We start from the raw sequence: 62,500 nt of genomic DNA, 5'->3' as shown, positions 1-62,500 counted from the left end.
TCTGCATCCATTTTAGACAAGGTCAAGTTCCTGATATATGGCTAGTACGGTAATAATCACTTCACATTTACAACTGGGCTGAAGTGATAAGATTTTCACCTTGTTTCCTTGTTTCCACCTGATGAAGACTTCTGAACTAATCTTCTGAATGAATCTTTAGTTAACTAATTTTGAATGTGGTATTCACTCACCCTAAAAGAGCACAGCATTCTGGGCCAATTTGTCAATATGCATTAGCTCCTATATTGCTGCTTGAATTAGACAAAAGGCCTTAGGCCAACCTTTTACCTCATTGGGATTTCACGTCCTAATTAGACCAGTGTTTCACAACTTTTTCTTGCGCACCCCCTAAGCCTTTTTGGCATACCATACCCCCTTATCACCTCTGACATAAACCCAGCACAGTGAAGTGATTAATAGTCATGTATACAAGGAGCTTGACCTTGTCTAAACTGGACGTGCATGCACACACAGTAGGGATGCAAACGATTAATCGACTTTAATCGATCAATGCGTTAATCGATTAAAAAACATTAATCGCAATTAATCGACAATTCAACTGACAAGAGACCCAGGTGAAATAGGCATATGAAGAGTGTGTGTGAAGAGGGATGTGAATAGTGGGAATATTTAAATCTCCTTTGGATTAAAGAATTGAAATAGAATTAGTTTAAATGTGGTATTTAATCTCAATTTTTAATTAATTTTTTTGCTGACATAACAGGTCTTGTACTTTTGCCAAAAACATTGAATCAATAAGGAAATACAACACAACTCACGTGCGCAATTTACAACTCTGCTTTGATGTATGAAGGTATTGTTGGTAATATGTAACCAGTTTATTATAGCAGGCCAATGCTGGGCTATATATATTTGAGACAAGTTGTCAACAACCAGTAGATGAGAAGAGAGAGGAAGTGGAACAAACATTCAAGTGTGAAGATGAAGACTTATGGAGCTCTACTGGTGTTGCTGTGCTGCTGTTGGGCAGAGGAGCCACACCTTGGTGGAGACACCTCCACCCAAGACACCTGCCAGCCGGACATCTACACCGTGCTGAGAGAGATGAGGGCTGTGATAGCGGGGCAGAGAGCAGAGCTGAAGTACACCAAGACACTGATGGAGGCCATGGACACCAGACTGAGAGCCAGCGAGACCACCATACAGGAGCAGAAGGTTGTTATCGAGGAGCTGAAGGAGAAACAGCAGGAGCAGGTGGCAGCAGTGAAAAGAGAGAGGGTGGCTTTCTCCACATCACTACTGGCATCTGGAAGTGGCAACACGGGGCCGGTTACCTCTGCAACTCCCCTGGTATACAGGCACATCTTCACCAACATTGGCAACCACTACAACCCAAACACAGGTACCAGAGCAAACAAATAAGTTACTCTTGTCTGACTCTGTACAGTATTGTTCAACTAATAAAGGTGTGAAATCATGACTGTGCTTAGTTTGGTAAAAAAAAAAAAAAAAAAAAAAAAGTTGGAAACATTGTATTAATACATTTTAAACGTGATGTAGTCAAATTCAATATATGTCAAATGTAACCCCAATCAACATTGATAATAAATGACATACATGGTATTTTAACTTGGCTAAGGAACACTGCATATGATATAATTTTGAAAATCAACATGACATGGGTGGGCTTCGAACCCTCAACCTCCATATCTCTAATCCATCAGCATGCATTCCCATTAAGTCAAGCAGCTACCTTTAATGCACAGTCCAGCAAGACTATTGCATTGAAGAGCAATAGACTTCTAGAATGGTTGCTCGCACCTGCTCGTTAAGAATAGAATCTTGAGACAGTGACAGTTGAAATGGAACCCTTCATTGGCTGCACCTGTTGTGATTGACTGAAAGACAGTTAGTATTGTGCAGTAAACAGGGGAGAGAATGAGAATGAGTTTTTTGTCTTTACACGGTCGTTGTAAAAAAACTAAAAGGAGTTGGCACGCTTGTGATCTCTCTAACAGTCTTTGAATTAAGTTTATAGGTTAAATGGTTCAGGCACAAATGGACCTCCGTGTGGGACATGCGCTGATCTCTTGAAAAAATGCACTTTTCGAAAGACTGGGATTCTCCATAGACCCAGGCCTGTTTTTTTTACAAACCTGCCATTTAAAAAGTATTGGGAGTTGGGAAATGTTCTGAAGAAAATATGTACACACATTAATAATCGATAGAAGAATACTAGCAGCTCCAGGGACTGTAACCAATACCCTAACAAATAATAACTGTAAGTCGCTTTGAATATATGAAAGCGTCACCTAAGTGTAATGTAATGTAATGTAATTTAATGTAATTTGCAGGTGTCTTCACTGCTCCAGTCAGAGGGATCTATCACTTTGTTGTATATGTGCATGCCACTGGTATACCATCTAAGGCAGGAGGGGTCTCCCTCCATAAAAATGGACAGCATGTTGTTCTTGCACATCAGCATCAACCAGACCACAGCATCAATACATCTAATGGCGTCTCTCTGCTGCTGGAGGTGGGAGACGTGGTTCATGTTAAGCTCTGGCCAGACTCATGGGTGTATGATAACCACAATCACATGACCACCTTCTCTGGCCATCTTATCTTCCCTATGGCCGACTAATAATCCATGTGGCATGCACTGGAGGACTCTTCAAACACAAGTTTGTCACAGAAAATGTGGAATAAATCCTTAATGTGATATTTGTATGATAGTCTAGGCAGAATTTCTGAAAATGTGCTTATTTAAGGTCCTGAAGGCAAATCATGTTAATTTTTGGTATACAACTGATTTAGGGGTATTGAAGGGTGCTGAATGCAAATCTGCTGTATACCGGACGAAAAAATGTACGGAAATGCCTCAAACGAGCAAAATCCAATATGGCCGCCGACACCAGGTTAAAATCTCGCAATCCCTTTTCTTTTTGACTAAACAAGGTATGAATATGAAAATAAGACTTATTTTTAAGTTTTCATATATGGGGAACCCCATTCTGTCATCAGATTTAAGGTCAGATTTGAAGAAAATGCTTATATAATTGGCTGGCAGCTTTTTTAAAACAGGGAGCCTCATATTGTCAACGATTTTTAGCATTATGATCAAACTTTCAAGATCCACAGAAAATAATGTCTGATGTCTTTGTGAACATCAATACTACCAAAACCTGCACTGAACTGTCTACTTTCACCTGAAAAAAGAAGTTTGTGTCTACCTATTTCCATTCTTTAGTTATTGGCAGTAGAACATGGGATGACACCATCAAAAAAGCACTGTTTTTTTTACCCAAAAATGCTACACTTCTCTGTGTCCATATTTTTGCTTCCAGGATAAAGTGTCTTTTTAGTGTTCATGTTTGGTTTACAGCATTTCCATGGGTTTTGAAAGATGCTTAACTCAAATCTGCTGTATACCAGGCTCAAAAAAATCCCATAGTACCTCAAAATGAAGGAATCCAATATGGCCGCCGTCACCAGAGATATACAGTACATGTCTTTGATTAAACAAGGTCAACTCTTAAATATATTATGCCAGCTATAGGTTTTCATACATGGGGAATTCATTGCTGTGCTCGGGTTTAAGATTTGGATGAAAATACATGATTTAGACCTGCATACATGTTTAAGACTGTTAATAAATTGATCATTTATATTGGAATATTTCCCCTATTTCAATTTAATTCGGCATTAATTAAATGTATTGGTCTTAGATAACATACCTTGTTTTCGAATAGGCCCCCGGTAGAGTCCATTACAATATGAACACTGTCACTGAAAAGACAACACTTACTACCCACATACACTACATTCACTCCCTCATCCCCACCCTGTCGCCACTGTTAATGTAAATAACAATCAAGCATAACATGGCAATGTTCGGACGGACCACACATTGAGAGAGTACATACACACACAAATGTGGCAGAGAAGACATTCTTATTGGAACACCAACGTACACATACGTACGTATACAGGCGCTTTAATATACACTCAGGCAGATTTCAATTCAATAATTAAGGCATTATACCATGATGAAATGTTTCCATCTCAAACCACCTCCCATGCTCCCATCTTTTCAACCATAAAAGTAAGTGCACACGAGTCTGCCTAAATAATTATTTTTATACAACTTTACAATGGAAATCACTGTTTGCCAATTTTATTGATGTGCTCATTCAATCTATGAATAAAGGAGGATTGAGTGGCCAGCTGATGTGTAGAATTGTGTAGAATAGAATAGAATAGAATAGAATGGTGTTTGTCACTATGCACATGTTCAATGAGATTGAAAGCAACACACTTCAGAGCACACATTTAATTCACAAAACAGTTTAGGTGAGCAGAATATACAATTAGTAGTGCCAAAGAAAAACATGAGCAGTGTGTGTGTGTGTGTGTGTGTGTGTGTGTGTGTGTGTGTGTGTGTGTGTGTGTGTGTGTGTGTGTGTGTGTATATATATATAAGAGGACATACTCATGTATTGGTACTCATGTCATACTCATTGGTATCCAAAAGTTATTGCATCGATTGTCTTGCTCAATGTAGATATTACAGTAGCGGTGGCCCACTCTGCGACAAACACAACCATTTTACATGGCTCGTGTTCATTCTGTATTACGGTACTTCAAACCTCAGTTCAATATGTTGTGCTGTATCAATTAGTCTATTGCAGAACACCAGATGGATGGAAAGAGATCAGTGGATTGAGGGATACCAATGAATGGTCATTCTGTGCATGTGTGTGTGAAATGTGGTTATGGCCCTTTGTTGAGTTGTTTGGTCCTTGCTTTGACACACCTGTACCAAGAGGACAGCAAGGCAAAGAGCTGAGGACCGGGTTGGAGGCTGTCCTAGATAATGTTTTAGCTCTGTTGATGCAGCAGGAGGATTAGAGAGGGGCTAAGTTTGTTCCTCCTGTAGGTGTGCCTCCTGAAGGCCACAATTATCTCTTTGGTTTTCTTTGCATTCAAAGATACAGAAATTATTCTCTGTATACCAGACTGCCACCTTTTGCTGGCCACAGCAACTTCCATCTGGAGCTACGCCATAGGCATAGAGGTCCAAAAGAGTGGATTTATTTAAAGAAATCCTTGCACTTATGACACATTTTGTGTCACATTTGTCTGAGCTGCGCTTTAACTATTCACAGATTCGAAAAGTGACTCATTGGAGCAGCCATTGTTGCTGAAAGAACTGCTTTTTCACTTATTTAACTTCTCACCACCATACATTTTGACTGTCACATCTCTGAAAAATCAGTGATCCTGATTGGTTCTACGGCATTGTGGTTTGGGATCAGGGCGAATCCGAAGGATTAGAGGTTATCTACTGTACGTGATGGAGTGACCAAAGTGCCTGAAGTGTGATGGCACACCCATGAGTGAGTTGTAATCCCATGTGAGGGACCCAAGTGATAGGTGAAGCTTAGATGATGGAGCACACTGGATGGGAGAAGCACAGTTGTGTGAGGGACACCATGGGGGTGAAGTGCAAGTAAGGGGAAGGCAGCGTGATATTGACCATCACTAGGGTTATGGGTGTGCTCTGACTGTCCCACTTATGATACAAGCCCTTTGGAGTATAATTCAGAGCCCTAGGTTAACTTATTCTCAATCACCTCTCCTCCTCTCCAGTGATTTTGAAGGAGTTGTTTGCTTAAATGCGGCAGCTATGTATGCCCAAGACAAATTTCTCTTAGGACGAATAAAAAGAATCTTGAATCGTGAATTTGCAGCAACTGAATGACTCCATGTACTCCATGCCTCTTCTTGCAGATCCAGAGGGGGATGAGGCACTCCTTGGGGGAAGCACAAGCTGTGACGTCTTTTCATGCATTGTGAATGGCAGATACAGGAGTAGTGGGACTAATGCCCCATTCAATTTCATCCATCCCGTTTCAGTGACTGACAGGAGGACAGGGTGGAGTAGTATGTGATCCTGCCTCAGTACATTGGCTTGATAATGTGGGGGCACAATATGTCATTGTGTGGCTTCTGATGTAGATAGCAAAGACTCTATGACTAGGACTCATCACTGCAAAACAACTCCATTGCTTTCGCTACATCTGCAGCAAAAGTACAATGTAGTGCATGGGGTTATGTAGTGGCTAAACATGTAGTGGCCAAATCACTGAGAAGGAGGAGCTTGATAATCATTGGGAATAGCCTAACTATCAAGAAAGTAAATATTTCTTTTGTTCCACTGTTCACCTTTCTACCGTTCAAGGATTCAATCTAAGCAAGGCAATAAAATCAGCAGACAATAACTTCCCAAAACTAGATATTCATATTAGATGAAGGTACATTCAGGCATACAGGCTTATCTGTGTATAGTTTTGTCATAATGGAGGCTGAGGTGGACACATTTCATTGTGCATAAGCAATTGAAATAGACAAAACATTTCAATAGAAATTAGCCTGTCAGTTAATTGGCATGAAAAACAATGGTTGTAAACATGAATTCAGACTACACTGAACTGCCTGACTACACTGACTACCTTTGATTATAATTTTAAATTTGATTACATACATTATTTCCCCATGTGGGAAAAGAAAACATATAGCTACATAATGTTTTTAAGAGTTCGCCTTGTTTAATCACAGATATGTATATCTCTGGTGACGGCGGCCATATTGGATTCCTTCATTTTGAGGCATTATAGGATTTTTTTGACCCTGGTATACAACAGATTTGAATTGAGCATATTTCAAAACCCATGGAAATGATGTATACCAAACATGAACACTATAAAAAGGCACTTTGTCCTGAAAGAAAAAATATGGACACAGAAGTGTACTATTTTTGGGTCAGAAATCAGTGCTTTTTTGGAGGCGTCATCCCATGTTGTACTGCCAGTAACTAAAGAATGGAAATAGGTAGACACAAACTTCTTTTTTCAGGTGAAAGTAGACAGTTCAGTGCAGTTTTTGGTAGTATTGGTGTTCACAAAGACATCAGACATTATTTTCTGTGGATCTTGAAAGTTTGATCATAATGCTAAAAATCGTTGACAATATGAGGCTCCCTGTTTTTAAAAATCTGCCAGCCAATTATATAAGCATTTTCTTCAAATCTGATGACAGAATGGGGTTCCCCATATATGAAAACATAAAAATAAGTCTTATTTTCACATTCATACCTTTTTTAGTCAAAAAGAAAAGGGATTGCAAGATTTTAACCTGGTGTCGGCGGCCATATTGGATTTTGCACGTTTGAGGCATTTCCGTACATTTTTGCGCCCGGTATACAACAGATTTGGATTCAGCACCCTTGAATACGCCTAAATCAGTTGTATACCAAAAATTAACACAATTTGCCTTCAGGGTTCATCTTTTGGGAAAACTGACCCTGACTATGACTTGAATTTGTATGAAATTAAGCACTTGATACAGTATGTGCACGTGTGTGATCAATGGGTAACTCAGGTGTGTGTGTGTGTGTGTGTGTGTGTGTGTGTGTGTGTGTGTGTGTGTGTGTGTGTGTGTGTGTGTGTGTGTGTGTGTGTGTGTGTTACTAACCTCAAGGTTGTGCCACCTATGCAGTTGGGGCCGCTGTGTCAGCCCTAGTGGCAAAGTATGTGAAATTGTGTGTGGGCTCTAGTGCAGTAGACCCACAGAACTGTACCATACTATTTATTGCGACTGAACAGAACCAAAGAGTTGACATATATTTTCATACCAGAAAGAAAAGAGTGAAACATATTTTTATAAGTGACAAAGAAAAAATAATAAAGATTTCCACGATTAGAAATAAAGCCTATGTCTCTGACTTTCCTGGCACGAACCTATGTTTTGCCTTGTGAGGGTAAACTGAGTAGTTTGGGTAATTGTGACTACCAAACTGATTTACCCTCGGGGGCTCATACCCCCCCGGGGGTGGCGTAGTCGAGATGACTTCCTGTTTTAGCCACTTTGCTACAAGATCAATATGGAATCTTCTCAGCATTATTGCAGTCTCTAGCAGAGGAGCGGGAACTTAGTATAAGTATAAAAGTATAAAAGTATAAAACCAAGTATAAAAGTATAAAAGTTTGGTGTTCAGCTGCATCAGTAGGTCTTTTTCCCATCACTTTAGTGCCTATAAAAGTATTTACATTGCGTCATTACATTGTGAGTTGTCTAAGGCGGATTCCTGCCAATTTCAACATGCAATAGTATTTCTTACGCTACCCTTGACTTGTCATTGTCTGATGGCGCTGAATTTAAAATCTATTTTTTTTTTTTAAGTCTTAATATACTCCTCCAAATATCATTCCAAAATGTATGCATCATGCATACATTTAAAGACAGCAATATCCTTTCTGCCATACCTACAGAACATGCATCTACACTTGATAGTATCTAGGTTTTACTACTAATTAATATTTAAGACCAGATCCAGTGCAATAGTTGGAATTCAGAAATGCAAGGTTTATTAACTTGAGAGAGGGAGAGGTGAGGCCAATAGGCCCCAAAGGCCTGTCCACAGGCCTCCCCACCCCCTCTCTCCAATGAGGTGTTATAACGGTACAGGTACGGACAAAGAAGAGCATCATGCATACATTTAAAGACAGCAATATCCTTTCTGCCATATCTACAGGACATGCATCTACACTGTCCCTTCATCATGCATGTGTGACCAGAAAGAACCTGATCAGCTGCCCCGGCAGCTACCCGCTTTGGTACCACACTGATTCAGAAGAAAGCTTGGAACACACAGGTGATGCAAGTACACTGATTATCTTTATTATTATTGTCAATAGGTAAAATGGAAATCTGAGACTAGGTGGATTAGGCAAAACAAAAAAATACTGTCCAGCAGATGTTAGGACCACAGTATAAATGAGGCCCAGTCAGGAATACAACCTAGGCACAGCAGTGACACAGCACACTCATGCAAACACAAAATCAAAATGGGCCTCAAATGAAGCCAAGGAAATAAACACCCCACAGCAAAATAGGAGTACTGCACTGCAAATCCACAGCAATCTGATGCTGTGCCTAGTCGGACAACACAACACTGGGCCCAGTTGATGGCAGTCCTAGGGACATAAACAAAATAAACCAAAAATAAACAAAACACTGCTCTGCTATTCCCCCTCCCTGATAGTGGAGCAATTACCTCAAATAATCTTTCACTTGGTGATACAAGCATCAAATTTGGTTCAGAGGTGCTCCAGACCCTACCCTTTTAGAAAAGGTCGCTATCCAGGTGAAAAAACAAAATGGCGGCCATTTTCCAAGATGGCCGCCAATTGAACTGCTTTTAAATGGCTTTTATGTATATGTTGATTGACTGATCATATTTTGAATATTTATGTATGGAAATATATTATGTTGAGCATGGCAAATTCAATTATACACTAAAAAAAAAACGAAAATATTGGAAATTATAGTATTTTCATAATTACATGTAAATAAACTAACACTCACTGAATGATTCTAAATATTACAGAAACAGTATGCCTATAATGATTACATGTTTGTTGTTTGGGTTTGTTGTTTTGGTAGGAAAACTCTCTGATGCACATGTTGGATTAGCTCTTTTTAGTCCTCACATTTGCAGGAACATAACTGTGTACAGTTGAGGCTAAAGCAATAGCATTTGCATCTTCCTCGGCAGTCAGTCTTGCATCCACATTTTGTCAGTTGCTGGCAACTCTCTGCAATTGCAGGAAGCTTTGACCAGAGAACTTTCCAGGTCTCACCATCTTTTTGCCACCCCCATTTGGCAGGGCTTTCAATTTGCATTTTGCAAGGGTTATACAATACCCTTACAGAGATATAAAGTGCAAGACTGGGCAACAGCAGGCATACATAGAACATGTATTAAGAAGAGGTATTGTTGTACATATTCAGTTATGTCCTATTGTGACGATTCTGACATGGTGATAGTAGCATTGTGAAATAATAATAAATATAAAGTAAGCAATTGTAATGTGCAATATTTACAACTAGTTGGTATCCAGTACAGTCATTAAGTAACAGGCATGAAGCAGCAGCAATATGTGTGTGCATGTTTGTGTGTGCTTTTGAGTTAGTTCAGTGTGTGTGTGTGTGTGTGTGTGTGTGTGTGTGTGTGTGTGTGTGTGTGTGTGTGTGTGTGTGTGTGTGTGTGTGTGTTTTGAGTTAGTGCAAGTAGAATGTGCAATCACAATTCAGTGTTGAGGGGGGGCTATCAGTGATAGGAGGGCAGGTTAAGAGGTGTATGAAGGTCTTTGCCAGCCTGGTGGTACGGGAGCGGAGGCACCTGTACCTCTTTCCAGAGGGCAGGAGACTGAACAGTTTGTGTGCAGGGTGACCTATGTCCTTGGTGATCATCAGTGCTTTTCGGGTGAGGCGAGTGGTGTAAATGTTCTGCAGGGAGGGGAGTGGCGCTCCAATGATCTTCTACGCTGTGTTCACAATGTGCTGGAGTGTCTTCCTGTTTTGCTCTGTGCAACCTCCTCCCCACACTGTGATGCAGCTGGTCAGGATGCTCTTGATGGTTCCTCTGTAGAATGCTGTCATGATGGAGGGTGTAGCACTTGCCTTCTTCAGTTTGCGCAAGAAGTAGAGGCGCTGTTGGGCCTTCTTCGCCAGTGATGATGTCTTTGTGGTCCAAGAGAGGTCGTCACTGATGTGCACTCCAAGGAATTTTGTGGTAACAGTTGTTTTTGGCCCCTCTGAAAGTTGACAACAATCTACTTGGTCTTGTTGACATTCAGTAGGAGGTTGTTGTCCTTGCACCATCTGACCAGCAAGTCTACTCCTTCTCTGTAGTGAGTCTCGTCACCCTTAGTGATGAGGTCCCCCAGTGTTATATCGTACGCAGACTTCATCAGATGGTTAGTGCAATGGGTTGTTGTGCAGTCATGTGTCAGCAGCGTGAACAGCAGGGGGCTAAGCACACAACCTTGCTGGGCCCCCGTGCTCAGGGTCAGGGTGCTTGAGGTGTTGTTCCAGACATGTACTGCAGTTCAATGGATTTTTAGCAGACATCTTGTGTAATACGGTTAAAGGCCGAGGGGCTATCCTTTTACCACCCAACCGTACAAAATGAGATATGGCAAGGTTCAGTCATCTTCTGCCCAGCCGGGCTCCGCCCTACTGGTGACAGCTACACACAGTAGGGCCAGGAGCTTGCTCAATCCCGCTACAGCGGGATCTCCACCCACTTTGTCTGGAACCAATCAACTGAGCATTTTCAACCGTCCTGGGTAGAGGCGTGTTCAAGGCAGTGACGTGGTTTATGCAGAGACGTTCTATTGGGCTAAGAAATGTTTGGTTTAAACTTCGCCACAGCCCTCAACCAGTAGCAAGCCGAGGGAGGCGGGTTAACCAGGCCATGGAAACAAAGTTCGCCCTGTATGGAAACGCTAATCGTTATAGTCCTGGTCAGACCAGAATCGCGGTATGTGATCTGAAGTCTATGAAAATCAGGCAACTACACCCAGCCCGATCATTCATCCCGTGTCATTTAAGTCCCGTGCGATCTGTACACCATCCGGGTAACTGAAGCCCCGTTACCCTTGGCTCGGGTTTCCCGTGCTGGCACATCCTGTCAATTCAGGTGCGGCTATCTAACTAAATTTCTAACTACACTAACTACATTTCTAGTTAAGCTATATAGAGGGTCTTATTAGATAGCATATGGGAGACTATAAATACTAACAACTAAAGTGAGTATACTACTAAAAGAGTTAGTAAACTACAACTACAGCTATTGTACCACAAGCCGACACTGATCCCCATGCTGAGTCTCACAGCAGTGATGTCTCCAGTGTTTCCTGGTTGTGCTATAACATCACTCTAATACAGAATGTAAACAAAATTGTTTTTACGACATTGTATTCCAACACTGATGGCAAGGTTAGTATGTATTAATGAATACCTGCTATCGGACAGCTGTATGTCATAAATATGCATTTTCAGTTATGTAAGGCCTGCCATTTTGAAAAGTGGTGGCCATTTTCTGATGAAATATTGATACTATTAAGTTGTTCTGGTCAGAATTCATACATTTTTATATTTCCATCACTCAGATGTCTTGATTACTTGGCATTCTAAGACGAAAACAGCTTTTTTCACCTTTAATGAGGCGGCCATCTTGAAAAATGGCCGCCATCTTGTTTTTTCACCTGGATAGCGACCTTTTCTGGGAGAGTAGGCCCTGGAGAACCCGTGTACCTGATTTGGTGCTTGTATCACCAAGTGAAAGATTCTTATGGAATATTGACTTAACAAGCCCCACTATGATAGAGAGAAAGATTGATAATAGTGGGTAGGTCGGCTAGTACAGTCAGGTTGGTTTAGGTGCAAGGATGACAGCACACACATGCATAGAAAACAAACAAAAAACATGCAAATTAACAAAATGCCTGGAAGGAGAAAATAAATAATCACACCCCGCTATAATTAGGTTTCACAGCAAAGCACAGCAATCCGAGGTCCTACCTATCCAAACCCAGGCTGACTCCCCCCAAGCCGACTTGTCCCAAATGTCTCACTACAGTTCAGGATCACAGCTAACCCCAGAATAAAAGGGAAAAGGAAGAAAAAAAAGAAAATAATAAAAATGGTCCACCTAGTCAATCAAATGTAAAATTGCACTTCTCCCTAAGCCATCCCACTAATACCCCACACGCTCACACACACACACACACACACACACTGTCAGAGTTGCGGCCTGCGCCGAGTGTATGCACTGCACAGTGCACAGACGCTCACACAGTCACACACGCACCCGCACGCTCAAGCGCATTGGGCGCGCACAGTCCAAGTCAAATCTCCAGGGAGAAGAACAGTGACCACAGCGCACGCTGGAGCTGCAGCCAAGAAGCTTGTCCCACTGGCACCTCCACCTTCGGCTGTGGAAACAATATCCACACATAAGCGCAAGACAGGGCAGATATAATTTTCATTTCTATTAACGCCTCACGACGCAGGAAAGCATTACGGTTGATCAATTTACCTGGTCGCGAAGTTTCCGCACCCCACAATTAAACACCGGTTCATATGACGTCTTGAAGCAAGCACCCGTTTTTTGTAGGATGTGGTTGTAGTCGCAACTGTAAGGAAAGTTACCCTAAGTGAACAACTTGTAAACCAAGCATGGAAGTAACAGCAAATGTCCAGTCAGCCAAGTCAAACAAGCACCGGCCACCATTTACCTTCACACGTAGTCAATTTTCTCTCTGCAATGCCGACCCTCGCTCAAAGCACGCTTTCTCTCCGCGATGCCAATGCTCAGGGAAGTCTCTCTACCAACCGGTTTCCCGTGGGGTATGGATACGCCACCACTAGAAGGAAGTGACCCAACAGCCAAATGCATCTCAAACTTAAGTGGCAAAACCACTGTTACCTTCCGTCAATGGGATGCCAACACAGACACGCTCCTCGCAGCTCCAACGTTCTGCTGCCTTCCAGAAGCAAAGCCAAAGAACCAGTGCCCAAACGCTCAGGTATACTAATAGACATCACCATGATTACCTGCCAGCTGATCAATTAGCCACCGCGCCTCCAATGCTACTCTACCGTCACGGCGTCGGTCCTTCCCACTTTTCCTGTGACAACTCGTCCTCAACCAATTGTTTACCTTTGTGAATCATGTATGCATGTGTAGGAGCCATAATTACTTTTTTTATTTTTTGTTTTCATTATGGTACACTTTATGGGGATTGGTTTACTTTAATTTGTGTTTTTTGTTTATTGGTTATCTTGGACATGGGTGTGGCGCTGTGCATGTGTAGTGCGTAATTGGAGGCCCTTTAATTAGTGTCCACCTGGCACCTGCGCGCTAGTTCAGTTTGGCGTGGGGTGAGCTTGGGGAAGGCTATCCTTTTTCGTACCGCACTCGCACTTCGTACTTCGCACTTCACTGCCTATCGCATGACCAACTCACAACTGTTAATTCTGGAATAATTGCTTTACCTTGCTTGAAAGATTATTGGGGTCTTAAGACTATTGGAGTCGCTGATATGGTGAGCAAAATAAACCTCAAGAAACGGAGTTGAGTGTGTGGACATTCCATCTTTGAGTGCGCGTAAGTCAAGTTGAATTCCCCCTGCTTAGCCTACAGCGGCGCTGAACCACAATTGGATCTGGTAGCCGCAATATTTAGTACGAAAAAGGTTTGCTATATAGTGCAAAGGGCGCATATTTAGCACACTCAAGAAGAGCGCTTGATTATCTGGAAGATCGCTCGAAATATGAACATTTGAACTCTGTTGGCGAGTTACTGGGAAAGCACTGTGCCGTTCTGCGATTGGGAGAAGAGGGTCACGTTGTTCCTGCTGTCATCTTTCTGTCAACTGCGCTCCGAGACGATTGGAGAAGAGGATTACGCACCTGCCGGCGGATCCCTTTGATTCATTCACCGATCTCTTCCTGGAAAACTTCAGAGGGAATAGGCAACCGCGGTTCATCAAAACCTTATCACTGGAATTAAATGCGCTTCCTGGACTACACCTGGGCTATCGGCCTGGGTAACAGCATCGATTCATCAAACTAAGCTTCGCTGGATGATGCCAGGTATTGCGCAGTTTATTGACTATCAGTTTGTGATGAATGATCGTCGTGTTCAGTATTAAACTTACCCTGGTGGATTAGCCTCGTTGCGGGAGGTGAAGACGTTCGTTTGGATTATAGACCGTTTTGAATGCAGCGGTGGCGTTTATGATCGTTGCAAGTGCATTCTGTTGTGGATTACTGACATTGTTGCTCTTTGCGTCTTGCGAGTGGAACATTCTAATTCATTGCTGCTGTGAATTGTCCTCGAGCGTCGCATGGTGTACATGAACAGCTCTGTTGTTCGTTGCTGGAATTATGGACATTGTTGCATGCTGAACTTTGATTATCGTGGTGCCCTATGAACATTTCTTATTGCTTTGAATTATTGACATGCTGAACTGCTGTGTGTAATGATTTTGCTATGTGGGATTAATTGCTGCTGCTGCTGTTTATGACTGTTGCTTGAATGAATTCGTGGTGTTTTGCTCATCAATGCATGGTCATTTATTTGAATGAAAAATGAGTACTGCTGGGGTAAATGAGTGTCCTGAAGACAGCCTGGTTCAAAATGAAGGTTCTGAAAAAAGACAAATTAAACCTACTGTCAAAGCATTAGCACTCAAAATTGAAGGTATTCAAAAGGAAAGACAAACGAAAATCAAAAAGCTAAAAGGTTTAATGACTACAATAAATGACCTTATGCAAAACAAAAATGAACAAAATGTAAAAGCCATACAGTCTCATCTGGAAACCTGCCATGCACTTTTTAAAGATGCAACTCAGCTGCATAACACTGTTGTGCCAATGCTTCCTCTAGAAGAACAAGAAAAACAACATGCTTGTGTAGTGGAGTGCTGCTCCTTTAAGGGAAAGCCTGACGCTGCGGCACACGTCACCACGCCGCTCGTAGAGGCTTATGGGAAGTCTCTTCATAAACACTGCCAGTGGCTAGTATTCGGTAAGCCTGCAAAGTCCCCCTTTGCGCGTTTCATCGCCACCGGCGAATGCTGTGGTTGCTTCTCCCCTCGCCGTCGAGAGGAGTGCGGTGTCCAGTTCAGATCTAGGAGATGTGGACCATTTCTTGTCCTCGTGAGTATGTGGACCATTTCTTGTCGCTGTTTATGTGCTAGCCAGCAGCTAGTGGCTAACTTCGCGTCTGCTGTTCTATAGGTTGTGATTCCAACTTGGCGTCTCTTACTTGGCTAGAGTGATCTCTTGCTTCTCCACTGGCAAGGACTTCGGTGGACAATTACTCCTATGAATAAAGGCACACAGAACCATTACCAGAAGTCAGCATGTGATAACAAAACCAATGCCTCACCTGTCACAAAGAGTTGCTTGTTCTGCGGAGCAGAACACACCTTGGACTCGTGCTTTTCACTGGAAAAGAAAGCACACATTGACCAAATGGAATTCCTGAAAGAAAATGGCGTGTGCTATGGCTGCTTGTGCATTGGGCACAGAAGTAAAGATTGCACAAAACGTCTGTTCTGTAAGGTGTGCAAACTGAGGCATCCAACATTGTTACACATTCCTTCTACCTAGTGCAGCAAAGGTGAACCAAGGAGGCAAGGGAGACAGTGGAGGGGCCAGTGGCAGTGGTCCAATCCCTGTGCAGTCTAGTGGGCTAACTGGGGCCGGAGAGCGTGACTGTACACTTGCCATCTTGCCTGAAATCTACAAAAGGTAATGAAGTAGTCACAACATACGCCTTCCTCGATCCGGGGATTTCCGCATCATTCTGTACAGAAGGTCTCATGAATAGGCTGAACATCACTGGGAAGAAAACTGGCATCCTCCTCAGGCCAATGGGTCAGGAGAAGGTTGTCAGCAGCCACATCGTTCCGAATCTGGAAATAGCTGGACTGGACACTGACTGCTTCTGTGCACTGCCAGAGCTCTTCACACAGAAATGTATGCCAGTCCATCAAGGAAACATTCCAAAACAGGAAGATCTGGAGAAATGGACGCATCTAAAGGATGTGAAGCTGACTGAGATTGACTCTGAAGTGGACCTGCTCATTGGAACGAATGTTCCCAGGGCCTTGGAACCTTGGGAGGTCATTCGAGGTGCGAACAGTGCTCCTTATGCTGTGAAAACGATCTTGGGGTGGACCGTGAACGGCCCGCTGCGGGGGGACTGCAACGAAGACTCCTCATGTGTTGAACGAGCAGCCACTGTCAGCAGGATCTCCATTGTCACACTTGATGATCTGTGGGAGCAACAAGTAAAGCTTGACTTCCCAGAATGTGCTCAAGATGAGCAGCAAGGCTTATCGAGAGAAGATGCACAGTTCATGGAGTCTGTACAGGAGTCAGTCAATTTGTTGGATGGGCATTACAACATTGGCTTGCCCTTGAGAAAGGCAGACACGAAGATGCCCAACAATAGGAATGTGGCGATACAGCGTGCCTTGAGTCTCAAAAGGAGATTCACGAAGGACCGTCTGTTCCACACGCAGTACACAGAGTTCATGAGAGACATGATGGCAAAGGGCTATGCTGAAAGAGTGCCCCTAGAGGATCTTGGGCGTAGTGATGGAAGAGTGTGGTACCTCCCGCACCATGGAGTGATCCACCCTCAAAAGAAGAAGCTGAGAGTCGTATTTGACTGTGCAGCAACCTTTCAGGGCACATCTCTAAACGCCCAACTTCTTCAAGGCCCAGATCTCACCAGCTCACTGGTTGGTGTCATCACCAGGTTCCGAAAAGAGCCAGTCGTTCTCATGGCAGACGTCACAGCTATGTTCCATCAGGTGAGAGTACCAAGAATCGACTCTGATCTGTTGCGCTTTCTGTGGTGGCCAGATGGAGAACATGATCAAGACCTGGTGGAGCATAGAATGGTTGTTCACCTGTTCGGAGCAACATCTTCTCCGAGCTGTGCATCTTATGCTCTCAGAAAGTGCGCTGAAGATAACAGAGACCTCTTCAGTCAAACGACTATTGATACTGTCCTGAACAACTTTTATGTTGACGACTGTTTGGCTTCAGTTGGCTCTGAAGAAGAGGCTCTAACCCTCTATCAGGAGCTGTGTGAACTCTGCAAGAAAGGAGGATTTCAGCTCACGAAGTGGATCAGCAACAGTCGCAAGGTGCTTGCTGAAATACCTCAAGAGGAAAGATCCCTTGAAGCGAAAACTTACCTGTGGAACGAGCCTTAGGAGTTCAATGGTGTGTTCAGTCAGACTCCTTTAGGTTCAAGATAACTGTACGTGACAGGCCCCTGACAAGGAGAGGAATCTTGTCTGTCATAAGTTCCATTTACGACCCCTTGGGGTTCCTGTCACCAGTCGTACTTGTTGCCAAAAGAATTCTGCAGAGCCTGTGCAGATGTCAGCTGGGCTGGGACGACACTTTGCCAGCCGCCACAGCTCAGGAATGGACTGCGTGGTTGGAGGAGTTGCAGCAGTTGGATGACTTCAAGGTAGTCCGGTGCTTCAAGCCTCCTGGCTTTGGAGAGGTCTCATCCACCCAGCTTCACCATTTCGCAGATGCGAGTGAGGATGGATATGGAACGGTGACTTACCTGTTGCAGCAGAACATCCATGGACAGACACACTGTGCCTTTGTAATGGGCAAGGCCCGTGTGGCACCGTTGAAACCAGTTACCATCCCACGCATGGAGCTTACTGCAGCAGTAATGGCAAGCAGAATGGACAAGCTGTGGAGAAAGGAGTTAAAGATGCCTCTGCAACAGTCAGTGTTCTGGAGTGACAGTACCTCTGTACTCAAGTACATCAACAACAAGACCTCACGATTCAAAACCTTCGTGGCCAATCGTGTTGCAGAGATTCTCTCCACAACTGAATCTTCTCAATGGAGGTACGTGAACACATCTAGCAATCCTGCAGACCTGGCCTCCAGGGGAACTAGAGTGAACACATTCCTTAAGTCTGAAGCATGGTTACTGGGACCAAGCTTTCTAATGGAACCTGAAGCTAAGTGGCCAGAGAACATGGAGCTGTCAGGAAAGCTGTCTGCAGAAGACCCTGAGGTCAAGACTGTCGTGTCTGTCCTGTCAGTTGTGTCAGTGAATGCTGTCCGGGCTGAAGAACAGACTGACCCGCTCATGCGCTTTATTGGACATTTCTCGTCTTGGACCCGGCTGAGAAGGGCTGCTGGCTGGCTGCTTCGGTTCAGGAAGTGGATGTTGGACTGTGGACAGAGGAGGAAAGAGTTGTTGGAAGAACTCACTCAGTCTGGTGCAGGAGAACCGCTGGAAAGAAGGCTGCAGGAGAAGATGCAGAGTGTGAAGGTGCAGGCTGTGAACAAAGGACCTCTGTCAGTAGAGGAGTTTGCTCAGGCGGAAAAGGCAATCATCAGCTTTTGCCAAAGACAGAGATTTCCAGAGGAGCTGGAATGCCTGCAAAGTGGAGGAAGGGTGAAGAGAAGTAGTCACATCTACAAGCTTGACCCCATCTTGGAGAATGGTGCACTGAGAGTAGGAGGTAGGCTTGATCAAGCAGCCATGCCAGATGAAGCAAAACATCCAGCTTTACTGGCTAAAGACCTCCACATTTCCACTCTCATTCTCAGTCACGTGCACCAGGTCACAGGGCATGGTGGGCGAAACCACATGCTATCACAGTTGCGCCAGAAGTACTGGATTCCAGGCGCCTGTGTTGCCATTAGGAAGACTTTGTCAAAGTGTATTGTCTGTCGTCGGCAGAATGCAGCACCAGCAAATCAGCACATGGCAGATCTTCCACGTGAGAGTCTCTCCTGATGCGCCACCCTTCACCAGGGTAGGAGAAGACTGCTTCGGACCCTTCGAAATCAAAAGAGGCCGAAGTATGATTAAGAAATATGGAGTAATCTTTACATGCCTGGCTATAAGAGCTGTACACTTGGAGGTGTTATCGTCCTTGGACACAGATTCCTTCATCCATGCCCTCAGGCGCTTCGTGGCTAGGAGAGGCCAAGTGCAGGAGCTACGTTCTGACAATGGAACGAACTTCGTTGGGGCCGAACGAGAACTGAGGCAGGCAATCGGGAGATGGAATCATGTCCAGATCAGTGACTTCCTCCTCCAGAAAGGCATGAAATGGACATTCAATCCTCCCACTGGATCTCATCATGGTGGAGTGTGGGAGTGGCTTATAAGGTCTGTGAGGAAAGCCCTGAACTCTGTCTTGCGAACACAGAGCCTTGATGAAGAAGGCATCCACACAGTCTTTTGTGAGGTCGAAGCCATCATTAATAGCCGCCCCATCACTAAAGCATCGACCGATTTGAATGACCTGGAAGCATTGACTCCCAACCATCTCTTGCTGCTCAAATAAAATCCATCATTACCACCAGGAGTATTCCAGAAGGAAGACGTGTACGCCCGTCGTCGATGGAGACAGGTTCAATACATGTCTGACCTGTTCTGGCGGCGATGGCTGAAGGAATACTTACCTCTACTTCAGGAGCGGCAGAAATGGCAGGCCATCAAACGGAACTTCATCCCTGGAGACCTAGTGATAATCGTAGACGATACTGCTCCACGCAATTCATGGCTGACTGGAAGAGTCGTTGAAGCGGATCCAGACAGGAACGGATTCGTCCGAAGAGTTCGTGTCAAAACGAAGACTGGATTTCTGGAAAGGCCCATCACTAAATTATGTCTTCTTCAGGAAGCAGAGGACTAATTAGCTGTATGGATGACAAATAACAAAGATCAAATTACCAGAGAGAAAAATGCACTAAAAGAGCATACTTCTAGATCCAAAACAGTAATTTCACTTTAAAATGGTTATTAGTTACGTCTCCTACATATTTGGTTAATGGTAATTACTGCCAGAAGCATAATTAGGGGCCGGAATGTAGGAGCCATAATTACTTTCTTAATTTTTGTTTTCATTTTGGTACACTTCAGTGGCGAACCGTGAGCACTACGGCTGGGCCTTCACTTCAGCCCTCAGCCCTGTTTTTTTTTTTTTTTGGGGTGGGGGGGTCGCGTATGCACGGGCTGATCATGCCAGGGTCGCGTATGCACTTCTGATAACTTATCAAAAGCAATTTGCGCTGTCACAGACAACCTCCACAAAATTACCACAGATTACTGAATGCCCCGAATTAAGAACTTGAAATAATAAAAATTGTGTTTTTTTACTTACCTAGTCCTACATGAACACGAAATCCATTCGTCGGTCTTTCTTGGTGAAGTGGGCGATGACAGCGTCATACAGTTTGTCCTTACACTTAAGCTCCAAAAGAAGTCCTTTCTCGATCGACATCAGTGCCAAAGCTCCCAGGCGAGCCTGTCCAGTAGTGTTTCTGGCGTGCGTTTTGATGCGCTTCAGGGCCGAGAAAGACCGTTCCACGGAGGAGGTGGACACGGGAATGGTCAGCACCAGGCAGGTGAGGCGATACAGCTGCGGCATGCTCTCAGTCAGCTCTTTAAGTGTGATGAAGTTCAGCAGGTCTGATGGGCTCCTTCCCTCGAAGCTTGCCATGTTATACATGACTGTCAGTTCAGTCTTGAGCTTGGGGAGGTCAAAGTGCAGCCCGTAGTTTTCAGTGAGGCACTGGAACTCCGCGCTGGGGAAGTTTTCTCGGTATGTTGCAAACTTCTTGGGGTCCAGCAGGGCAAGGAACATCAGTTTTTCGTGATCCTTGAACCTGTTCCTCAGCTGAGTGAGAATGTTGTCCAGGATGTCACTGTGCAGGCGCTGGTACGCTGCGCGCGCGTCTCCAACGCTCTGTGCCCTGCGGCCGCTGGGAGCCCCGACTTCGCTCACCGTGTCCTCGTAGATGGAATCAAACTTCGCCTTTTCTCTCTCCGTGGTGCTGCAAAAGTCAGCAATGCTGGACAAACAGAACTGCATGTCGTACTGCTTATTCTGCAAGATTCCAAAGAGCACATCGGAGTAGGCGAACACAGCGTTGAATGTGGCGAGGAGGAAGCAAAACTCGAAGCCCGTCAGCAGAGCGAGGTACCCGTCAGCGCTGTGCACAGTGTCGTCGTCAAAATCATCGTAGTTGTCCACAATGAATTCGAAGAGCTCCACGAGTTCTTCTCTGCGCTCATAGACAGTGCAGACCAAACGCGAAGAAAAGTTCCATCTTGTTGGTGTCACTCTTGGCAGTCTCCGCTGGCATATTTCATCCAGGAGTTTCGTGCGTTTAGCTGATTTTGAGAAGAAGGCTGCGAGGCCATTGAGGTGTGAGAAAAAAACCTTGCACTGTTTGATCTTAGCAGCACTTTGGGACATTACGAGGTTCAAGGAGTGCGCATAACAGTGAACAAATAGAGCTTGGGGGATTTTTTCTTTTATTTTAGCTTGAACACCATTCAATCTAGAGGCCATGACTGCGGCTCCATCGTTGCATTGCGCGATTACCTTGTTCGTGCAGGCGCAGTCCTCCAGAAACTGCCAAACATGCCCAGCTATGGCATCTGCGTGCTTATCACCACTGACATCACTATACTGGAAAAAACGCTCCTTCACACCACCGTCAGTTGTGTAACGCAGGACGTACGACATTTGAGCAGTGTTGCTCACATCAGTTGTCTCGTCTACCATGACGGAGACAAAAGGCGTTTTGATCACCTCCTCCCTCATTGCCTCGGTCATTACATCCGCCACCGATTGAATCAGATCGTTCTGAATTTTGCTGGAGGTGCCGGTGAACACAGTGGCCGAATCCAGATGACAGCGCAGTGGGCTGTCATATTCCCCCAAAAACTGCAGTAGCTCCAAGTAGTTGCCCTTGTTCTCGGAATCTTTGCTTTCATCATGTCCTCGAAATGCCATCTCTTGCTTTCCAAGAAATGCGACAACATGGATGAGTCGTTTGAGGATTTCTCTGTTCTGCCTGACTTTGTTGTTGTGGGCGGTGGTTTGATTCCGGCGCTGCTCGTCTAGCTGAAGGTCAACTCTAGTGTCCCCAAAAGTTTTTAAACTGACCGTCGCTTGCAGGTGTGCTGCAGAATCCTGATGACGATGAGCTGACTTTGTCAGATTTGAGAGGCTGACGAATCCTCCGCTGACCCAAGTGGATGACTTGTCGGTGGTAAAAAGTAGACAGTTCCAGCAGTACAGCCTGTTGGTTTTCGTACAGCCCGTCATCCACGGGTATCGCTGGTAATTCTCTGTCTTAAAATGCCTTTCCACATGTCTTACTCTTTCTTTTAGTTCCAGTTCAGGAGTTGGTCTTCCCTGTTTTATTATTTCAAGTTTATTGGTGAAAGACCGCCTTGAAAAAGGCGATGCGATCAAGCTAGCTACAATCTCATCCTCCGCCATGCTAATCAAATGTCTCTCAACCGCTCTCGCTCTCTCACCACTCAGCCCTTTAGGACTTCATGAAGGCCTACGCTCTGTTTTTTTTTGTCCCGCCCACTTAAAATCAAACTGTGATTGGTCAAGTTTCCCATCACTCTACAGACCAAAACACATACTTTAGCTTTCCGCGGGATTCATGAAGTCCTAACCAATAAGGAGCCGGTTAATCTCGCATCGATAGAGATGGACGATTCTGATTGGATAGTATGTTTCAGGACGGTAACCCTTTCATTGCTGATGAGAATTTGGCAGTAAACTTAATTTTGGAACATAGATTAGTGAAAATGATGTAGTTTTAAATGTATTGTATTAAATCAAATGATATTTTCTTTATACATTATTTAATTTAATACTAATATTTTTGTTCTGAAATTGTAAGGCCTTCTCTGAAGGCGTAGAAGGCCCTGAGGGTTCCCCTCTGGTACACTTTATGGGGGTTGGTTTGTTTTAATTTGTGTTTTTTGTTTATTGGTTATCTTGGACATGGGTGTGGTGCTGTGCATGTGTGGTGCGTAATTGGAGGCCCTTTTTTAATTAGTGCTCACCTGGCACCTGCGCGTTAGTTCAGTTTGGCGTGGGGTGAGCTTGGGGAAGGCTATCCTTTTTCGTACCGCACTCGCACTTCGTACTTCGCACTTCACTGCCTATCGCATGACCAACTCAAAACTGTGAATTGTGGAATAATTGCTTTACCTTGCTGGAAAGACTATTGGGGTCTTAAGACTATTGGAGTCGCTGATATGGTGAGCAAAATAAACCTCAAGAAACGGAGTTGAGTGTGTGGACATTCCATCTTTGAGTGCGCGTAAGTCAAGTTGAATTCCCCCTGCTTAGCCTACAGCGGCGCTGAACCACAATTGGATCTGGTAGCCGCAATACCATGTATGCAATAATCAGTGTATATGTGTCCGTGAAAGATGATTACAAACAATGCTTCAACATAACAGGGTCATGCTGTCCACATATGCATAGATACCTCTTTTTTACATCATTTTGGTTACCACTATTTGAATGGCGCTTGTGGTTATATCCAACACACAAGTTTGAGAACAGAGATGTGAATAAAGCATTCAATTGTGTACAACAGGGATGTCAAACTAAGACCTCGGGGTCAAATCTGGCCCGCGTAGTCACGGCAGGGGGCCCCGCAGAGTCATTTTATTTGGCCCATCTGATTGTTTCAAATGCTTATTACACTTGGCCCACATGCCAATATAATGTACATATATGACAAGGTTTGGAGTGTCACAGGAATATGAGTGGTCTCAGACCAGTGTAAAATATCCCACTCTTGTAGAATTAATTATTTAGTATTAAGTGCACAATTTTAGCCCATTTTTAGGTAATAAATATTGAGCCTGGCCCACAATTTTGTCCCAGATTATGACTTTGGCCCACTGTGAATTTGGGTTTGACACAATTAACCTTCAAAATACAGTAGCAGTAGGTCAAATATGGCCAGTTAAATGTGATTCAAGATTCAAGTTTATTGAAGCCATTTCACTAGTATAAAATAGGATTGTTTAACTGAGGTGATCTGCGATATCTCTACCAATACTGTATCAGGCATTTGGGAGGGAGGTTTTCAAACGGTCTATGCTGAACTCTGCTAGTCGACATCCATTACAGTTCCTAATCTTTTTGGCATGCTCATTTAACTAACTACACTAAAAAGTCAGCCTGATCTCTCTCTCAAGAGGATCATAGGGATATCTCTCGCTCTTTCTCTTTCTCTCTCTCTCTCCCCCCTCTCTCTCCATTGATTTGTACTTTTATGTGTGTATTTTGTGTATGAACACCTTATCCTACACCTGAAAAATGATTCAAGTATAAAAACTGAAACTAGTAAAACTAATGAGAATTAGAACAATTAACCCCTTCGCACAGAGCCTGTTATAACATTATTGTCACCAAAATTGTGATTAGCACTGCTCAAAGTTGACTGCTTCCCAACAAAGTGGGTGGAGTTCCTGATTTCTCCAGAGAGAAACAACGTTTGTATTGCTCCTCGCCTGACTAGAAGCAACGCCGAAGGTGTTGTGTCACAAGAAGGGCATGGCCTGGCTACTTAACAACTGTAGGGCCCTGCCGACAAATGGTAACAAGGTAACTTCACAACGGCGAAAGGCATCACATGTGCCTGGGCGGATTACATAAATCATTAAAGGAATAGGAAAGTAAAGCAAATGTTTTTGTCATTTTCTCAGGTATGCGGAACAGCAGTTCTTATTGTGATATTCCCCTCCTTGTCTTCATGCAACCAGTCTGTGGGGTTGGGCTGGTTTGGATGATGTTTTGCAAACATTCCCCGCTGCACTAACTTGGGCACATCCACAGTGTTGTTTCCTGGAGTCACTGGGTGTTTCGGGTCTCACAACAGACATACAGTCAATCCGGAAAGTATTCACTGCGCTTCACTTTTTTCACATCAAGTTGGTATCAAGTTCAAGTTCAAGTTGGTTTTATTGTCAATTTCTTTACATGCACTGGTCATACAAAGAATTTGAAATTACGTTTCTTGCTTTCCCATGCAGACATAGATTAAGGACATAGGTAAGGACATAGACAGTATAGACATAAGTTAGACAGTACTCATACATGGACATAAGACAGTATGGACATAGACATTTAAAGTGCAAGACTGGACAACAGAAGACTTGTAGAGAACATACATTAAGAGGAGGTATTTTGTTGTGCTTTTTCTAAAAGTCCTTTATAGCGTTCTGACATAGTAATAGTAGCATTTGAAGAAAATAAGTAAATATAAAAAAGGGTCTATCAAGTACACCAGCAGCTGTGTGTGTGTGTGTGTGTGTGTGTGTGTGTGTGTGTGTGTGTGTGTGTGTGTGTGTGTGTGTGTGTGTGTGTGTGTGTGTGTGTGTGTGTGTGTGTTTAGTGCAGGTAGAAAGTGCGGTGTGCGTCTGTGTGTGTGTGCATGTGTATGTTTTGAGTTAGTGCAGGTTGAAAGTTCAGTCACAGATGTAGTAGTGCAGGTTGAAAGTTCAGTCACAGATGTAGTAGTGCAGGTGGAATGTTCAGTCGCAGATATGGTGGTGGGGATGAGGGGGTTGTCAGTGGCCTGGCTGGCTAGAGGCTGACATTGGAGGGAGAGTGGGTTGAGTGTTCAGTATCTTGATTGCTTGGTGCATCGAGCTGCTTGCAAGCCTGGTGGTACGGGAACGGAGGCGCCTGTACCTCTTTCCAGAGGGCAGGAGGCTGAACAGTTTGTGTGCAGGGTGGCTTGTGACTTTGATGATCATCAGTGCTTTTCGGGTGAGGCGTGCGGTGTAAATGTCCTGCAGGGAGGGGAGTGGTACTCCAATGATCTTCTTCGCTGTGTTCACAACACGCTGGAGTGTCTTCCTGTTTTTCTCCGTGCAGCTTCCTCCCCACACTGTGATGCAGCTGGACACGACGCTCTCTATGGTTCCTCTGTAGAATGTTGTCATGATGGAGGGTGTAGCACTTGCCTTATTGTAGAGACGCTGATGGGCCTTCTTCGCCAGTGATGTAGTGTTGGTGGTCCAAGAGAGGTAGTCGCTGATGTGCACTCCAAGGAACTTGGTGCTGCTCACTCTATCCACAGCATAGGGGTGGTACGGTTCACAAAAGTCACGATTCGGTCCATATCACGGTTTCAAGGTCACGGTTTTCGGTTTTGTACGGTTCTGTTTTTTTTTTTTTAAATAAAATTCATTATGCACTGGAAATGTATAATATAAAAATTACAATGAAAATGTAAGCTTATCATGGGCATGTTGAATTTGACTTCATTTAACCTGTAACAAGGTGAAGTTACTGAAAGAGGAAAGATATCAATGATTTTAACATGCTTCCATTTATTTCACAAAAAGGGAGAACTAAGTCCTAACTTTTAAGTTGACAAATATTAAAATATTACTTACTATAACACATTTGACATGTAAAAATAAAACGGCTACACTCCTGTAGGTAATGGGACCATTAGGTCAGTGCAGTATGACTATTTTGGTTAATGACACACTGAGAACGAATTGGACTTTTATTTTGATACCGCTTTCTGCGAGTTTTGCGCTTAGGATGAAAGTTGCTTCCTATCATGAAACTGCCGGCCGTGAGAGGCATAGAAGTGAAATCAGAAGTCAAATTCAATTTTAAGTGAACAAGTGATAGGGTTAGGTTATGTTAAAATGTGACAGTTAAGGTAACAAATAATTTTTTTTTTGAAGTGAAGGCCTATGCACAAGAATGTTTCAAAAAAACTCCTGTGAAGCTGAGCCTGTTAAAACAGTCAAATTTTATTTTGGTTATAGTGTTAAACATCAATGTTAACTAGGCAACAGCACAAAGTCCCCTTCATTCCATCAGAGTTTAACTGGCTACATATAATTAGGCCTAACAGTTAAGGACAGCGCAGTGATTCTGATGGATATGTTCAGTTATCTCGCATTTTGCCGTCCGGGATCCCCATTCAATGCCACGTGGATATAGCCTACACTAGGCTACTGTAAGGTAAGTCATAGTCTACTTTGTTCTGCTAATCTGTCATTTTTTGTACATTCATGTTCATTTAATTCAAATTGGTCAGAATAAAGGCTGGGGGCAGTCACTTGCGCTAAAGTGGAGAGAGAGGTGGGAGAGGGAGACGCTGCTGACCGACCTGCACTTGCGCAGGCTAGGCCCAGGGGTGGACTGGCAATCTGGCAAACCGGGCAAAATCCCGGTGGGCCGACGCCCCTAGAGGGCCGGTGATGTCGGTTTTTAAAAATAATTGTTATTAATGTTTTTTTTTTTTAATTGACCGGCGGCCCACAATTTCGTGCTGACGGCCCTCGGCCCTCCTCCAATGACATCAGCCCACACATAAAGGGGCTAGAGGGAGGGGGTGTCCCATTGGTGCATCTGAGTCGGACTTAACTATTCATTGCGGCCCCACCCCTACCATGGATTACGCGCGCAAATTTGAGACACAAGCGATGGAGAGACTAAAACTAAAAGGTGGTGTGGAAAAGCTTGCGGAAAAGGGATAAAAAAAACTTGCAGCAGAGGCAAGATAATGTGTTCACGCATGTAGTGTTGTAGCAGCAGGAGAGGGACAACAACTTCTGCATGTTGGAAGTGAAGGAGCACGCTAGGAGACAGCAGGTGAAGCGGCAGTAGTAGCCTCTACGAGCCCTGACAGCAGTGTTGCCAAGTCCGCTTATTATAAGCGACATTGGGCTTCTTTTTTTGAACAGTCGCTTTGAATTTTGTAAAGTCGCGGGTTGCGGTTTTTTTGGGCTTGCTCTTTTCAGGGTTGGGCTTGCTGTTTTCTCCTGCTCTGCCGGTCATTTGAATGTGTTTCTCAATGGCAACTCGTTTTTTCTCACTCATCCTTACAAGTGACCCTACTACAGCATTGTTAACTGCCACTTTCTGTGGTCACTTGAGGGGATTTTAGTTGCCACGCAGACCCCTGCAAAGAGCAAGGTCTTCCCTGACTAGGCACGCGACTGACGACCCACCCCTTCGGTTGCTTATTTTGGGCTTGTTTTCACTACGCCCGTCAGTCGCTTCTTTTGGGCTTGTTTTCAGGACGTCAGTCGCTTATTTGTCGTAGAAAATCTGGCAACACTGCCCTTGACAGTATGAGTCAAGTCTTTCAAACTTTAGGATACTCCATGCCTCTCCCCAACTCTCACTTCAGCATTAAATATTAATATTAAATAGGCCACTAATTCACACCACTATAAGTGTGCTTGAGTGCTTTGAACCGGTTGCACGACTCACGGACATTTGAGAAGACAAACATTCCATACACCAAACCACTGACGTGAATAACATTAACAATAAAGTAGCCACGGCAGTGTGCCAAATGTATAGCATTAAATGGAACACCAGTGGTGTTGTTCTAAAGCATTCCGTGTACCAAATGCGTTTCGAAGACTGTCAAACTCATGCCTACTCTCACTAAATATTCAGCGATCGTTTGCGTAATCACATTTACCACGCAGTGAAAATGTCCATATGTCGTGTAACGGTTGTCGCGTCTCGCGTGTGGAAAAGGTTTGCCAAACGGATTTTTTTTAAATTCTTGGAGCACAATCAAACCATACTCTGTAGGTAAAGACCTAGCATCTCTCTCTATCTCTCTCAGCTGTTATTTTATCCAGGACAATTAGAAATGATAAATGATTGAAGAATTTCTTTTGAATAAGCTTTTGATACAGTTTTATCTGTAGACTATTTTATGTAGCCTACCACTTTCAGCACTGCTAATTTTGAAACTTCAGTATGTTAATGCTTTCTTAACATATTTGACACACTAAAGCATTGTGGTGATAGGCAGTTCATGATTTTCTTTCATCATTCAAGCTATTAAAGTAGCTTCCTTATGCAATGAGAGATGCATTTTGATAACAGGAAATGAACCCCTCTTCTAATGCACCTGTTAGAAGAAACCCTCAATTTAACATTAATCTAGGTCAATGTATGAGTAGGCTATACACTCAGGATTGTACAGGTACAGGTAGCTGTTAATACGTGCTGGGCATTGCTGCCTGTCGCAACTCCTCCGGTGCCCATGGGTCAGCTAGAGAAAATAAGACTTGTGACACAAACATCTTTATTGTATAAATTACTAGACAAACAATGCACTGAATACTATATTAATTTGAATATTTTGCAAGTGCGGCATACATTGTGATGAATAATCTATCTCCCTTTTCTCATCTAGTCAAACCAGGCCAGGATGAGGTTGAGTTAGAGAGAGAAGTAGAGTAGGCCTAGATTACTTTTGCTGTGAGTGTGGTCATCTATTGCATTTCTAAACCACTGCCCAAACTAAGATTCATTTTAAATAAATATAGTCAGCACACATTTCCTGGTGTTTTCTGGTAGCTGAAAGAGAGATTCATGCATGAATATTGCGCCTTTTTGCATAGGCCGCTTGGTCAATAAGTAATCGCATGTGCTCTGCTGATTATGAGGGGCCGGTCTGGGCCGTAAATGCCCGGGCCATTTTGTTCTCCCAGTCCAGGCCTGGCTAGGCCTGTAGCCTAGTCAGCTGGTGCATGCTGTTACATTATGCATTTCAGTTGGCTGATAGAAATCAGTCTTTCCACACCCAATATCCTACGTAGTCTTTGTGTTGTATGCTTGTAAAAGTAGTAGGATTTTAATTGCGTCGTCCGCCGGAGGTCACTCTCTCTTTTTTTTTTGGAAACCGTGGACACCGTGCGGTTGCGCACCACCCCGTTCCGTGACATCCAGACCGTACGGTTTCGGTTTGCGACGCAAACCGTTCCATGCCTACTACAGCATCACCGTCGATGGTCAGTGGTGGCAGGGATTAAAAGGGAGGTCATCGGTGTGTGTTTCAACCTTTCAGTACATTGAAATTGTACATTTTGAGTCTGCACCTGGCTAAAATAGATGGGTGTGAGTTTTGAATGAAATCCTATGGAGAGTGTCATGATCTGCTTCTGTAGTCACAGTGCATGTTGACATGCATGCTTCTTTAGGTGTAATTCAGATTTCCAATGTTGACGGCATCCATACATCGCCAAACCATGTCAGTCCCATAACCATGCTTGACTAGCCATATGATGCACTTTTTGTGTAAAACTCACTTGTTTGCCACCACACATGCTTGACGCCATCTAAAGCAAATTTGTTTATCTTGGTCTCAAGAGAGATGAACAGACCAAGGATATGGATCACTGGAACCATGTTGTGTGGTCTGATGAGACCAAAATAAACAAATTTGCTTAGATGATGTTAAGCATGTGTGGTGGTAAACAAGTGATTTTTACCAAAAAGTGCATCATCTGGCTAGTCAAGCATTGTAGTGGGACTGACATCGTTTGGGGACGTATGAATGTCTCACAAGAGACATACTTGTCCAGGCAACCTGACCAGGGCTGATCAGAAGTAGCATTTTACTCTCCACAGTGGCATAGCCCACATTACGTTTTTTATTGTGGGGAAGTCAATTCACATTTCAGATACAGTGTATGCCTGGTCGGATACAACTGTAGGGCCCTGCTGACAAATGGTGTGCAACAAGGTAACTTCACAACGGCGAAAGGCATCACATGTGCCTGGGCAGATTGCATAAATCATTAACACATTGACTACCAGCGGTGTTTTCAGAATCATGTCGTAGACTCCCAGCGTTCTAAACCATTTTTAGGTGTTTTTTGTACAGTCATAGCATATTATGTGATAGGGCCACCGAAACATGCTATGGCTCATTTGAAAGGTGAGCCTTTCACCTCTTAGTGCGTGAAAACCGCATGTCTCTACGTGCTTTTATTGCCGAGCTATCGTGAGTTAAACCAAGGCCGGTATCTGCCCAAATCACCATGGAATGGAGATATCGAGGCTTTTGTCAATCATGCTCCGTTTCAGAATCTGGCGCTTCTTCTTCTTGTTATGAAATTAATCTTGCGCTTTTTCACGGAGACCAATATATACTAGACACATCTCTCCTGCCACCTCCCCCTCCAAATGTATCAACCAACCAAGCGCGTTTTCGCCGGAAGTACGTTTCAGTGGTCTAGTGAAGGGCATGGCGATTCTTTCGCGCCAGTTCGTTCTCTTCGTTCAGTTCTGCTGAGGAATTCGTTCGTTCACAGTTCGTTCAGTCGTTCATTTTGATTACGTCACGCCACAATGCAGGAGAGCAAGGGGTGAATGACGAGCGAACTAGTTCAGTGAACGAGAGGAGGAGGGGGGCATTCATACTTTGCCTGTGTGCTTCTCATGTCCAAACATATCAACTTAACTCATTTTGCCTAGTTATATTATTTATTTAACAACAGCACACATTTAAAAAAGCCCAATTACAAGCTGTTTTAACCAAAAAGTATGCCTTAGTCTCTGCCACGTTAAGTTGTTTATTCGTGGTCATGGAGACTGTTGCTATGCGCCCAGGCTGGTCTCTCGTTCGCGGGCTCAATACAGTTCGTTGTCGCTGTGCTGTGTAGATCTAAGGTGCTCCTCGTGTCTAAACATATCACCTGAAGCCTATTTTGCAGATTAATGTTATGTATTGAACAGTATCACCCATTAAAAAAAGAATAAAATACCATTTATAAGTGGCATTTCCAACTAGAAGTATGCCTCTGAGGCTGTTCCAAACTTCGTACTGTCCGCCCTTCCCGCACTGTGTTTGGGTACGCAGGGCAGTTCCATTTCTAATCGCGGCGGTGAAGTGTACTGTAAACTACCCGGATAACGCCCTCAAATCGGCCATTTTTTGAAGTGTGCAGTTATGTACACTTTTCGCACTCAACGGCCGCCATGTTTGTTACGTAGTTTCCTCTCTGGTTGAGTGTCAGATTGGTCAAACTGCCGAATCTCTGTGATGACAGCATAGCTTTGATTCAAAAGACAATAGCCATGTGTATAAGAGAAGGGGGTAACTTTTAAAAATTGTCAACATAAGGAACAGTGTCTTCCGTGATGAATTGTATATTGGCGGTTGGTAAACGCTGATGACACGCGACAACCGTCATTTCCGTGAAGTGTATCAGACAGAACGTGAATTGGACCTGCACTTCATCCTCAAATTTAGCCGTTAAGTTGAGGGTGGAAAGTGCACTGTATCACAGTACACAGTGCAGAGTGTAGAGAATGGAACACGCTCTCTGTCTCTGCCACGTTAAGTTGTATATTCGTGGTCATGGAAACCATTGGCTGGAGTTCACTGGCTCCTCGTTCACGAACGAGAGCTCGTTCAGAGCTGTGAACTGTGGACTATGTGAACTGCTGAGCTCTTCTAAATTATGAACTAAATACCCGGTATGTGTAAAAACTCTGGTAATATTAAGATATCACATTAAAAGATAAAGTGGTGCCCCTTTGCGCAGATTAAAATGCTCATTGGACGACCACTTCTGCTACTGTCTGACTGACTAGTGACAGACCGGTGATTCACCAACGAACGAAGTGAACGAGAGGCGGGGAACTAGTTCGCTTCGTTCACTTCAAAGACTCGTTCAAAACGAACGGTTCGTTCGTGAACGACACATTACTACAGTAGTCTGTTCCTGCACAACTAATCTTTGCACACACCACACGAAACGGGTCGTAGTCACACCACCACACGCAGTAGGCAAAACATATTCAAAAAACACGTCACTAAAGGCATCTAGTCCAACGTCAACAACAAAATCCGTTAATCGGATGCATTAATGTCTCCGATCCTGTGGGGAAACAGCAGTGCTGTGCGATGCATGCGTGCTACTGTTTACATAGCAATGCTAGCTTCACCGACAGTAGCAGCCAGCTTCTCCTGTTCACTACGGCGTCAATTTCATCATGGGGGTAATAAAAGAACAAAATGAAGAATCCAACTTATCTGGTTGCCGATCAAATCCGAGGTAAGGGTAATAATCCAATCACAGTTCACAGAATGTGTAGGGCAGTAGGATCTGGCCAAGGTTTGCATTATTCCCCTGTGTGTTCAGTCGAAGTGAAAGTGTTGTCTTCTGTACTAATTATTTTGTGAAGCATATTATAAAGCGCCATAGAGTGGACGCTGACTGTAGCCTACTGTAGCACTAAGGAAACAACATACAAGCACGATCCTTGTGTTTATAAAGATGACAGCATCGCAGACACTTGTGTAGGCTACACAGAGAGGGGAAAGGGCGCAACAGTGACGTAACCGACGCAGACCAACAGTTCCATACAGTAGGCTACAGTTATGAAAAATATTGTTGGGTTGGCGCCGATCCTGGAGTTGTGATTAAAATGTCCAGATGATGACACAAACTTTTGACTGTCAGAACACAGAGCTCCCAAAATCACACACAATAAGCATTTAAGTGTCTAGTTATGAAATATGCAATAAAAACTCAAAAACGGGTTTTCCAGTTTTGGGAGCCAACGCATGGGAAGTAAAAACGGGTTTTCCAGTGGTTTGGGAGTCAATGTGTTAAAGGAATAGGAAAGTAAAGCAAATGTTTTTGTCATTTTCTCAGGTATGCGGAACAGCAGTTCATATTGTGATATTCCCCTCCTTGTCTTCATGCAACCAGTCTGTGGGGTTGGGCTGGTTTGGATGATGTTTTGCAAACATTCCCCGCTGCACTAACTTGGGCACATCCACAGTGTTGTTTCCTGGAGTCACTGGGTGTTTCGGGTCTCACAACAGCCACCCTCATCCAGGCAACCTGACCAGGGCTGATCAAAAGTAGCATTTCACTCTCCACAGTGGCATAGCCCACATTACGTTTGATATTGTGGGGAAGTCAATTCACATTTAAGATACAGTTTGTAGCTGTGTACGTTTGGTAAACAAGTACAACCCAATTAGGATAAAAGTGTGGCCTTCTTTTCTGTCCTCTTCTATTAGTTTAATATTTTTGGTGAGCATTGAAAGAAGCAAAGACCATTGGGTGAAGCCTGCTCCAAATAGTATGATGAGCACAACCCCCCACAATCCAGCATCAGTTCTTGAAAACGTCATAAGCCCTTGTCTTCATTTCGGATCTTTGCATAATCTGATGGTTTAGGAATGTAGCAACACCTGAACAAGAACAAGAACAACTAATTTGAGGGGTGTGGAGTACACTGTTTGCCAGGACTTTACTGCTCAAGCAGGTATGCCAGCCAGGGGAGAGTTGCAGTGGTCAAGGCATGGCCTGCAGTATATACCTTCCACTGGGTAGCATAGTGGGTCAGGTACGATCTGATTTTTATGTACCCTATATTGAATAGTCCAAAGGGGCACAGCCAGACAACTTAGTCGAAGTGGCACAAATTTTGTGGCACACATTTTGTTTGCAAGCTTGTTAGGGGCCAATTCGTTTGCAACCATGTAAGGGACCACAACGGTATTGCCCATTTTGAGTTTGATATTGTGAGGAAGTGAATTGGCATTTCAGTAGGCCTATGTTCTCTTTTGTTTGTTACTTTGTTTATTGGTAGGATTGTTAACAAGGCTTACAGTTCATTTCAATATGACATTTCATCATCATCATCATCATCGTCATCATCGTCGTCGTCGTCGTCGTCGTCGTCATCGTTTTTTTTCCTCTCTCTCTCTTCTTGTTTCTTCTTCTAGTTCACAATATATGCCCATACAAGACTTCAATTCTTTTCAATGATTTTTCAGCATACTACCAAATAAACTTTTTTTTCCCCCCAAATATACGTAAATGACAATAGACAATTGACGCATAGACAAACATATAGACAAAAAAAACAAACCATCAAAGACAGAGAATAAATAAGTAAATAAAAAAGAACTTCAACTGAAACAGAGCGAGAGACAGAGAGAGAGAGATTCTATAGCTCACCTGTAGGTGTATGTGAAGTAGGTGTTGTATTGGATGTATGTTTGTGCTGGTGTAGAGGGTTGGTGTGCGAGGGCATGCATAAGCTGTGAATGATCTGGAAGCTTATGTTGTTGTTCTGTTTTCAAAATAAAGACACATTTTATTGCAAAGATTTTCAGGGTACATTTCTTCCCATTTGTGTGAGCACTTCCTAGAAAATAATATATTTTTTCCATTTCTAAAACATTTTCTATTGATTTATACCATAGCTGGACATCTGGTTAATTGCTTTGTTTCCATAGTTTTGTAATTTGCTTTAGTGCAGAAAGTCTTGGAATATGAAAAAAATTACGGTGCGTTCTTTTTATCCTGTTCGGTAGGTCGCATCAAGTTAAAAGAGGTAATATGTCGCTAAGCTAGTGAAAGTCAATGGATCCGTGTAGCATTGTAGCATATTCCCTCTTTTAACTTGTCTTAAAGCAAGACAACGCTTAACATGAAAAATAAGACACTTTACCACCTTTATAAACCCTGGCCAACGATTTTAACTGTATTAAGCCCCAAAATAGTGGCATACCCCTTTAACCCAGACCTGCCACCCCTGATAGGGGAAGCCCTTACTAAGTGGAAAGAATATGGCATACACCAGTTCCAGAACTTATTTGAGGAGGGCTCTTTAAAATCTTTTGTAGACCACAGAATTTGACATCCCAAACCAAGACTTCTATAAATATCTACAGCTTCGTCATTATATAACCACATTGGAAAAGTCAAGGCAAATGTCCTTTACTTTATCAACCATTGAGGAAATTATTGTAAACTCCACAAAGCTGAAAGGGAAGATCTCAACGATTTATGGAGCATTACTAGACCACAATAAATAGCTCCTCCTTGATTTCACTTAGAACTGTATGGCAGAAAGATTTAGAACAAGATCTTGATGATGAGCTTTGGGACAACATGTGTCATAATGTTTTTGTTTCTTTATCTTGTAACAAAACCATAGAGCAAAATTACAAATTTATGCACAGAATGTACCTGACACCAGTAACTTACGTCTTAGCAAGATGTATCCCAATGTGTCCTCTAAATGTCATCGCTGTAAGACATGTACTGGTTCTCTTATCCATGTATTTTGGAATTGCAAGGAACTGAAACACTTTTGGAATGCAGTACACAATCTGACAAGCAAACTTTTGCAAATCCAATTAACACTCTCACCTCTATTGCATCTCTTTGGTACAGATCCAGATCACACATTAGACCCCATCTCAAACAAAAGAATTGGTATAATCGCATACGTAGCCAAAAAATGCATACTGCTCAACTGGAAACAAGCTACAGCACCCACAATTAATATGTTTAGAACTATAATGAATGATACAATGCAACTGGAACACCACACCTACTTGAAAGGTAAAGGGGATCTTTTTGCTCAAACACTGGGACCTTTGATAATCACCTGACCTCTTTCATGTGATACCTCATTTTGATCCATTACATGACCTGTAACCATGTTTACCTGTCTCCATTTTCTTTTCTCTAAATGATAACATTAATAACAATAATACACTTGGCTTTGTTTTACTGTATTTATGTTTATTATTTTTATTACTTTTTATTTTGTGTATACTTTTGTTTTCTCCCAAGTTAAGCATTCACCAATATTTGTAATACTTTATTTGCTCACTCTCAGTTACTTGTGTGTTGTTGTGTTTGTGTAAGAAAAATGAAAATTCAATAAATAAACAATTGGAAAAAAAGAAGATATACTCACAAATCTGCAAAAACTGTGAGGGGTGTACTCACTTTCGTGATACACTGTAAACAATAGTGCAGGTTCAATTGTCTCAAAAATAAGGTTTAGGAACATTTCATATAGATTTTTCCAAATTGCGTTTTTTATCAACTACAGACCCCATAGTCTTCAGATCCACCTGTTTCCAATTTTTTTCTGAAGTGGAAACGCCCAAAATCCAAGATGGCGGATATATGGTCATATTCTAACACAATTGAATGTAATTGAAAGAAACATGTCATATACATTTTTGGAATTGGTGTTTTTTATATTTCCTACACCCCCTGAACAAAAAACAACCTGTTTCCACCCCCGCCCCTTAAGTTTTAGTACCAAAATCCAAGATGGCTGACATGACATGTAGCATAAATTATGTATTTGGTGTTTGAAGGTATTTCAAGTCATTGTTTTTTCTTGTATTTGTAATATTCACAATGGATAAATGACTGTTCAGTCAGCCAGTACATGAACTTCATTAAAAAATTATTCAATCTGTTGTAAAAATTCAATATGACATCAGAAAAGGCATTGAACGGCTCTTTTTATAGCCTCGCGAGCCATCCTACGTACTTCCGCCAAAGGATTGGCTCCACTACTGTAGTCTGGCCGTGCTTCTCTGTGGAGTGCCTGGAGCAGTAGAATTTTGATCGCAACGCCCCCCCAGAAAACAGCCAATAATCGGACCCACGTGGGGGCGAAAGGGGGAGGACGCTCGTGACAATGACGTACACATCTGCGCCAGAGCCATTGATCTGCACTATGTTGTTGTTGAGTAACTGCCAGCGATTGGGTGAGAGGTGTCCAATAATTTCAAACCATAACTGAGTGCAAACTTCCTGCTCCCTACAATCGCTTCAGAGCAAACAAATGCCAGACCATAAATACGAAATGAAATGGTAGTATTATGGGATGGTCAGGACCAGGCTACTCTTTTTATGACCAGGTAATGTGTCTTATCCTATTTATTTGTAAGACCCCCTCTGAATACAAAACAACTTGTTTTTATTTTCCCTTTAACTTTCAGAAGCAAAATCCAAGATTGCTGACATTATAGCAAAATAAGGACATTTTAGTGTTTTAACCCATTAAGACATGGCGTTATAAATTTGCTGTTACCAGAATGGCAATGACCAAGTCGTTGTGCATTACTAACACAATACTTCATAGTATTGTAGTGCTATGGTAGTTCACTTTCAATGACTATTACAGCATGCCACAGGAGGTAAGGCGTGCATTAAGGGGCTACGGTCTATAAAGCCATTCTGCAGTATTGTACGCCTATTGGTAATATTTTGATAGGCACGTTATCAACATGTATCTCATATTTTGCCAAAATTCAACATGGTGTCCAAAACAGGCACGTGCAGACCATAGTTGCCCACGGTGCCCGAGCAACGGCCCTTTTGCCCACATTGGCTGATATTGCCCTTCCAAGGGAAGGTAAAATAATATGGCAATTATAATTTCATATTTCAATATCATTTGATTTCTTTATAATTCATAATTTTGATTGAAGTTTTGTACAATAAAGACTTAAGTCAGTCATACAAATTCATCAGACCCGTCGAGAATGGGCACGAGCGATGTGAGGTAGGTAGGCCTAGGCTACGCAACAACTCCGGTGGGGAGGGAGAAGGCTAGCCTGGTCCTGACCATCCCATAATACTACCATTTCATTTCGTATTTATGTACAGTAGTGGAGCCAATCCTTTGGCGGAAGTACATAGGATGGCTCGCGAGGCTAGGAGAAGGCACGCGACAGGCGCTTTGAGCGCCTATAAGACACACGAAAGATTTTGAAGATGCCTGGGTGTCGGCTAGAGCCCTACACACAGTCTACATATTAGGGTACAAAATATGCTCACAATCAACCTCTCTAATACAATGTTGAGTTTAGAACTTTTAGTTATCATACATCTGACAGCCAGCCAGCGCCACGTTTAGGTAGCAAAAAACCCGACAGCCAGCTGTAGATATGCCTCGGAAAAATAGGCTAAGATTTCATGTTTCAACTGATTTGCTTTGCAATTCGTATTTTTGATTGAAGCTTCCTAAATTAAGTTTTCAAATTCAGATTCACCTGCACCTCGAGAGATAGGCAAAGGGAGGGGCAGCATGCGCGATGCGGGGGGCACGCGCAGCTCTACATGGGAACAAGCATGCATGCGACCAGGGCAGAGACGCAAAATATGTCGAAGATGTCGTGGGAGTAGAGCGACTGCCCTGACGGCCTGAGGTGAGCTGGAAACACAGCAGACTACACAGTATTAAACTGCATGATCACAATTAATGTCTCTTAAAGCCGATCTCGAGTTTAGGACGTTTGATCCTAAATAATCTGACAGCCGGGGTGTGCCACGTTCAGATATTGGGGGAATACGACAGCCAGCTATCTTGCTTGCAGTCAACGTTTTACATGGCTCAGGTTGTTTTGTGGAAGGCTAACCCAACTAAGAAACATGCAGATGACATGTCGTTTTATCAAGCAAGAGAGAACTTAAGGGGGTAGGCTAGCTAAGCACATCTCTGCAGAGTTGGCTGCGAAAAAAATGAACAGGTGCAGGTGAGGCAGAGAATCTTTTTCAGGATTGTAGAGGTTTGATTTTGGTGAGACTGCTAGGAAAGTGCGTTTTCTTACGCTGATGTAGCCTATTCTCCGACCCAAAGATGGCTACTGTTTCCACTGTCAATGTCCATGTAATTGAAATAAATCCACTCCACGTGATAACTGACGTTTACTGTTCTTCTCAAGACATAGGCCTACAAAATGTGCATGAACTAACTGAAATATCTGTAATGAAAATAAAAGGTTATAAAGTCTGCGAGAAGCTCGGAGCTTCAGAGCAACATAGAACTGGTGCTCCCACGCCACGGTTCTTTGCGATCTGAAATGAAAGCCGGCTCGTCCATTCTTAAAGCGACAGTACACATTTTTAATATAGGCTACAAAAGACCCAACAAATGACCTAAACCTGTGAATTCTTATTGTTTTAGCTTTCCTATATAATACTCATCATTTTAATCATGGAATATGCCTATTAATTAAATTTCACATTCAAATTAAATTATCTTTTTAACCATTTTTAAGCTATTTCTATTTATTATGACTTAAAGTCTACTTTGGCTGCTACAAGGATTATAAAGATGACAGTGGGTTAATTGATTAAGCATCCTCATATTTAGCCTATTAATTTACTCATCATTTCATTTCATTTAAGATGAGGATGACTCAGAGCCACAGACCTCTGCACATAGGGCAGGTACAAGACTGATCATCTCTGTGACTGATACAGGTTTAAAAACCTCATAATTTCATTTAATTTAGGGGCAGCCACATACCACACATGAGGAAATGTGGATCAGGAGACATTTAGGGCAGGTGGGCATAAGGCTGATCATCTCTGATATGATTAATAGGTAGGCCTACATGTTTAAAAACTAGCATGTTATATCATATGGTACGCATATTCAGGATACTATACAATAAAAAATATTAATAATTATGACAATAGTATACTACTTCTACTAGGCCTACTACTACTAAAAATAATAATACCCATGGTGCAGTTTCCTAAAAAATTCTGAAGGCCGCTCATTGTTGATGTTTTTTTTTTTTTGGGGGGGGCGGGGGGGGTTGCCCTTTCTTCAGGTTAGAGCAACTGCCCTTTGAAATTCCTGTGCACGTCCCTGGTCCAAAAACCCTTGAACTAGCAAATAACCTAGATCTCATCTATATCTGAACTGACCCCTGATCTCAATAGCATAGCAGCAGGTGGAGCCGGTGTGATTTATGACAGGAGTGGAGCCCTCTGTCCATCCTCACGATGCCTCAGTCTCAGAGGTAGAACATCTGAAGTTTGGGGTGACACACCTTAAATGTTGTGCGCAAAGATTGGCTTGCAATTTGCCAGTTGCAAAAAAAGGCCTGTTGCCTCCAACTAAGCTCTATAGACTGATCAGGAAGTACAAAACAATCCTATTAATTCATTTCATAGAACTATCCAGAAGAGTGGGCAATAGGACTACCTCATTCCACACATTAATATAGAGAGAATACTCTGTAGCATCAGACATGGGCGTTGCTAGGGGGGGGGGAAGATGTTACAGATTCTAAGGGCCCAAGCACTGACAGCACTGACAGGGGCCCTTATGGGGGCCCAAAAATCAAATCTTTTGTGGGCCCCAAAATTTCTGGAGGCAGACACAATTTACATTCACACTTGTGCCACCAATACTTCATGATGCCAAAGGTCTTACAAAGGTATGATAGTGTGGCCATTACTACTGTACAAGTAGCACTGCATAACAGGTGCTGTACATTAATTGATTCATAGTAATTTTTGTTTGAACAATAATTTGGACCTGCACACAATCTTGTGTGCTTAAATTCACAAATGAATGGCTTTATAGACCTGAAATCATTATGTTAATATTGATTTTGCTATATGAAATGTTGGCCATCTTGGATTTTGTAATGGATTTAGTTTATGTGATGGCTGACTTCAGTCATGTAACAAATATTACCAATAAAAGTCAATAATGGCTGAAATATGCCAATTTTGCCAAATATGATGTCAGCCATCTTGATTTTCCCACTAAAAAACAAGCAAAACATTGGAAACAAGTGGTTTTCTATGAAATTTTGTCCTGGAAATAAAAAAAAGATTAACTGAAGAAATTCAATCCTTAAAACAGCATTAATGGCGAATGTTCTGTACACAATGGCAGCCATCTTGGATTTGCCACTAAATATTAAGGAAAAAATTGGAAACAGGTGGATTTGTATTCGGGGGGGTCCTAGAAGTAAAAAAAATGCTGAATGGAAAAATCTATATGAAATGTTCCTAAACTTACAACTGAACCTGCACTACAAGAACAACCAGTGCTTGAAGTGGAAAAGAGGGTGTGGAGCACACGGCCGCCGTCTGCATCTATTGGTGGCCATTGGAAGTTGGGTAAGGCTCTGATTGGAGGGCAGTGATGGTGTGGGAGGTAGCTGTAGTCCATCTCATGGCTTAAAAGCATCAGCATCAGCATCAGTGTGCTACACGCAAAGAATCTTCCTTCAGGAGGAAATCAGACTTCACCACCACCTGCAACTGCTGCTGAGGTAAGACTGCACAAACACACGCCATGTTGTAAGTCATCTGTCATCCGGTGATATTTGGAGGTGATATTTGGAGTATGTTCAGACTTTCACTGCAAAACACAATGTAAATTCTGCCCTCCAGGGTTACCGGCTATACTAACTCTCTGTTTGAAAAACTCTGTTAGGGCATCTTTGAGTACCGGCATGTCAAGGGTAGCTTGAGCAATACAGAGCTGCATGTTCAAATTGCCAAAATTCTCCTTTTAACACTCTTGGTTCATCACAGGTGACCAATGTTGAGAATGAAGACAGCTGGAGTTGTTCTGTTGTTGCTGTGGTCCGGGCAGTGTGTGGCTGCAGCAGCATCCAGTGCAGCTCTCCAAACCACAGGCACAGGCAAAGACTACCAACCACCGTTGGACATCCACACTGTGCTGAGGGAGATGAGCAGCCTCATTGCAGAGCAGCGAGTGGAGCTCAAGTGCACCAAGACACAACTGGAGACCATGGAGGGCAGACTGAGGGACAGTGAGAAGACTATGGAAGAGCAGAGATCTGAGCTGACACACACTAAGACACAACTGGAGGCTGTGGAGAAGAAAGCAGAAGCCATGGAGGAAAGACTGAGGGCCAGTGAGAAGAAAGCAGAGGCCCTGGAAAGCAGACTGAGGGAGAGTGAGAACTTGGTCAATCAACTTAAGATTGAAAACAAAGGTATGACATCTTATATTACTGACTGTCAAATTCAAATCATTTTAGATTCACATATATTTTCTTAAATTACATGAAAGCACAATTTGTTGGATTTATGTGTGTGTGTGTGTGTGTGTGTGTGTGTGTGTGTGTCTGTGTCTGTGTCTGTGTCTGTGTGTGTGCGTGTCTACCTTCCTTTGTTCCACAGCTCAAGCAATGAGTCTGAATCGCACTGTGACTGCTGTATCAGATCTGAAGAAGGAGAGAGAACAGAGCAGGGTGTCTTTCTCAGCCTCATTGGTGACAAAGGGTAGTGAAACTTTTGGACCCACTGCTGTGGATAGCCCTCTAGTGTTCAGAAACGACTTCACCAACATTGGCAATGCCTACAGCGCAAACACAGGTAACCCAAGAATGAGGTTTTGAAAGATACTAAGTGAGCGAGTTCTGATTCTTGTAACAGTGTTGTGAGTCAGTTAAATAATTATATAATGATAGTCAAAATTTGCTTTTGTTTTACTCCATCTCGATGTCTTTGTGTCACAGGGGTCTTCACAGCTCCAACCAGAGGAGTCTACTTCTTTGTTGTGTTTGTACTTGGTGAAGGCCATGCATCTACAGATCAAGGAGCCTGGCTGTTTAAAAATGATAAGCACTTTGCTTTAGCATGGAGTCGACAGTCACGCGGCTATTCCAAACCCTCCAATGGAGCCTCTGTTCTGCTGGAGAAGGGAGATGAGGTCTACGTCAAGCTGTTTCCTTCTTCATGGGTGCATGATAACCAGAACAACCACTGTGTCTTCTCTGGACACCTGCTGTTTCCCATGTAAAGGCGTCAACACAATGCACGATGCAGAGTCCAAATTTACCAATACAGTAGCTGCATAGCCAGTCATAACATGGTCCACAGGCATCTTCTTCCGATATTTACGGACATGCCTACATGTAGTTGTCTGGAGGTTGTTTGTGTATGGATATTCATACTTTGCTGTGTGTTGAGGTTATGTGGGTGTGTGTGAGCTGTGTCTGTCAATGTGTCCATGGGAAAAACGGCTTGGTGTGTTGGGATAGGCTATTTGTGGCATTTAGACTTTGTTGGGTCTGGGGCTGTTCTTCCTGTATGTACGGTATCCATGTTGTTGATGTGTAGCAGAGTTTTCTCTCGTGTTGTTAATGTGGTGATGTCTGTCTTGTTTCTGTCTAATATGCTACTGTATATGTTAAGATTGTAACGGTTTCTAAAAATGAATCTCCTCCCCTCCGGGACAATAAAGGCAATCTAATCAAATGTGCGGGCCAATCACAACATAGGACATTTGTTTTGATTTGTTTTGAATCGTTGGATGCAAATCGGACTGGGTTTTCAGGGAGTGACATCAAAGCGTTGCCCAATAGTCACAGACACAGTTTGAAAAACAAGGGCTTGTTCCCATCAACAATCTTCCGATGTCTCATTAACCAGGGCCAGACTAAATTACACATTAAAACAATATCAGTTGAAAACAATGTCAGCTACGTGAATGGGAATGCAGATGGATATTTGACAAAAAGCAGCAAGAAAAAGGCAGAGGCCATTAAGTAACTGTGTAGGCCTATTTGTAAGTTAGTAAAGTTTAATTGCATAAAAATATAATTCCATAAAGGCATAGGGCCTACATGAATGACTGTGCCATAAATTGTAGTATACCTTTAATAGCAGCTGCTAAACAAAGTTCAAGTTTGATTAATCTGCTCCCTGTAAATGTAAAACTAACTCTCCTGAACAAAGTCTAAAGTTCGTCCTAAATAAATAATATTGGTTCGCACATGTATACATGAGCACCTGCCAGCTCCCCCCTTCCCCCTGCTACTTGTAATAAATACATTAGGCACTAGGGTTTATTGGACAGGATGGTGACGCTGGTGACATGAAACAAGTGGGAGAGAGAGATGCGATAGGGTTGGGAAATGACGGTCCGCCAAGGAAGATGAAAGGAGGGGACAAAGGGATCAGTTGTCTCAGGCCCATGGAGAGAGGGGCCCCAGAATTGGGCTGTCATTACATTGTATGTAAAAGGTGTGTGTGTGTGTGTGTGTGGGAGGGGGGGGGGGGATGGCGGGGGCAGTGTTGCCAGATGTGTCTGACCAAATCCCGCCCAAAAGCTTCTCAAAAACCGCCAAAATGCGCTAAATTCCGCCCAAATTTTACAAATTACATTGACTTCCATGCGCCCGAAAAGGCTTAAAAAAACGCCAAATGGCCAATTTTTCCAGGTTTTGCCCGCCGACGCTCATCCCAAGTAGCCCAATTGGGCGGGCACCCGCCCAATCTGGCAACACACTTGGTGTTGTGGCTGTTCCTGATGACTTTGTCCTGGGACCGGGAAAAGGATTCAGCGGCCCTGCAAGCTCGATTTGAATCTGCGTCCTCACAGGTGGGTTGCTGCCCATACATGGTGCAGTGCAGGGTCGTAGTTAGCCCTATTTTAGGGGGGCTTTCGCATTAGTATAACCCCCCAAAACGATTTTGCAATTTTTACATTTTTCCAAAAGCAAATGCAGTAAAGCACTGAATACGAACCACCAAGAAGGCAAATTAATCTGAATACAAGTTCCTGTTTGCTTATTTATTGTTTAATGCCACTTATATCCTACTGCACAGCAATAAAAGCAGGGTGCACAGCAATATGTTATGCGGGGGGAAACATAATATTCATAACATAACATAATAATATTCATCAGTTGAAACATTTTGAAATTTTATGTTTTTACCTTACATATAAGGAATGTTCACTGAGCCAAAAAATGTGGCATCACCGGTTACTGACAAGTCCAGGGTAGCGTGAGCAATACAACAGCATATTGAAATTGTCAGAAGTGCCCCTTTAATCTATGCAGGGCTGGCACTAGGCATAGGCCCACCAGGTGGTTGCCTAGGGCGCCAAATGTCTTGGGGGCGCCAGAAATGCCCAAAATGTCCCACAGAGTTAGAATGTCAGATAGACATTAATGTCCCACAGAGTTAGAATGTCAATCAAAAAAAAAAACCTCTTTACACTTAACACGTTGATAATTATAATGCATGGACTCTGCACGGATTAGCTGTGTTCGATCAGATGCATGGCACTATGTTTACAGATGACAATGTCTAAGGGCCTTTCCCATTACTAATCTCCACCCCTACCCCTTTGCCTTCCTCTTGCCACCTCAACAAAGCCGCAAGGTGTAGGGCTTGAAATGCAACCCCTATGGATTGGGATGCCCCTTCAACAATCACGGAATGACACTCACAGCTGTCACTAATTCCATGCATTAGGTTGACGTTAATAGCGATTGTTTTCATGTGCGTTTCACGGAGAAAAGGGCCATAGGCTAAAGCATTAGGACAATGTTAAGCTTAGTAATGGAATAATTATTACCACTTCAAAACCATCAATTGCGGCGAAAATGCTTAAACTTGTGTGCTGTTGTAGGTACCGCGGCTTGCTGCCAATTTTTTTAATGAATTCGTAATGCATTCAGGGAAACCTGTCGAAGCCCTCCGTTGCGGAGTCTGGTGTTGGAAAATCTCCGCGCGGAGGGGTGGAAAGCCCTTTTCCCTACCCCTACCCATCTGTCTGAACGTGAATCGGGATGCCACTACCCCTACACGTGGACGCGCAAAACGGAGGCAAAGGGGTTCGCGTAGGGCTAAGGGGTGTAATGGGATTCACCCTAAATGTATACAAAGGGAAGGGGGTGCTCGCCTAAGGCAGTGTTTCCCAACCAGGGGTACGTGTACCACTAGGGGTACGCGAGCACACTGCAGGGGGTACTTGGAAAAGTGTTATTATTATAACAAATGTATGGAGCAGCCACATCAGGACAGAGAAAATGATATAGAAAATTAATTAGGGGGTACTCATGGCACAACTAAGAGGCTTAGGGGGTACGCAAGACAAAAAAGGTTAAGAACCACTGGCCTAAGGCACCAAGTTGACTAGAACCGGCCCTGAAGCTGTGCCAGAATTCCCCATAAACTCATACCCACCCAGGTGAACTGCAAAAGGAGCGCAGCAATCAATGGCACCACTCACTCGCCCACTCAGAGGACAATGACCCAGATAGAAATCCAAACATGGACTAGTTTTAGTCTGAACCGCTTTACCTCACCACTGTAGAGGAGGGTCATCATGGACACCAGGCTGCTGCTTCTTCTGCTCTCCCTCCTGGCTTTCATTGCACAGGCTGAGGTATTCATGCTAAAAAATATTTTGAAAGCATTACGTTTCTAATTTCCCTTATTTTTAACTTGCAAAATGCATGCATGCACGTTAGAATTTTTCTACGTATTACTATTTATTATTTTGGTTAGCCTTTATTTCACAACAAAAGATTAAAAAAGGAAACATTACATTACATTTCTACTTTGCCTTATTTTTAACTTACAAAATGCATGCTCGTTAGAACTTTGCTAACACTATTTATTCTTTTGGTTAGCCTTTAATTTCACAAGAAAAGACAAAAAAGGAAGCATTAAATAATTATTTGTGAAGTGCTGTGCTTTTTATTACTTATTTCATTAGTTAAAGAAACATGGCAAACACGACAAGCGCCGTGGTCGTGAAAAGAAGCATAGAGGCCGGTTTGAAGGTAAGTTTACACACTGTTCATTTTCACCTTGTCTGTCATGCATGCATACTGTCGAGTAAACAACTAAAATACTGTAAAAGGTTGTCTGAAGTGTGTTTGAAGCTCATAGAAGCTCTTCTTAGCGCGCCATCTAGCCCTTTTGCATGTACTCTGTGTAATCCCTAAGAAATGAAGACTTGCAAAAAGTTTTCCTTAGAAAATGTGTACTCCAGGCTCTTCTATTAGATGATTTACCTCTTAACTTAACCTGGTTTACTCCTGAACCAGCTTCTTAGTATACCCCTCTGAAGTTAAGGTACGGCACGTGTCTTGAACTGAGCACTATTTTCTCCAGACTGGGCCCGAGAGTTTGATCAGTCTGACGACCAAAGTGAGGATGATGATGATGAGCATGATGGGGGATGGCTGCTAGAGCTCCAGGAAGTAAGAGGTAAAACGAGTGTTTTAATGTTTGAATTTCACAGAAACACTATATTTGGTTTGACCATTATGCTCTGTCTCGCAGAACAGGACACTACTTCTATGCAGCTTATCGTACCGTTTCCTGAGAACATACTTGTAGTATCAATTCCAACCAGTTTTCTTCAGCACAAAATGTTGAGTCTAAATTTTGTTCTAATGTCATTTTTCTTTGCACTCATGCAGTGTGTACTTTGTACTAGTCTACTGTATGACTGTTACACCAAGAGGAAGCATGTTATGGTCTGGGAAACTGTAAACTTCATTTACCATACTGGTATTATCAGGTTGTTGACACATGTGTTATATTTATATATGTATTTATTTATTTTCTTAAGGTTCTTGCGATCCAAACCCTTGCTTAAATAATGGTGTTTGCGAGGAGAGAAGAAATGGAAAAATTAAGTGTGACTGCCCCAAGCCTTTCAAAGGCAGAAGGTGTGAGAAAGGTAACATTTCATTTTGAGAGACTTTTATAGTAAGATATAACTAAGAACGATTTCAAAAAGCTGTGTTAACGGGAAGGATAATGTAGGCCTACTTGGTGGTTATTGTGCTTGTTTTGAAAAAGCATCTTGTTTCTGTCAGCCAAAAAGGTTTGCAGGAGAAACACATGTCGATATGGTACCTGTGTCTTGACCTCCACTCCACCCTTCTACGAATGCAAGTGCAAAGAACCGTTCAAGCCCCCCAGATGTGAATCAGGTAAGGTCATGGATGGGAGAAATGGCTGTGTATCACCTACCCATCCTCAGTGCTTTCAGTAGTAGCAGGAACGATACTGCCAGAAAGAGTGTTTTTTTAAAGATTTGTTTTGGTCTTCTGGACTTTAGTTATGACGGTATAGGGAAGATGGTGACAGGAAGTGAGTGGGGAGAGCGAGACGGGGAAGAACTGGCAAAGGACCCGGGCTGGGAATCAAACCCGGGTTGGCTGCATAGTGGACAAGTGCCCTAACGTTACGCCATGGCAGGGCCAGTAGCAGAGTGTTTATAACCCCACAGAGAACTTCTCCGTCACAGTTGCATCACAGAAACAGAGGTGTTGTAAGACGTGCAAGGCAATTAAAATACATTTCACAGTGTATTTCACATTTCACATAAAGCAATACAGGTAGTTCTGGGCACATAGTAAACAGAGTTAGTGCTACTGTATTTCTTTCACACAAATGCTCTTAATGTCTATCTGCAGCTCTTCCTTCACCGACTTACTATAAGACAGCCAGGGCAGGAATTTCGCGAGGGCCATGAGGGAAACAAACTAAGAAACCCCCAAACCCTCCGTCCAAAAACATGTCCTCCTTTCTGCTGGCACGAACATGGTCACACTACCCTTTACACAGTCTTGTATTCTGCAAGTTTTCATGTATGGCCTTGGTGCCCTGCCGTTTGGCCTGTGTGCCCGTAAAAAATCGACAGCTCAAAAGGCCAAGTGGCCTTGCCCCTAAAATGTCGAAATTCCAGGCCTGANACAGCACAGTCTCCTGCAATATGGCTCCATCTGCTGGGGAATACAGGCACTTACGCTTCAGTTTCCTGGTCTTCAGATTTTCAGTAGCTGTGTAGGCAGGACAGGAGAGAGCAAGTCAGCACCTTGTTGTTATCAGTTTGTTTGTTTTTATGATGTACTTAATGGAATGCATAGAACTTGCTTGTCCTTTAGGCCTAAACAAATACTGTTGTTGCTATACCCCTCTGCTAAAGCGGGACCATAACTGCAGCACTGTGTTTGCAGGTTTTCCGTAAACAAAAAAAGCTTAATTTGCCACATGTAGTCAATCTCAGATTGGTTAGAATTGGAATAATTTTATTTAAATGAAAATCATGTACAGTAGGATGTGTACATTTTTGTTAATGAGAATCATATGAGGGGGTCTCTCAAAATATCAATTAACAGATTTAAATTCAATTCAATTGCTCAAATATGCATAGGCCTATATATTGCTTGCAGGCTGTTTATTTCTTTTGAACAGAAAAAGTTGAAAAAGTGTTAAAGGATAACTTCAGTCAATTTCAACATGCAGTTGTACTGCACCACTCTATCCTGGACTTACGTGAGACTGTCAGTACGCCCCTTGTCAGTACGCCCCCATTAAAATAGTTCAAATCTCAGAAAGGGCGTAGCCGAAAAATCACCGGGTACTGACAAGTCAAGGCTAGTGTGAGCAATACAACAGCATATTGAAAATGGCTGAGGTTTTCCTTTAATGTTGTGTTTCATATTGGTTCTTGCTGCTCTGTGTCCCCCTATAGACTCCATCTGTGACCCTGATCCCTGCCAAAACGGGGGCAAGTGTGTGAAGGACGGCCGCAACTTTGAGTGTGTCTGTCCTGCCAATTACGATGGCCAGTTCTGCCAAGTTGGTAAAAAGCAAAACATTTTTACACTTTTATATCCATGGGTTAAAAGATGAAACACCTTACAAAACATCTTACAAATACTGTACATGCAGTAAATATTGTAGCGCATTTACAATCTCAAAAAAACTGCTTGATTAAACACGTAGCCTACCAGCTGATGTAGTGGAAGGTTTTACATAAGTGTGTTGATGGTTGTTTATTTGAAATTTTTATACCAAGGTATGAAAAAACACTTTTGGTCATTCTACTTACAGTAAGGTTTATTCACAGTTTGATAGTTTCCTTGCTTTAGTCCGGATCAAACAAGGTGGTGTGTATACACCTGAATACACTGTAGCCTCTTAACACACCCTGCTCCACCAGCATAACGCTGTAATAGTCCCTGAAAAAAAAAAAAAACGTTTCTACCATAGTAAAGCTACACCACTATGACAGTACACAGGGCCATCACTAATACATGATGACTTGGTCAATGCTGTTCTGGTAACAGCTATAACAGGGGATGTGTCTTGCTGGGTTACTGAAGCACTGACACCAGGGATACCGACAGGGGGGGTGTGGCAGGTAGGGCCAAAATTGGGTTTCCGATACATTGTATGTATAGATGGGGGGCCCTCTCAGATTACTTTGTCCTGGGCCCAGCAAAAGCTGTCAGCAGCCCTGAATGAAACTTGTTCTCCTTGTCCTCGTGCAATAGGTCCAGAAGACTGTTATGAGGGTGACGTGTTGTCCTTGTGCAATAGGTCCAGAAGACTGTTATGAGGGTGATGTGTTCTCCTTGTGCAACAGGTCCAGAAGACTGTTATGAGGGTGACGTGTTGTCCTTGTCCGATAGGTCCAGAAGACTGTTATGAGGGTGATGTGTTCTCCTTGTCCTTGTGCAACAGGTCCAGAAGACTGTTATGAGGGTGATGTGTTCTCTTTGTGCAACAGGTCCAGAAGACTGTTATGAGGGTGACGTTTTCTCTTTGTGCATCAGGTCCAGAAGACTGTTATGAGGGTGACGTGTTCTCCTTGTCCTTGTGCATTAGGTCCAGAAGACTGTTATGAGGGTGATGTGTTCTCCTTGTCCAACAGGTCCAGAAGACTGTTATGAGGGTGACGTGTTCTCCTTGTCCAACAGGTCCAGAAGACTGTTATGAGGGTGACGGGGAGTCCTATCGGGGGAAGGTGTCGGAGACGGAGGATGGGGACGAGTGCCTGTACTGGAACTCCTACTTCCTGCTGCAGAGAGGGGTCGACCCCTTCACCGCCTTTGACGACGACGACGGACTGGGCCCTCACAATTACTGCAGGTTACACCTTTACTCTCACTACAAGTATTATTATTCATTATTAAAGGGACACTGTGCAGGAAATGGTCAAAGAAGGTACTGCAACTATGCTGCTCATTGAAACTGGGCTGCCTATTGCCAAATTTGATCTTTACATGAAGGTTTACTAAGTAATTAAGAAATATTTTCTAGTATGGTCCAATTACAGTAATTTTTGCAGCTAAAAATTGCTATTTTTGGAAATTCCAAATGGCGGATCATGGAGAAGATCCCCCTTTCCATGTAAGAAAAGTAAAACATTTTCAGTCATAATGAATACTTAAAATTTGATGCTGGTGGTAAGTATTCATGAAAAAGGTAACATTAGTCAATGGGCAGCATGAATTCTGGAAATAAACAACTAAAAATCTCACACAGTGTCCCTTTAAGTATTTTTCTGGGCTTTTTCTGCCTTTATCATGACATGATAGTGAAGTTGTGACAGGAAATTAGTGGGTAGAGAGGGGGAGGGCTCAGCAAATGACCTTGGGACAGGATCTAACCTGGGTTGCCGGTGTAGCAGTCGAGTGCCCAGCTGATTGAACCACGGCTGGGCCTCACTACAATTATTTTACTCTCTTCCTGTTTTGAAAAGAAAACAGGCTGTCTACCTTAGCTTCAGATTTATTCATGATAAGCTATTCATATAGTACCTGTACGTAAATTTATTGACAATGATGGAAGCAAAGAGTTGTAACTGTCCAGGAATTGTGGCGTGTTTGGCCTAGCAATGGGAACGCTCCAAGTTTTCCTCTTTTCATATTCCAGCCTTCTGATGCTCATGATAACACAGAGTTAGTCATGCATGTGTGTGTGTGTGTGTGTGTGTGTGTGTGTGTGTGTGTGTGTGTGTGTGTGTGTGTGTGTGTGTGTGTGTGTGTGTGTGTGTGTGTGTGTGTGCGCGCACATGCACGCTCACGATTAAGTGTGAATTCTAATTTCTAATATTATACCATATTAAACTAATAGAGTGTCCCAGTTAAAAGCAAAAAAAAGGTTTCTGAACAGGTATACATTTTCTTTCGTCCCTACATCTATTAATCATACTAAATTCAAACCGCTAACTAACATCTGCCTATGGGATACAACCATGATGCACTTCAGTACTGCACTTCTGTTCTATCTATGTGGTCTGTGTTATATGCAGCACCTTTGTGATGTCCAAGACAAATTTACTGCGGGACAACTAAAAATAATCTTGAATCTTGAATCTTGAACTCAGGAACCCAGACGGTGACGTGATGCCTTGGTGCTTCATCAGAAGAGGACGGAAACTGAGGTGGGACCACTGTGACGTGAGAGAATGCTCAGGTACTGTACTGTGTCCTTACTCATCACATGACAGACAAATGGGTAACACTTTACTTGACGCCTGTGTCATATGCATGTCATTACAGTGTCATAATAGTGTCATGACACAGTCATAAATAAGTCATAAACATTATGTCCATGTCATAAACATTTTATGACTGTTCACCTTATGTAAATAAAGTAACTTTGGATAAAAGCGCCAGCTAAGCGTAATGTAATGTAATGTATTGTAAATATTAATTCCATGTGAAAAGGCTGGTGTTATAGCCCTACCCAGTGGTGTAGTCTACTTTTTTGTGGTGGGCATACTGTATATTTGAGCATTTTTTGAAGTGGGTATACTGTATATATTTGTGCTATTCTAAATAATGGATCAATCAATTTTAGTAAGTGGGTATATTGAAATCCTTGAAATGTTGAGGTGGGTATACTGCGTATACCTGCGTTCTAGGTAGACTACACCACTGGCCCTACCTCTTTTTACTTTACAGATAATATGACTACGGCTGAACCCCCGACCACCACCAGATCTCCAGAGCCAGAGCCAGTTGCTACGACTACCAAAGCCCCCGACGTCACCACAGCGACCACCCCTGCTCCAGTCAGCCGGAACGCCACCTGTGGAAAGCCGCAGCCGCGCCGCATGCTCCAGAGGATCTACGGTGGCATGAAGGCTATCCCCGGCGCCAACCCATGGCAGGCCTCCCTGCAGGTGGGTAGCAGTCAGGACTGGACTGACCATCTGGCATAGCGGGCATTTCCCCATGGGCCCCGCAGCCTCGTGGGCCCCTGAAAATAGGGGTGTGGGGCCCACCGGTGAGTCAGTTCTGCGCCACATATTATGAGGGGCCCCTTTAAGCCAAAAGTGACCAAGCCCCATTTCTACCCCAGTCTAGCCCTGTGTAGGGGTTAGATACGTGTTTCTCAAGGGGGCGGTACAGCCCCCCAGGGGGCCGTTGGGGAGCCCAAGGCAGGCGTTGAGAAGGATGCAGTTGAGAGGGATGTGGTGCTTAATTGTCCATTTAACTTTTTTAATATTAAGGAGGGCGTTGGGAGGCTTATGATGAAGTCAAGGGGGCAGTCAGTCTATGCTTTTTCCCCTATACATTTCTGTACTGACATAATCAGGTTGGTGGAAACGCATTATTCACTGACAGGTTAGGGTTAGGAATGGGTTTTGGTCTATAGTACGCACAGCTCGACATGTTTATAAATTGGTAGACACACATTGGACACACAGACAGCTTAGGTTTGACATTACAAACATGGCCATAGTAGCAGCATCCTACCAGGAATAGCATCATGTGACCTCACTTGGATTGTTGGGGATGGAGTGGCTGGGAGGGGCTGTGCTTTGTTAACATTTGTGGGGGCATTAGACTATTTTGTTTTTTAATTTTAAGGGGGGTGTTTGCAGGCTTGTTATGATGAGGTCCAGGGGGCGTTGGAAGGCTTATGATGAGGTCCAGGAGGCGTTGGGAGGCTTATGATGAGGTCCAGGAGGCGTTCGGAGGCTTATGATGAGGTCCAGGGGGCGTTGGAAGGCTTATGATGAGGTCCAGGAGGCGTTGGGAGGCTTATGATGAGGTCCAGGAGGCGTTCGGAGGCTCACTGTATGGTGAGGTCCAGGAGGCGTTGGGAGGCTTATGATGAGGTCCAGGGGGCGTTGGAAGGCTTATGATGAGGTCCAGGGGGCGTTGGGAGGCTTATGATGAGGTCCAGGAGGCGTTGGGAGGCTTATGATGAGGTCCAGGGGGCGTTCGGAGGCTTATGATGAGGTCCAGGGGGCGTTGGGAGGCTTATGACGAGGTCCAGGAGGCGTTCGGAGGCTCACTGTATGGTGAGATCCAGGAGGCGTTGGGAGGCTTCTGATGAGGTCCAGGGGGCGTTGGGAGGCTTATGATGAGGTCCAGGGGGCGTTGGGAGGCTTATGATGAGGTCCAGGGGGCGTTGGGAGGCTTATGATGAGGTCCAGGGGGCGTTGGGAGGCTTATGATGCGGTCCAGGGGGCGTTGGGAGGCTTATGATGAGGTCAAGGAGGCGTTGGGAGGCTTATGATGAGGTCAAGGAGGCGTTGGGAGGCTTATGATGAGGTCAAGGAGGCGTTGGGAGGCTTATGATGAGGTCCAGGAGGCGTTGGGAGGCTTATGATGAGGTCCAGGGGGCGTTGGGAGGCTTATGATGAGGTCCAGGAGGCGTTGGGAGGCTTATGATGAGGTCCAGGGGGCGTTGGGAGGCTTATGATGAGGTCCAGGAGGCGTTGGGAGGCTTATGATGAGGTCCAGGGGGCGTTGGGAGGCTTATGATGAGGTCCAGGGGGCGTTGGGAGGCTTATGATGAGGTCCAGGGGGCGTTGGGAGGCTTATGATGAGGTCCAGGGGGGTTCTGAGGCTTATGATGAGGTCCAGGAGGGTTCTGAAGCTTATGATGAGGTCCAGGGGGGTTCTGAGGCTTATGATGAGGTCCAGGGGGCATTGGGAGGCTTATGATGAGGTCCAGGGGGGGTTGGGAGGCTTATGATGAGGGTCAAAAAGGTTTAGAGCTGTCGGTCTACTCTACATCTTCTACAGCAGTGGTTCTTAACCTTTTTTTCTTAACGCACCCCCTTATCTGTGCCCAAGACAAGCTGCGCACCCCCAACCTAAACTTCTACACGAATCTACGCACTAAAAAAGGATTTAAGTGGTTAATTATAATGATTCTAGCTTGAGACATTAATCAATACCTTAATTACTTTTCATGGGGACCAGAACATGTTTTAATTTGCTTTTTGATATGGCCTAATTATACTGTTCACTGTCAAATTTTGGTCACAACCTCAACACAAACAAAATTCCGCGCACCCCCTGAAATCTCTGGCGCACCCCCAGGGGGTGCCCGCACCCCAGGTTAAGAACCACTGTTCTACAGTAACTCCCTCCCCTGCAGGTGAAGCTCAGCGGCTCCAATCAGGATTTCCGGCACACCTGCGGAGCCGTCCTCATCCACAGCTGCTGGGTACTGACTGCTGCTCACTGCATGTAAGTCAAGACGCCACAAAATGGCAATACAATGGCAATACTACCTTGAGGGTCGTAGCCTGGCTCTCACGCAGACCCTTGGTGCTTCGTGCATCATCGTCTTAGGTCTGTTAAAAAAAAATCAAGCTGACCATGAACTTTGTTTGATGAAACTCTTAGCTTCTGTGCAATTGCAGTGAGAATTTGTAGATATTAGTTGCATTCCTGAGCAGTTGTCCTCTGCAGTTGTGGGGTTCCTTCTGAGTGAAGACAAAATGTCAATAAAACCTTGAAACTCATACAGTAGGTCTGTTGAAGTTGGAACTCAGCATGAATGTTAAAATGTTTTAAAGTGAAGTTTACATTTCGGCCAATTTCAACACGTAGCTGGATTGGCCCAGCTACCGTTGGCTTGCTGTGTTGTATGAGAAATATAGAGCTGCATGTTGAAATTGCCAAAATTCACCTTCAGCAGAGGTGGTAAGTAAGAGTATTCTCGCTGCCTTTAATGATAACAAGTAATCTCCTTGGTTTGGAGAATGAAATTAGAATGGAATTAGAATTAACATTAGAATTGGAAGATGTAACACTCCAATGCAAAACAATGAGGCCTATGATGACTATACTACAGTTGAAATACTGTATACATTTTTTGTTTCTGTGCCTTTTTCTTATTGTAGTTTGCATTAGAACATGAATGATGTAACGTGTAAAATGATAGAATAAGCATAGCCTATCGATGTGCTGTTCAATATGTTACCTCACTGAATTCTGATTTGGTCTGGGGGGAAAATGACACGTAGATAGTATTGAAAAGCAAACCCTTCTGTCTTTTCTTGAACAGTAACAAGAACCAAGATATGCAGGTGGTACTAGGCGGGCTGGACCTCGGGAAGAAGGAAGACTTTGAGCAGACGTTTGCTGTGGAGCAGGCCATAGTCCACGAGAAGTACAGAGAAACATCTGCAGCCGTTTACAATGATATTGGTGAGATACTCGATACCTGACACTGGACAAAGTTCAATGCAGTTTTCCTACTTTTTAGTTTCAAAGTGACAGCGTAATTGTTCTGACATGGTCGGTGATGTGAAAATGGATCAGGATTTCTAAGCCATTTCACCAGGACAGGACCCTGTTGAATCTGGGTAATAAAAAATGTATGCTGTTTTGGAGACACAGGTCATTCTGCTTTTTCTTGGAGATTCAAATACAGTTTTTTTTCAAGTGAATAGTCAAGTCAAGTCAAGTCAAGTAGGTTTTATTGTCAATTTCTTTACATGCACTGGTCATACAAAGAATTTGAAATTACATTTCTTGCTTTCCCATACAGACATAGACTAATCTAGGTAAGGACATAGACAGTATAGACATAGACAGTACTTATACATGGTCTTAAGACAGTATGGACATAGACAGTGCTCATACAGACATTTAGAGTGCAAGACTGGACAACAGAAGACTTGTAGAGGACATACATTAAGAGGTATTTGTTGTGCTTTTGTGCTTTTCCTAAAAAAGTCCTTTATTTGAATATCTAAATATTTGGTGAAACAGTGAAACAGTATATATTTGGAGAAACAGAATGTACGTTCCAATATGCAACCTTGAGTCCTCCACTTGTGCTTGTGGCCTCGTACCAGGAAGTAATAAGTCGTGATGACATCACTGACAACAGCATTATATTTCAATATCTTGCAGAAGCTCATTTGTAAAGTAATTTTCTCATTTGCAAACTGGATGGTGAATGAGGAATAGTCCCCCAAAAATTGTTGTGGCTAGGCTGACAGCTGGGACACTTAATTGTTTTCGCCATGGAGGCGGCGCATCAGCAAAACATCAGCCCACAAGCCCAAGTGGAGGACACAAGGTCGCATATTGGAATGCACCCTCAGAGTGTATTCTATCTCTGCTTGTCATTGCAGCGCTGCTGAAACTGAAGGCCAGGAATGGGAGATGTGCTGTGGAGACCCAGTACGTGAAGACCGTGTGTCTGCCCAACGCTACCTTCCCAGATGGAACAGAGTGCTCCATTGCCGGATGGGGAGCAACAGAAGACTGTAATGATCACACATTTTCCATTACGCTTTTTCGTTTCTATTTTTATGGCTTTTTATTACCTCCGCCAAGGAGGTAATGTTTTTGGTCGCGTTGGTTTGTCTGTCTGTCTGTCTGTCTGTCTGTCTGTCTGTCTGTTTGTTTGTTTGTCAGCAGCATAACTCAAATACTAATCAACGGATTTGAACAAAACTTTTGTGGAGTTGTTGATAATGACCAAAGGAAGAAATGATTAAATTCTGGTGGTGATCCGGATCCTGAACCGTAAATCCTCGTAAATTTCACATAAATTTCATTCATTCATTCACTCCGCAGCGGACTATGGCTCCAGCCAGCTGATGGACGCTGACGTGCTGCTGATCTCCCAGGACAAGTGCTCAGACGCCTCCGTCTACGGCAGGATAGTAGACGACAACATGTTCTGCGCCGGTTACCTGCAGGGCGGAATAGACTCCTGCCAGGTAAGAGGAAGAGATATATTGAAATATTTCAGTCATGTGCTTGTGCATGTGACCCTATGCCGTCACTGTGCTAGTGTTGTACTGTAGTTACACCAGAGAGAGTAGAGAGAGAGGTTCCATTGGCCCATTGTTTCCGGCTTCTATTATTGGGGGGGAAATCCCCCTTTAGGCAGACCTAGGCAGACCTGAGGACTGTTCTATTCAATGCTAGGAGCATTATGACACGCCCCTTTAGGCAGACCGGAACCTGGTCATGTTAGGTGCCCATAGAAACCTATTATGTTGGCATATCTCTATATACTTAAAGAATCTCTGGTTACACCACGAATTTGCTCTTGCTTTGTCTTGTTTCGACACCTCTGTGTGTCCCCTCTACCTCTTCCACAGGGTGACTCCGGTGGCCCACTTTAAAAGTTGCAGTCAGATCTGTGGTCATATGGCCCTCCGATGGTCACCACGAAAAGCAGTGGCCCTCCTCATCATAAATGTTGCCCATCCCTGAGCTACACCATGCATTTACTCTCGCTTTGACGTTTTGACACCTCTGTGTGTCCCCTGTGCTGTGCCTTTCCACAGGGTGACTCCGGTGGCCCTCTGACCTGCGAGAGGGGCGGCACCCACTTCCTCTACGGCCTGGTGAGCTGGGGAGACAGCTGTGGCAAGGCCAACAAGCCTGGCGTCTACACCAACGTCCTCAACTTCATGGACTGGATTACTTCAAAGACTGGGGGCATTTTTAGTTGAATTATTTGCAAATTTGCAAAATAGGCTTAAATGGTAGAGCTGTAACGATATTGGATCGAACCGAGAATTTGCGATACTCAGAGTCACGATACTGTATCGTGATGTAAGGAGGCAGTATCGTGATACGCCCTTTCAAAGTTTTGTTATCCTTCAGTCCAGAAAACAACCATATAATTTGATGTGATAGTGCTTCCAAGCTTCAAATGAGATACATTTCAGAAATCGTGTGTCGCGAATCGCGATACAAACCGAATCGTGAGTGTATTGTTGCGGCCCTACGAAATAGTCAAGGATTGCACTTGCCTTTTCATTATAAACATACATACATACGTGGTAATTTTGGATTTTCAGAAAAGCCATACATGTTTTATTTTTTGTCACTAAAGTAATAAATTACCTCTACAGACTTTTACGAGAATATGACATGTATTATTTTTATTGTGTACATTATTATGTGTATAGGCAACATTTGACATAGACATTGAGAAAATTCTAGCCTTGCCAACTCACAAGTCCACATTATGCATTGGTCAGGCTACACAACTTCCCAACAGTCATTCCTGACTGATATGTCTCTCTACTACATCTAGCCATCTGTCATATGACTGGCTACATTGTACAAACTGCTACCTCATTTTATATCCTCAAATAGTTTTTGACGAGTTTTTTCAAGCACTAACAATATGCAGGTATTGTAAACCATTAGAGATGCTGTTGTTTTGTGCCGTCTCCAACATCTATGAGTCTAGAAATCATTGGATTCTCCATTTTTCTAACAATCTGCAGTGTGTTTGTGCTTTAAGACAACAATAGCTGAATATAATGCCATTTCAGGCTATCCTAAATAAGCAGCCGGCCCGCTATATAAAGTGTACCCCAGCTCTGTCCTCTGTACGAGACCGCCGCAGGATACATAATGACTGAAGATCAGGGCTGGACTGGGGGGAGAAATAGAGCCCGGGCAGTTTTGGCTTAAAGGGCCCCCTCATAATTAGCGACATAGAAGTGACTCACCGGTGGGCCCCGCACCCTCTATTTTCAGAAATGTTTTTAAAAAACAAAACTTTTTTTTTATTTATTTTTTTACATTTCTGAAAATAGGGTTCCACGAGGGTGCCCAATATGCCAGATGGCCACTCCAGCCCTGCTGAAGATATTAGAACCAAGGGCAGAGGGAGAAGGTTAATTTCCAGTTAATTACACTAATGGTATGGTCAGATTACACAGACGGGTGGTCCGCACTCATTTCCTTCCCCCCCATGTCATGTCGAGAGGACAGTCTATTTTAAACCACCGAGCTTGGAGGAGGACAGCCCAAGTCAAAAGAAGAGATGTGGGTGTCTTGTCTTATTTTACGGAGCAACACACACAATAACGGGTCTGTTTCATATGTTATGGCGCTTTTGGCCTTTCATATATAGCGTAGGCATTCAATAATAACAATTTCCATAAGGAAATGTTTTCAATGACACGAGGTCCTGTCATAGGGTACAGGCCCCCTCGTCCTCGAGAAAATACTCCATAGTATTATGACGTCATCATGTAGTATTATGACGTCATCATGTATATTCTAAAGTGAAATAAAAAAGAATGTTAAAAAAAAATCTCCAAAGTAACGTCAGGTCAGGCAATGGTTGAGCAATCCCTATTTTGTACTTTTTTGTAACGTTCCCTGTTCTGAGTTCTCTCATAACCTACTACAGTACGTTATAGGCCTACTCACTGATCACGTCAGACAGCAGCTATTTTTAACACCGGTCCGGGACACTCTCTCGCGACAGTTTGCGTAGCCTCTTGCAGATGCAGATGGGGTCGCCAACGGGCCAAATTGACTATTAGCTGAAAATACTCAAATACATTATAACAACATTGGTATGATTTTACCGAGAGCCTTAAGTAACAGATTAGGACATACACCTATTACAGTGTTGGTGACAGTAAGTTTATAACGTGGCCATGGGACGAAGTCTGCAACTGGCTAGCTATTCATGAAGAAGGTGGAATGTGTGTGTGTGTGTGTGTGTGTGTGTGTGTGTGTGTGTGTGTGTGTGTGTGTGTGTGTGTGTGTGTGTGTGTGTGTGTGTGTGTGTGTGTGTGTGTGTGTGTGTGTGTGTGTGTGTGTGTGTGTGTGTGTGTGTGTGTGTGTGTGTGTGTGTGTGTGTGTGTGTGTGTGGCGTGGTCTCTGCGCTAGGGGGTTATTCATATTTCCCCACAACTGCCGACCTGTATGCAAAACCTCAAGTCAAGTCAAGTCAAGTGTAGGCTACTTTATTGTCAAAAATCTATGTAACAGGCTTAGCACAGAAGTTTGAAATTGCGTTTGACGGTCTGACCAGTCTCCAATGTGCAGTTTAACTAAAACCTTTAAAATAAGACATTGACAAACATCTGATATGCGACTTTATCGGCCCCTCAGATGAAACTTCTAATTGAACTGTCCGGGGAGGAGGTATCAAAGTGTTCAGGCATTGTTAAGACTTCTGTAAAGTGCAACAAGTATCCTTCCCATCTCCTTCCTCTGGTAACCACATATGTGTGTGAGAGAGTTTTTACCCTAGCTCACCTTCATCAAGACTATATAGAAACGCAGCTTGGCTTGTCTTTTTTTTGGCATTAGCTTTGCTTTTTTTTCCCCTTTTGGAGTTGTCTTGTACTTTTTTCAGCCATGTGTCCCATCTCCGTGCCGACTAAAGATCCGTAATTTGTCCGAAAGGGCCCATCACTGTCGTCTTTTATCATATTATCAATGACCATTCAATCCCACCCCCTCGACTTAATCTGGAGAACCGAGCCCTTTTGCGTCTCTGTAATAACACACAATGGAGTGGTAATTGGTCCACATTATACCTGATCAGGTAACATTTGGCTCGTTTCCTTATCGCAATGAACCCTGCTGCTGACTTTTAAATTAGACACCAAACACAGCTTTGCCTCTTTAATGCGGGGTATCATCCAAGAAGCATTTCAGTTCATCCAACTCCTCTCTTCCACACAGGGCCGGACTAAAACGCACAGGCTAGATATAGCTGAAGCCTAGGGCCCCCCCGCACCTGCCAGGGGCCCTCGATTGGCCAAAAGTCTAAGTTTAAAATTTCAGACGTGCGACGAGATGTGATATTGAAAAAAAATCATCTGTCGTGTCAGGTATAATTTTAAATCTTATTATTAATATTACTATCCATCGTCATACTTAGTTCCTAGCTCATAGTAATGACACTGCCTATGTACGTTTTTTGTGTGCAAAAATTGCCTCCCGGGGGGCCCCACAGCAACCTGTAGCCTAGGGGCCCCGGGGCATGTTAAACCGGCCCTGCTTCCACCCGCCAGCTCCTTTCTTCAGATTCCCGCATGCTAATGTTGCCTACTGGAGGACGCAAAGAGGACATTTTAGCCCAGCAGAATGAGCTCATTAGGAGAGATAAATATGAACTAACCATATAGGGCATCTCTTTGTCTACAACCCCAGATGCAAAGAACTGACTGTCTCTTTCTCTCAACTCCTGTGTGTGTGTGTGTGTGTGTGTGTGTGTGTGTGTGTGTGTGTGTGTGTGTGTGTGTGTGTGTGTGTGTGTGTGTGTGTGTGTGTGTGTGTGTGTGTGTGTGTGTGTGTGTGTGTGTGTGTGTGTGTGTGTGTG

General features: G+C 43.4%; 2 protein-coding genes and 1 long non-coding RNA gene across 4 annotated transcripts; 2 read left to right on the top strand and 1 right to left on the bottom strand.

The window, feature by feature from the left end:
* Positions 1-12,605: 12,605 nt before the first annotated feature.
* LOC134440758 (uncharacterized) lies at positions 12,606-13,507 on the bottom strand. The gene is made up of 4 exons (XR_010033026.1): positions 13,301-13,507; positions 13,110-13,238; positions 12,911-13,007; positions 12,606-12,806 (listed from the first exon to the last, which is right to left on the bottom strand). It is a non-coding gene; the product is annotated as an uncharacterized LOC134440758 (long non-coding RNA).
* Positions 13,508-42,149: 28,642 nt separating this feature from the next.
* LOC134440862 (uncharacterized) lies at positions 42,150-43,865 on the top strand. Its single transcript, XM_063191018.1, has 3 exons — positions 42,150-42,573; positions 42,761-42,955; positions 43,099-43,865. Exons 1-3 carry the CDS (start codon positions 42,153-42,155, stop codon positions 43,380-43,382), a joined length of 900 nt encoding a protein of 299 aa, XP_063047088.1. The 5' UTR covers positions 42,150-42,152; the 3' UTR covers positions 43,383-43,865.
* A 2,727-nt stretch (positions 43,866-46,592) lies between these two features.
* On the top strand, positions 46,593-59,277 carry LOC134440756 (hyaluronan-binding protein 2-like). Of its 2 annotated transcripts, none has more exons than XM_063190866.1 (14): positions 46,593-46,763; positions 47,097-47,163; positions 47,498-47,593; positions 47,961-48,071; positions 48,211-48,327; positions 49,875-49,985; positions 51,106-51,277; positions 52,518-52,606; positions 53,098-53,318; positions 55,535-55,626; positions 56,450-56,592; positions 57,528-57,662; positions 57,976-58,121; positions 58,509-58,547. In XM_063190866.1, the coding sequence occupies exons 1-14, from the start codon at positions 46,704-46,706 to the stop codon at positions 58,530-58,532; spliced, it is 1,584 nt and encodes a 527-aa protein (XP_063046936.1). In that variant the 5' UTR covers positions 46,593-46,703; the 3' UTR covers positions 58,533-58,547. The 2 variants fall into 2 exon arrangements, with proteins under 2 accessions (XP_063046936.1, XP_063046935.1); XM_063190865.1 differs by lacking the exon at positions 58,509-58,547 and adding an exon at positions 58,698-59,277 and having other exon boundaries at positions 46,596-46,763.
* The last annotated feature ends 3,223 nt before the right edge of the window (positions 59,278-62,500 follow it).

This window comes from Engraulis encrasicolus, chromosome 24, assembly GCF_034702125.1.
Source record: "Engraulis encrasicolus isolate BLACKSEA-1 chromosome 24, IST_EnEncr_1.0, whole genome shotgun sequence".
NCBI classification, from domain to species: Eukaryota; Metazoa; Chordata; class Actinopteri; order Clupeiformes; family Engraulidae; genus Engraulis; species Engraulis encrasicolus.
Note: the sequence above shows the minus strand (reverse complement) of the source record. Positions and strands in the feature narration are given on the sequence as shown.

Bases quoted from the DNA above. Each gene is read 5' to 3' on its own strand.
- LOC134440862 (XM_063191018.1), top strand. From the start codon at position 42,153: ATGTTGAGAATGAAGACAGCTGGAGTTGTTCTGTTGTTGCTGTGGTCC. The intron at 42,574-42,760 runs GTATGACATCTT...TTTGTTCCACAG, and splicing joins ACTTAAGATTGAAAACAAAG to CTCAAGCAATGAGTCTGAAT. The intron at 42,956-43,098 runs GTAACCCAAGAA...TTTGTGTCACAG, and splicing joins TGCCTACAGCGCAAACACAG to GGGTCTTCACAGCTCCAACC.
- LOC134440756 (XM_063190865.1), top strand. From the start codon at position 46,704: ATGGACACCAGGCTGCTGCTTCTTCTGCTCTCCCTCCTGGCTTTCATT. The intron at 48,072-48,210 runs GTAACATTTCAT...TGTTTCTGTCAG, and splicing joins AGGCAGAAGGTGTGAGAAAG to CCAAAAAGGTTTGCAGGAGA. The intron at 52,607-53,097 runs GTACTGTACTGT...TTTACTTTACAG, and splicing joins TGACGTGAGAGAATGCTCAG to ATAATATGACTACGGCTGAA.